The 69934-nt window shown below is 32.1% G+C and overlaps 10 protein-coding genes and 1 pseudogene across 13 annotated transcripts in view; 7 read left to right on the forward strand and 4 right to left on the reverse strand.

The window, feature by feature from the left end:
* The first annotated feature begins 276 nt into the window (after window positions 1-276).
* LOC117913139 (protein DETOXIFICATION 45, chloroplastic-like) lies at window positions 277-17476 on the forward strand. Of its 3 annotated transcripts, none has more exons than XM_034828077.1 (14): window positions 277-947; window positions 1170-1303; window positions 2129-2272; window positions 2476-2600; window positions 2849-2984; window positions 3207-3303; window positions 3382-3482; window positions 4011-4174; window positions 4951-5022; window positions 5172-5288; window positions 5365-5460; window positions 5555-5676; window positions 16326-16440; window positions 17284-17476. In XM_034828077.1, exons 1-14 carry the CDS (start codon window positions 637-639, stop codon window positions 17284-17286), a joined length of 1737 nt encoding a protein of 578 aa, XP_034683968.1. In that variant the 5' UTR covers window positions 277-636; the 3' UTR covers window positions 17287-17476. The 3 variants fall into 3 exon arrangements, with proteins under 3 accessions (XP_034683968.1, XP_034683967.1, XP_034683969.1); XM_034828078.1 differs by having other exon boundaries at window positions 278-947; window positions 16326-16383; XM_034828076.1 differs by lacking the exon at window positions 17284-17476 and having other exon boundaries at window positions 16326-16558.
* A 374-nt stretch (window positions 17477-17850) lies between these two features.
* On the forward strand, window positions 17851-19319 carry LOC117913140 (annotated as a pseudogene).
* A 252-nt stretch (window positions 19320-19571) lies between these two features.
* LOC117913141 (protein STRICTOSIDINE SYNTHASE-LIKE 5-like) lies at window positions 19572-20037 on the forward strand. Its single transcript, XM_034828079.1, has 2 exons — window positions 19572-19640; window positions 19736-20037. Exons 1-2 carry the CDS (start codon window positions 19584-19586, stop codon window positions 20012-20014), a joined length of 336 nt encoding a protein of 111 aa, XP_034683970.1. The 5' UTR covers window positions 19572-19583; the 3' UTR covers window positions 20015-20037.
* A 6387-nt stretch (window positions 20038-26424) lies between these two features.
* On the forward strand, window positions 26425-28718 carry LOC117912003 (protein STRICTOSIDINE SYNTHASE-LIKE 7-like). Its single transcript, XM_034826404.1, has 4 exons — window positions 26425-26993; window positions 27139-27446; window positions 27906-28038; window positions 28173-28718. Exons 1-4 carry the CDS (start codon window positions 26562-26564, stop codon window positions 28449-28451), a joined length of 1152 nt encoding a protein of 383 aa, XP_034682295.1. The 5' UTR covers window positions 26425-26561; the 3' UTR covers window positions 28452-28718.
* Window positions 28719-36053: 7335 nt separating this feature from the next.
* On the forward strand, window positions 36054-38636 carry LOC117913466 (protein STRICTOSIDINE SYNTHASE-LIKE 5-like). The gene is made up of 4 exons (XM_034828450.1): window positions 36054-36576; window positions 37158-37465; window positions 37836-37968; window positions 38067-38636. The coding sequence occupies exons 1-4, from the start codon at window positions 36157-36159 to the stop codon at window positions 38343-38345; spliced, it is 1140 nt and encodes a 379-aa protein (XP_034684341.1). The 5' UTR covers window positions 36054-36156; the 3' UTR covers window positions 38346-38636.
* Window positions 38637-39482: 846 nt separating this feature from the next.
* Window positions 39483-41888, forward strand: LOC117913467 (protein STRICTOSIDINE SYNTHASE-LIKE 5-like). Its single transcript, XM_034828451.1, has 4 exons — window positions 39483-39931; window positions 40436-40743; window positions 41079-41211; window positions 41321-41888. The coding sequence occupies exons 1-4, from the start codon at window positions 39512-39514 to the stop codon at window positions 41597-41599; spliced, it is 1140 nt and encodes a 379-aa protein (XP_034684342.1). The 5' UTR covers window positions 39483-39511; the 3' UTR covers window positions 41600-41888.
* Window positions 41889-45384: 3496 nt separating this feature from the next.
* Window positions 45385-48048, reverse strand: LOC117912068 (probable acyl-activating enzyme 2). 2 transcript variants are annotated; one of them, XM_034826523.1, is made up of 2 exons: window positions 47496-48048; window positions 45385-47000 (listed from the first exon to the last, which is right to left on the reverse strand). In XM_034826523.1, exons 1-2 carry the CDS (start codon window positions 47823-47825, stop codon window positions 45558-45560), a joined length of 1773 nt encoding a protein of 590 aa, XP_034682414.1. In that variant the 5' UTR covers window positions 47826-48048; the 3' UTR covers window positions 45385-45557. The 2 variants fall into 2 exon arrangements, with proteins under 2 accessions (XP_034682414.1, XP_034682416.1); XM_034826525.1 differs by having other exon boundaries at window positions 45385-46993; window positions 47496-47576.
* A 5694-nt stretch (window positions 48049-53742) lies between these two features.
* On the reverse strand, window positions 53743-55519 carry LOC117913327 (cytochrome P450 87A3-like). The gene is made up of 7 exons (XM_034828269.1): window positions 55067-55519; window positions 54702-54959; window positions 54530-54619; window positions 54371-54449; window positions 54196-54302; window positions 53980-54107; window positions 53743-53887 (listed from the first exon to the last, which is right to left on the reverse strand). Exons 1-7 carry the CDS (start codon window positions 55517-55519, stop codon window positions 53743-53745), a joined length of 1260 nt encoding a protein of 419 aa, XP_034684160.1.
* Window positions 55520-61028: 5509 nt separating this feature from the next.
* Window positions 61029-63301, reverse strand: LOC117913328 (cytochrome P450 87A3-like). The gene is made up of 8 exons (XM_034828270.1): window positions 63102-63301; window positions 62458-62935; window positions 62106-62354; window positions 61920-62009; window positions 61749-61827; window positions 61551-61657; window positions 61321-61451; window positions 61029-61234 (listed from the first exon to the last, which is right to left on the reverse strand). Exons 1-8 carry the CDS (start codon window positions 63299-63301, stop codon window positions 61111-61113), a joined length of 1458 nt encoding a protein of 485 aa, XP_034684161.1. The 3' UTR covers window positions 61029-61110.
* A 3437-nt stretch (window positions 63302-66738) lies between these two features.
* LOC117912971 (squamosa promoter-binding-like protein 3) lies at window positions 66739-68422 on the forward strand. The gene is made up of 2 exons (XM_034827797.1): window positions 66739-67427; window positions 67953-68422. The coding sequence occupies exons 1-2, from the start codon at window positions 67045-67047 to the stop codon at window positions 68182-68184; spliced, it is 615 nt and encodes a 204-aa protein (XP_034683688.1). The 5' UTR covers window positions 66739-67044; the 3' UTR covers window positions 68185-68422.
* Window positions 68423-68749: 327 nt separating this feature from the next.
* LOC117912970 (isocitrate dehydrogenase [NAD] regulatory subunit 1, mitochondrial-like) overlaps window positions 68750-69934 on the reverse strand; it is a 4457-nt gene continuing 3272 nt past the window's right edge. The window contains exon 4 of the mRNA XM_034827796.1: window positions 68750-69291. Coding sequence (XP_034683687.1) covers window positions 69017-69291 — 275 coding nt within the window. The 3' untranslated portion in view covers window positions 68750-69016. The remainder of the gene's footprint in view (window positions 69292-69934) is intronic.

The following is a 69934-nucleotide window of genomic DNA, read 5'->3' on the forward strand; positions in this document are numbered from 1 at the left end:
GTTTTAAAAATAAAAAGTAAAAAATGATTTTTGATTATCATATCATTTTTATTTTGAAGAATAAAAAACTGTTATAAAATATATACACCAAACAAACTCTCACTATTTTTCAAACAGAAAAACCTAAAAAAAAAATAAAAAGGTGACATTTAGTGAGAACAAATTTTCAAACCTATCTGCCCATACCTATATATTTAATGTGGGTTCTTACCCACATGACACCTATGAGGAGTGAGGACAAGAGCCCCACTGCTTGGTGTTTAAAGCGTGATGCAAACTTAAAAGTATAATTTCGAGCATTAAAAGGGGCCATCAGTTTGGTTTCTGAGAAAATGGAAGAAACTTCTTGAGTCTGTCATCTTCTACATTGTCGCTTCAGCTTCCGAACGATGACAAGCTGTCTTCAGTGTTGAGTAGAATTTAAGTTTTCTCGAATTCGTTAAAATTTTAAGATCATTGCGAGTTTCTTTGTTTTCTCCCGTTTCCTCAGTGTCCGTTTTCAGATTCTTCACCTGTTCTCTCCGCATTCCTCGAAGGCATTATGAAATCAAGCAATAGAAGGAGTTTTGAAAGGATACTTTAGAGATACGCCTAACTCTGGGTTTCTTGTTTGGTCTCGGATCTTACATCTGAATCATGACTGGTAACTTAATTCTGGCCAATATGACGGTGGCTCAAACTTATGGTTCACTCATTTGTGGAATTCCTGGAAAAAAATGTGAAACAAGAGCAATAAAGAATGACAGGGAAGTGTCTATAGAAACCTTCATTCAAGTTCGTCATTACCGGTATCTTACAGCTTGTGACGGAAGAGGGTTGAGATCCAAATATGGTGGTAAGAGTTGGAGGTTGACCTGTAATCAACATAGTCTGGATCATGGATTCTTCCGTTCTAACAAGGATGAGAGGTTGGCTTCTAAAAGAAGATGTTCAAGCGAGGGAATCTTGTAAGACTTTGCACTTAACACCATTGACTGTATATAGGAATTTGCTTTAGCAAAATTTCATGTGCTTTCTTGGCAATGAAACAAGACAGAGGAATTTATAATCCTTTCAAACTAATTTGATTTGGTATACTATCCTGAAAGATCTGGATTTCATGCAAAGTCTGAATATTATTTGTTTTATGATTCGTATTTCCTAGCTATTAACATTCTGAATTTTTCCAGGGAAGTCAGTGGGACTTCTACTAGTGAATCACGTCCTCTAATTGAGCTTATAAAGCTTTCTGTACCTGCAATTGCTGGACAAGCAATTGAGCCTCTAGCACAATTGATGGAAACAGCTTATATTGGAAGATTGGGTGAGATTTTCTTGCTTTCCTTTGTTTCAAATGCTAAGCAGTAAGATTGCTTTCTGATGCTTGTGGGTTTTATTAGGGCTGATTTTATAAATTTGAGTGGCATAAATTTTACACAAATTTTATACTTGAGAGGTCCGAGTGCTCTTTTATAAGTTTCTTCTTCCAGAGTTCCTATTTTCATGTCTTTGCTTGTTTCTTGTGATCGTCAAAGCATATAGGTCGTTCGAACTGAATGTGGTCATAATTGATTTTCATATGATTGGTCTGACTTCTATATTCAACTAACTTCCAGATTTTTTTAGGTATTGTAAATAGGGTCTTGACTTTAAAAGGGGAAAAAAAATCCTCTTTAAGTCCTTAGTGGCAGTTTCTGTTGTAGTCACATTGAAAGCTAGGTGGCATTTATTCAGGACGACAACTGGCTCAAGAAGTTTGGTAGGGTTATATTATTAGGGGCAATGGATAGTTTAACATATCTGAAGTTGTTAAAAATGGAGAGCCATTCCCTTGTATGATTTACAAGGTAGGTTTCCATGTGTTTGGTTTCCACAAGGTAACTATACATGCATCATGTACAGACTTTTGTTGGGATCTAACTCATGTTAATACTGTTTCCCTTGGCCGGTTGCCTTGTACTTCTGACAGAGGACTTTGATTCTGGGGTTTTAATAGTCATTTATTGCTAACTTATTCATTCTATTTTATCATTTTGCAAATCCTTGCATTAATTCTAGCTTCCTTCAAATAAAATTTTTTGTTGAATTTTTGTCCTACCCCCATTCACTGAATTTTTAGGTTTAAAATTCTCTTAATTTTACTGAATAGGTCCCTTGGAGTTGGCATCAGCGGGTGTTGCCATATCAATTTTCAACATTATATCCAAGGTATTCAACATTCCTCTCCTCAGTGTTGCAACTTCATTTGTGGCTGAAGATGTCTCGAGGAATGCAAGCAAGGAATCTACTTCAGGTGAAACCAAATAGATATGAGAGGGGTTTTCTTGAACTTTAATTTGGACATGACATACTGAGGGTAGGCATATTTTAAGGAGAAAAAAGAAGATAAAAGGCATGCATTTGCATTAAATTTTCCTTCTTGAGTTTGAGATTATTGGTATACAGATAAAGGTTGTCATAATGAAATTAACCATGGTATGCCCCTTGATGAAACAGAGGTAAAGAAACTACTGCCGTCGGTCTCTACAGCATTAGTTTTAGCGGTTGGAATTGGTGTTTTTGAGGCTGCAGCATTGTATTTGGGATCTGGACTCTTTCTCAACACAATGGGCATATCATCAGTAAGTAGTATTCATATATATTATATAAAATTTCAGTGAATCACCGCCATAATCTTGTCTATGTTTACTAATAAATTACATAATGCATAGTAACTTCCAAATTCTTCATCTTGCTGCCACTATAGATATATTGTCTTGATATGTTGTTTTTACAAATCACACCTTTCCATTTTAGTTATTTCCACATACATTGTTTCCTGTTAACTAGAGGATTGTTTCATAAAAGGCTACAACTCAATCTTTGACAGGAATCATCTATGCGCATTCCAGCAGAACATTTTCTTTCCCTTAGAGCAATTGGCACTCCTGCAGTTGTAGTTTCTATGGTCATTCAAGGCATCTTTCGTGGGTTCAAGGATACAAAGACCCCTGTTTTTTGTCTAGGCAAGAGGTTTACCCTCTCAGTTTATTACAAAGAAAGGCCTGTTAAGGTCATCTGATTAAGAATTATTTTCAGCACCTAGGTTAAAATACAAGCATCAATCACTACCTCCTACTTGCATACCTCCAAAACAATATTCCCCCCCTTTTTTTTTTATCATCATTACTTTTAGTTGTTCTTTCTACCCCTCTAATCTCACTGACATGTAGAAGTTTGATGTGCAGGAATTGGCAATTTATCAGCTATATTTTTCTTTCCTATACTTATATATTATTTTCGCTTGGGTGTAGCTGGTGCAGCCATTTCCACTGTTGCATCTCAGTACGTCCTTCAACTGTTTCACCTGTCTTCTGCTTTAAATTGTACTTAGCACTAACAGTGTCATTTCAAAATTTTCAGATACATTGTCACCTTTTTGATGATCTGGTATCTTAATAAGAGGACTGTGTTAAGGATTCCCAACCTGAAAAACTTGCATTTGGGTGGCTATTTGAGATCTGGTGAGTGTTTGTTTCTGGAATAACTGGTCTAGCTGAAATCTTGTGGCACTTCTTAAATCATATAAATAAATTGGTAAAATCCTTTTCTCTGTCTTTGCTGTGGTGATTAGATTGTTTCCAATTGTTGGATTAGCATTTAGGGCATCTTTCATTATCTATATGATGCTCTGTGGAATAACAAAGTAATTCCTCTAGTATTCCTATTCTATCTTTTGTTTAGTTGCCCTAATTTGGTATCTATAAAAGATATACCATAAGAAAATCAGGAAGTTAGATACACATAAAAAAATGACACATGTACAGTCAATCATTTTCAGATATTAGATTTTGTTTAAAGTTTCATGTTTGAATCTAAAATCATATGGTAAATAAGCACGGATTTTTAATGTGTAAATATCTATTTCTTGGAGCAACCTTCTCCTAGAGCCTGGGAAATTTTGTAGCAATGCAAAATGTTAATTTCCTTTCCTTTTTTATTTTATTTTTATTTTTTCTTTTTGTTTTTTCAATATAATTCCTTTGGTTTAGGTGGTTTTCTTCTTGGGAGAACTCTAGCTTCTGTTATGACCATAACTTTCAGCACATCAATGGCCGCTCGTCAAGGCCCATTAGCCATGGCTGCTCACCAGATATGCTTGCAAGTGTGGCTATCTGTATCTCTCCTTGCAGATGCCCTTGCTGGATCTGCTCAGGTAAACATTTTCCAATTTCAATTTTTTCCTTTGTGTCATCTTCAATACATTTTTCTTTAACCCCTCTACTTCTCATCTAATGTCTTAATGTCAATTACATGCTTGTAATCTACGATGATACTAATATGTTTGGGCAATCTCAAGGTTACTACATGCTGCTAGTAATCTAGCAATCTGTAAGAAAAAAGAAATAGTTGATGCTGTGCGCTTATATAGTTCACCTAGGGCAAATTTTGCATTTTAGAGAATGCTTGGTACTCGTCTTTTATTGAATGAAAAGAGAAACAATCTTGTAGTTTGGAACAACCCTTTAATTCTAACTTCTAATGAAATGATCTATGTAAGTCTGCCACCATTGTACCACATTCTAGGGTAAGCTGTATACCAGTACCTGTTCCCTTTCCACATACCACATGCATACCCCATGTAACATGAGATAATCTACAGCTCATCATGTAGTAAAAGTTCTATCTGTCTCTCTTTCATTGGCAAGGAGATGAAGGTGCTGTGCAATTTTAGATTAAGGGACTTTCACCTGTGGATGCAGTACGAATCTCAGAAGTCCTTACTGCCTAAATTAGTTTATGTTCAAGTTTAGTTCCATTGCTATGTATTTCATGCACCATGTATTTTGTCTAAAGTCAGCTTCAGGTCTTCTTGTTCATGTTATTGCATGCCACTTTACAGTAATTTTGTACTTTTTGTGGTGGAAATTGACTATTGACATGTTCACACAATTAGGTTTGTGTTCTCCTAAAATCTTTTATTATTTGCAGGCTCTTATTGCAAGTTCTTTTGCCAAAAAGGACTATAGCGCAGTTAAAGAAATGACTTATTCTGCTTTAAAGGTGACTTATTCTTGCACATCTCTCCATAATATCTGAGTTAAATTTCGTTTGGAATTTGATTTTTTGTTGTCATTTGTCATTTAAATATCTGGGCCTTTTGTTGTGTTGATTTATTTTGGTTTTTAGATTGTCACTTCATTTTCCTCCAGACAGGATTATTCACTGGCATTTCTCTAGCTGTCATTCTGGGTGTGTCTTTTGGTTCTCTGGCGACCTTATTTACTAAAGATGCAGAAGTACTAGATATTGTTAGATCTGGGTTACTGGTATGTATCAATATCTTTGTCCCTTGATATGTTCACTCATGTTTCTTTTATGAACTTCCATCTAAATCTGGTACAGTTTGTTAGTGCCAGTCAACCTGTCAATGCTCTTGCTTATGTCTTTGATGGTCTCCATTATGGCGTTTCAGACTTCTTATATGCAGCTGGCTCTATGGTAAGCAACCTTCTAAAGATGTCTTAACATTTAGATAAGATTTTGATTATCATACATATTAAAGCATTATGACATTTTTACAAATGATTTACAGATGGTGGTGGGAGCGATTTCTTCTGCATTTCTGTTTTATGCTACTTCTATCATTGGCCTCTCAGGAGTGTGGTTGGGTTTGACTCTTTTCATGGGCTTGCGCATTGTGGCTGGATATTTGAGGTAAACTTTGTTGCATTATGCCAAGTTCCTTTTTCTTGTCTATCCATTAGCAATGTTTACAATCTTAATCTATTTAGGCAACCATCTCTAATGATTTTTTCACTTTATGACAGCCTCCTCATATTTGATACAGTGACTAAAAGGTTTTTATTTTGGTTTGAATTTTAGTTGTTAGGTAATAATACATTGCTTAATTGGGCTAGGGTGTATATAGAGGAACACACTTTCTCTTTGATAGATTTTGTAGATTGGTTAGCTACCAAGTAAAGGTCAGGCTTGTTTGCCCTTTTGTCTTTTGCTCTTTTGTATCTTGGTATACTCCATGTATACTCTTTCTTTAGCCTCTTTGGCTTTTAATGAATTTTCCTTTACCTATAAAAAAAAAAGGTAATAATACATTGCTGCTCTTGCATGTGTGACAAAGAAGTGTCTAGTGGCTCTAGAGGTTCAATAACTTATTAGAATCCTCAAATACTTTAATTCTCAATAAAAAACCTGATCTCTCACTTCTAGATCTGCTGTTGAAAACATGATGTGAATTGGTTATTTCTTGTATTTTTCTTTGTATATGCAGCACGGTAGTGTATTGTAGTCTTCAATTAGTGGTAGTGCTTTTATATGTGATAGATCCTTAAATACTTAATTTTACAATAATGCTTCAGATGCCTAGCATCTAGGTACTTTGGACTATCAAGTTTTACTTTAAAGTTCTATAACGTGCAAAAATGGGATCCCTTTAGTTTTGATGAGTAATAATTGGTTGTGTCTATCAACACCAATGATGCCATATATCATGTTCAACAACTCCAAAAAGTTGTATCAATAAGCACATCTATAGGCTCAATCTCTATATTTTTTCCAATATATCTCAAATCTATTTCTGTCCTCAAAATTATTCCATTCGAGTAAAACATAGCACTTCCACTATAGAATTAGACATAATTGCCTTCACATAAACAAAAACAAAAGAATATCAATGAACAAAAACAATTCACTATATACATATGTATGCATGTATGTATGTACTAATAGGATTAAGGGGACTTAAATTTATTGTTACAAGTTCTATTTTCAAACTAGAAACAAAAAAAGTACTACCATTAAAATTATTCAATTTAAAAATATGAAAAATAAATCAATTATAAAGGGACAAGCACAACAAATAGATAAGAGGGCAACACTATTTCCACACTCCTTTCACATAAGATAAAAGTCATTGCGCTATCATCTTTTATGTATGAGTGATTCTAAGCTAATAATTATAAGACTCTTGTACTGGGTTTGGTGTTAAATAACAAAAATCACATTTATAGTTATATCCAAATTTAAAAAAAAAAAAAATTATCTAACATATCTTATTCGTTTTTTATTTTATTTATTTTAATAGACTTGGAATGTTTTAGTAATATTTGTTTAAGTTAAATTTTATTTTTATATATTTTATGTATATAAGAAGAGTCAAAATTTTTAATTTTATCAGTAATCTAATGTTTTGAAAACACTTATAATTTTTTTACCACAGTACTAATCATAAAATTAAAAAAGCTATCAATTCATAGTTCAATGATCATATCAGTAGTTGAGTTGCCGGATTGTGATAGTAACATGATATTATAAATAAATAATTTATATAATTTTAAAAGTAAAAATATTTATAATAAGTTAGGATTATATATAATCAATAAATAAAACTTAAAAGATTTCATTTTCATCTTTAGTATTACCATATTAAACTACAAATGTTTTTTACTTTATTAAATAAAAAAAATATAATCTTTAATTAGTAAAAAGATATATTATCTATCAAAAAAAAAAATGTAATTTTATGTGTCTATAAAGTTGTAAAGAATTTTATTATTTTAACTGTTTATTTACACAGAGATGTGTGCAAAGTTCTAAATAATAGATAGTTGATATATATTATTATAACCATAAATAAAATTTGGGATTAAAGTTAGAAACCAAATGAAAATTTGAAAGTGGGAGAAACATTAATATCTCAAGGAAAGCATCCATACATGCACAAGTGATGAAAGAGAAAAAGTAAGAGAGATGGAGGAGAGAAATAACGAAAGAGTGGGTGGGATTTGAGAAAATAATAAATGTTTGAATCTTGTGGTTTTCTTCTCTGGTAAGGTTGTGGCTGTACCACACTTACAAGCATTAGTTACCTCTTTTACATAGAAACCAATGCCTTGAACCGAGAACCGACCAAATAACCCACACTAGCCATAAAAACTCATAAAGTAAAAAAAATGAAACAAATTTAAGAAAAAATAACAATACAACTACTTAACACAACACCCATATTCAGATTGGAAATGAGCACAAAACTGGAAATAAACAAAACCCACAAACAAAAATCTCAAAAAACAAACAAAAATCAATGCACTGAACCAAGAACACATATAACACCCAACCAAATGATCAAACCCACACTAACCATCAAAACCCATAAAGCCAAAAAATCGAACAAATTGAAGAAAAGAAAAAAATTAATACAACTACTAAACCATGGCACACACGTTAAAAATCTGGAAATGAGCAAAACTCACAAAGCAAAATCTTCAAAAACAAATAAAAAATCGACAATGTGGTAAAATTACCCAACACAACAGAATTTCCAAATTGTTTGGTCTTTCTTAGGTTATGCTTCTGCTTTCTCTTGTTTTTCCTTTGTATATGTATAGTGGTTGGATGTTCAAAAAGAAATTGAGGAAAATAAGAAATGGAAAGGGAAGTGCCAATCTGGTTAGGGTTTATAAATAAATAGGGGAAAATAAGAAATACAAAGGAAAGTTGAGAAACTTGAAAACGGGAGAATGAAATGGAAAAGTTTGGAGCTAGCATGGCACTCACATGTTTAAACCCATAAATTGTCTTACAAAGATGACATGACATGATTTCGAGAGGGAGGATCAACAAATCTAGGTGGTTGTCACATGTATACCTCTTTGGTCAAATTCCCTTGCAAATAGTCATTTTGTACATAAAGTTAGCTAATCGATCATCATATGGTACAGTAAGAGTAAGAACAATCCAGATTGTGCTAGGTTTAACAAAAGGCTGAACATCTCAAAATAATTAAGACCCTCTCTGTTGAAATCCCTTAGCCACAAGTCAAGCTCTAAAAATGCAATTGAACCATCAACCTTTTTCTTTATTAGATAAACGCTGTGATAACTGGAAACATTTTAAGCTTTATAGAACCAAAGGCCATGTGCCATTTTTAATAAAAGCATTAAATTCAGTGGTCATTGCATCAAACCATTCAAGACTTTTCAAAGCTTGGCTATAGCAAGTAGGTTCAAGGGGATTTGTAACATCTATACTGGTTAAAAGAAGTAGAGGATGGGTGATAGTCTAGACTTTGTTCTTTTGTTTGCTAGTTTGAGTATGGATCACCATAAGATGAGTAGGAGCAGGATGTGAAATGGTAGAAAGAGATTCAAATGTAAGAGCAGATGTAGAGACTAGATAACGGTCACTTATATTTAGGTAAGGACTCAAGCCGGGTGCAAACATAAGGTCAAGTTCTGTTCATAAGGGAAGGAACATGTGGAAAGATGGCCTAAAGAATATAGAGAACAGCAAATTGTGGCCTTAAGGGAAGCAGATTCTCTGAAATGATTAATAACAACTGGAGGAAGAACAATGGTAGAAGAGAATGCTGAAGAGAAAGTACTTGGGTGACATTAGAATGCAAGAAAGGAAATAAATTCGCATCATATGTGACATGTTCATTGATGTAGACATTACCCATATAACCGATAAAAATGCATTGATAGATTTTAATTCAAGTTTGTTATTATTGTAAAGTCATAGAAATGGCTGTTGAAATAGGGTGTAGGGTGGGACAGTTGCCTGCTGTATACTTGGGGCTGCCTCTAGGGGCGTCTAATAAGGCCATTTCCGTGTGGGATGGGGTGGAGGAGAAGGTGAGGAGGAGACTTGCCCTTTGGAAACGCCAATATATATCCAAAGGAGGGAGAATCACTCTTATAAAGAGTACGTTGGCCAGCATTCCCTTGTATCAAATGTCGTTGTTCCATATGCCAAAATTAGTGGCAAGGAGACTTGAAAAGCTACAAAGAGATTTTTTGTGGGGAGGGGTCAATGGGGGGAAAAAAGCACACTTAGTCAAGTGAGAGGTGGTGTGCGCGGATAAAGAAAAGGGAGGGTTGGGATTAAGGAAGCTTGATTGTTTGAACAAAGCTCTTCTAGGCAAATGGATTTGGAGGTTTGCGCATGCTAAGGAGGATCTTTGGAAGAAGGTGCTTGAGGCAAAGTATGGGCAAGAGGAATTTGGATGGAGGACAAGGAAGGCAAATGGGGTGTTTGGAGTAGGAGTTTGGAAGGAGATTTTGAAGGAGTCCGCTTGGTGTTGGGAAAATATGGTGTTCAAGGTGGGAAAAGGCAATAAAATCAGATTTTGGACAGATCTTTAGTGTGGGAATAATGTGCTGTCCCAAAGTTTCCCGAACCTCTTTTCCATGGCTGCCCAAAGGAATGTCACAGTGGAGGAAACATGGGATCAGAATTTTGGTCAAGGAGGGTGGAATTTAAGGTTTTTAAGGGCCTTTAATGACTGGGAGTTGGATATGGTGGGCAATTTGTTGGTTGAGTTGAGGGAGTATAGAGTAACTTTGGAGGAAGACTCAGTGATTTGGAAGGAAGGAGGTGACGGGCTGTTTAAAGTCAAGAAAGCGTACAGTGTGTTGGCAAGCCCTATTGTCGCTGAGTTCCCTTATAGCAATGTTTGGGTGGACAGAGTTCCAACCAAAATTGCTTTTTTTTGCATGGGAAGCCGCATGGGGGAAGGTCCTCACTCTTGATAGGCTTCAGAGAAGAGGGTGACAATTTCCTAACCGTTGTTTCTTGTGTGGGTGTGAAGAGGAAACAATTAATCATATTTTAATTCATTGTACAGTGGTAAGAGGGTTGTGGGATATCATTCTTGTGTTGTGTGGTGTTCAGTGGGTCTTTCCAGAATCTGTAAAGGAGGTTCTATGTAGCTGGAAGGGCTCTTTTGTGGGGAAAAAAAGGAAAAAATTGTGGAAGTCCATTCCGCTGTACATTTTTTGGACAATTTGGAATGATAGGAATAGGCTAGCTTTTAGGGGGGGGGTGGTTAGCAGTTCAGAAGTTAAAAACTTCGTTTGTGTGTGATATTTGGGGTTAGGCTAAAGTGTACATTGGTATGGAGTCGAACTCCTTAATAGGTTTCTTGTAGTGGTTAGCCTCCAATTAGGGGTTGGGGTGTTTTGTTTTTTGGTTGGGAGGCCATAGTCGCCTCGTATACTCCCTGTATGCTTTGCGGCTTTTTAGCCTTCTGTTATTATATGTGCTTACTTGTAAAAAAAAAATCAATATTAAGAATTTCTATAGGAGAAGATGTTTGGAAATTAGATGCTCTAAAAACTAAGCACTCACTTTAACATTGCTGACATGAGGAACAACTGGCATGGCTACAGTTCTAGAAAGTGGGAGTGGGCTGTGAGACATGAGGAAGTACAACAGACATTGGGGAGGATAAAAGTCCATTGTGCCAGAGATTGAAGACACATGTTCCCCAACGAATGAAAATGTAAGGCAATGATTTAGATAAGGACATAAGTAATGAAGACTGAATATGGGCACTGGAGACTGGAAGTCGATGGAGACCATTGTTAATTATGCTGCAGAAAAGCATCTCCCTGTAATTCAGTCCTTGCAAAAGAGCCAAACCCAAATATATGAAATTCAAAAGTATAATTATTATCCTTAATGAATTTTTGGACAGAAAGAAGATTTAAGCTGTATCCGTGGAACACAAAGAATATTGTGCAACAAAAATCATGAGAATAAGTAGATAAGGTAGTGTAAATATTATGAGTTATAGAAAAACCTAGACTGTTACCTGCAACAACTTGATTCGGACTTGAATAATCTGAATGAGTAGATAAGTTGGCCAAATCTGATGTCACATGGTTGATGGCACCTCTGTCAATATACCATGAATGGTCAATAAGATTGGGACCAGAATTGTGGGTAACTATGTCCATGAAATGAGTAGTTATGGTGATAATAACAATCAAGTGCAGAATGCCCAGGAAGATCACAGATTTGGCACATGGTTTCTGATTTAGAAGGTACCCCATAATTAGTTGATTGAGGTGGACTAGCTTTATAACAGAAAGTTGGATAAGTTCTGTCCATACCCTTGACCTTGCCCACGAAATGTGATATCCCACATTGATTAGGGAAAAAAGTTTTTGACACTATATATGTAGTGTACTCCTCTTAATCATGTAGATATATTTTGAAGTCATGAGGGTGCATCGGCCTAAAGCAAACAATATCTACATTGGAGGGAGTAGGCCATTAACGAATTATATTAGAGCCAATCCTTGGACTTGGTGTGGAACTTTGTTTGGTCCCTTAAGGAATGTTTATTTGTTTGACTCACAATCTTGTAGGACATCACAAGGGCATTGTGTCTTCATGGGGGGATTTTGATATCCCATATTGGTTAGACGAAAAAGTCTTTGACACTATATATATAGTGGACTCCTTTTAACCATGTAAATGCGTTTTAAAGCTGTGAGAGCTCATTGACCTAGAACATATAATATCTACATCATCTCTTAACCATGTAGATGCATTTTAAAGATATTAGGGCTCATTGGCTCAGAAGGGACAATATCTACATTAGAGGGATTGGGCCATTAATTGAAAATTACTATGTTTGTGTTTTTAGGAGGCACATCCTTTAGTTGAAACAAATGCAATAGTAGAAGAATTTGATGACAAATATCCTGAAGTGTGTTCAATATTAATTTCTTGTCTAATAAGTAATCCATATATATAACTCAACAAATGCTAACTGGAACAGATCATATATTGATAAAGGTCTTGAAAGAATCATAGTCACACCCAGGACCATTGAGGATCACGAGTACTAAATCATCTCTTTTCTACAGGAGAGCTAACTATTGTAAAGTTATTTGAAATGGTTTTTTATGTGTTGTAGATAATCAAAAATTGAAAGAGACTTAAGTGGTGTTTGTTTTTTGGCTTTTTGCTGAAAGCAATTTGTTTTCAGAATTTAGGTTGTTTGTTTTTTTATTTTTTCATGACTTATTATAAACTTTTTACTAAATAGAAAAAGCTAAAAATATGTAGCTTTTTCCAAATAGAAAAAATAACATATTAGTTTTTTTTACTTTTTAATACTTAACAGAAATAAAATACTATAAAAACAAACAACCTAATATTTAATACTATTAAGCATTAAAATTCTATTTAGAATTAAGTAAAAAAACAAACACCACCTTAGTGACACACCCCTGAAAATCATTCTAAATTATTCTCTGAGTGTGTGGTGTTAAGAACCCTTTCTTACCCATCCTTCCCCTTTAAGCCTTATAAAAGCAGCGTAAACAGGCCAAAGCAACAATTACGGGAATGCTTCCCAACTTGTGTTATTCCAATCAACTACAAGATACAAAACTTTTCAAAGTGTCTCAACACTTTACAAGAGTCAGAGATTACAATGCTTTACCCCCTAAGCATTCAATAACATTCTCATACGTTGTCTCTGAGACGTAGGGAGGTTTTTATAACACCTAGCCTACAGTTTTCTTTCAAATTTCAAACCAGAGGAGCCTGCTGGTGGTTATATAACCACCCATAACCACCCAACTGGAGACACCCCCTCTGAACCGTGGTGCCCCTTCACACCAACCACTAGCTTCTCATCTATCTGCCAGTTCCTTGTTGCTGAGTCTAGCTCTTGCCTTCTTTAGGTGCTGCCCTGATCATCCTCCCAGCTGCCCCAACTAGTTGGCCACTGCTGCTTTAAGCTACTTCTCACAGGTCAACTGCTTAATGGATCCCCCTAACAAGATGCCCCCTCCCCACAAGGTACTTCCTATGAATGGGTGCCCACCAAGGTTTCTCTAATCAAAACCTTTGAACCAGCATTGAGGATCCCCCAGTTGATCAAGTGTATCTAACGCATCAACATGTCTTCATCACACTGATGTTCGAGCCCGTGCCATGTCAAGGTGCCCATGGCCCAAGGCATGTGTCAAGCTCCCTCTGTTAGTCAAGGTTCACCATTGCCTTGCACATGTCATGCACCACTAATCTTGCCCTCTGCCTTAGAGCTTCCTGGCTAGCCACTGATGGCATTGCGCCCATGGTTGTTCCATCCTCGTGCACAGGGCATTGCGCCCTTGTGCCATGCATAGGCATCATGAGTTTAAGTCACTTGCATGTCTAATGCCATGGCATTGCGCCCATGGCTTCTCCAACTGGCTCAGTGCACAAGTCTTTAGGCGTCCTCGTGCCAGCGCGGGAAGAAGGTAGGCCGCACCTGGCCCCGTTTCGTTGCGGCCACAGGGTGTACACCACACATGTCGTGGAGCCCATGTGTGTGCGCTATAGTGTCATCCATGCGTCCTAGGCATGCCCAAGGTCGTGCCATGGTGCCTCCTTGGTGCGGTCAAGGCTTATCCTTGGTAACCCCTTGAGTCACCTACCCTCCTCTTAAAGAGCATTACGGGTTGTTCTCAAGATGTCCTCCATCTACGCATCACCATCGTCCCAAGTGTGCAGGACGTACACTGAGTGTGTGCGCGGGTGCAGGGCTGATGCGCATGCGGATGTGTGGACATGTGGTTGGTACACGCACAGTGCTTGTCCGATGCACACTTGGTGAGCATGCGGCCTGTGCTTGGTGCACGCTTGGTGTGCATGCGGCCTACGCCTAGTGCATGTTTGGTGCGCGTGAGGCCTGCGCCTGGTGCGCATCTGATGCGTGTGTGGCCTACAAGCGGCTTAAGCAAGTCTCCTCATTTCTCTTCCTAGGGCTTGAACCACCAAAACTCTAGGCTTTCCTTGCTTCCCTCCTAGGATCCTCATGGGTGCAAGGCCTACCCATGAGGCCCTTTTACTTCATCATTGGGTCAAGGGGCTGACACTTAGCTTATTGCAATTGTTACTTGAGTTGCATTACATGAACTTTGCCGTGAGAAGAACATTTCTTTTCAATGGAAAGCCACTCTTCTCCGAAATGTGGTAAGACCCAAAACTTGCAGCAGTACCTATTCACTCCTTGTAGAAAAAGGCCGACTCAACAAAATTGATCATGTCTTTGCTGTGTAGCATGCTTCAGATTGAGAGAGGCTATAGACTTCATTTGAGCATCTAGAAGAAACTGATTTGAGCAAGCATTGCTCCCAGCAACAAAACCTATCAAATCGTTACTATGAAGGTTTAGTAAAGATTGGGTTTTTCCACAATAAATAATTTGGGTGATCAAGTTTGACAGAAACTAAATGCATGCAAGAGCAAGTGTTTGCATAGTGACTATTAGATAGGGGCGCTAAGGAAAATTTTGGCAACTATGAGCCATGAGCTCTAGGGCTTTATTCCATAAACATGCAAATAACACAAAATTCAAAATAAAGCAATAACACACTTCTCATTAAAATTATGAGCATATATAGTTTCGAAGTATAAAGACAGCAAATATGGAATGATCTTCAATAAGGAATGGAGGAAAGATTCTAGTGGTGACAATTAAAAATCTACAAGCAGAGAATTTGTCTGCCGTCCTCCTGTATTATGTGTAATTTCCTCCTTATTGAGAACTGTCAATCTCAAGAATGTCACCAAGATTATTGCCACAGCTTGCTTTACTACAAGGAGTTCTCATGGTGCAAGAGGGAGGTGTGGTGCAAAGTAAAGATTTGGAACATCAAGCATTTGGATCTAGGATTGAAGACATTTGATATTCCTTTATTTAAAACTTAAAACTTTAGTTGACGTGGTTCAGACAAATTTCTAGGTAGAGTTCACTGAATGACTGCAAGGAGTTTTGTGCACCGATGAGACATGTGCAAAGATGATACATGTACGATGGAGCTGTGTTTCAGAAGAGAGAAAATTGACCTCTCACAGAATCTTAACCAAGGTCGACAGTGTTGGCCTCAAATTTTTATTTAATACATATTCAAAATATTTTTACTTCTAAAACTAGGTTTGTGTAAGATAAAGAAAATTTTTAAAAATATTTCTACTAATATTCTTGGTATGAGGGGAAAATAAGTTATAATTAAGGTAAACATTCAAAGTCTATACTCGATATATAGGGATATAAGGAAGAGTATGTAACGTCCTATGAAGAGGACTCCGGTTAAGGTTGTAAATCCTAGGAAGAGGAAACATATGATTGTTTTAGGACTCAAGATTTGTGTCTATTTTAAAATTCATTAATGATAAAATAGATCTGTTTTTTATCTCTATGGATGCAGATATTGTCTACTTTTACGTGTGAATAATTTTATCTTTATTCTTCTCTTTCAACAGTGGTGGAAAGCTTCCACTGCACTACTGTTCTATATTTCACTTCCCAAAATCATGACTAAATGTTCAAGTTGATTTCAATTCCCTAGCTCATGACACATATAAGACTCATTGAACATAGAGAACGATTGATTTCTTGGTTTGTAGGGCACAGATTTTGTTTTTGTTTCTCATTTCTTTTTCCCTAAGTTTCAGTGTTTAGGTTGCCTTGGTATTCTTATCCTTATCCAGTGATAGTGATAGCAATCTGAGTTTTCCTGTTTGTTCTCACTGCACCTATGTCTTGTTCTTTTCAGATTATTGTCTAAAAATGGTCCATGGTGGTTCTTGCATGCTGATATCTGGAAAACAGAGGTTAGTAGACATAACACATACCTTGAGATGAGTAATGCTGATATCTGGAAAACAGAGGCTACCCGATCTTAGGATGTAGAAACCTTTCTGACCTCTATTCAAAAGACATGCAATTTAAATAATAAAGCACACAACATTTCAAGATAATAATAAAAAGGAAAAATAAATCTATTTCATTTTTCAATAAAATAAAATAATTTGACAATTTTTCTTTAAAATTATTTTTGAAATGTATAATAAAATATTAATTCCAGTTAAAGTTAGATCTCAAGTTGTTGAATCATTTATCTGAATTTAACCTTAATTAAATTTGGATTGAGAAAACTGTCTTAAGAATTTCAATATTAAAAATGATTGTTCAACTCCTATCACAAATATTAGATTTAGTTACTTTTGATTGGATTGTGTCAATCAACTAGAGTTACTCTCTAGTGTTTGTTTTTTTGGTTTTTTGCTTAAAGTAATTTGTTTTCAGAATTTAGTTTATTTGTTTTATTACTTTTTCATGACCTATTATAAACTTTTTACTGAATAGAAAAAACCAAAATATATAGTTTTTCTAAATAGAAAAAATAACATATTGATTTTTTTTATTTTTTAATACTTAATTAAAATAAAATACTACAACAACAAACAACCTAATATTTAACACTATTAAAAATTAAGGTTATATTTAAAATTAAGTAAAAAACAAACCCCACCTAAACTAATCAACTAAGTTGCCCCTCCAAGAGGAGGTGATCAACCGTGCTGACATTGAGATGTAGATTTGTTTCTTCGTTTGTTTGTTTTCTCTAGAGCATTTCTTTTTATCTATATTGCCAAGTGTCCATCCATATACGGTTGCTGTTCTCATCTTTACTTCGATTTTTCCTGTCCTTATTTTGCGATTTCAAATAGTAACCACCAGGATATCGTTGTGGGACTTGACCTGTGTATGAGCCAATAAGGAGGCACTTTTGTCTGGTTAAATCTACCCCAATTTAGTCTTCGTCTGATACGCATGTATAAGTACAGAGATAATATTGTATAAACACAAAGCGACATTTTCTTTATACAATTCGTTTGTCTCTCTCTTGTCCCATCATTTCAAGTTTAGTTTTATTTTAATATGAGATGGTATATATTATTAGAGAAACGCCCCAAATCAGATCCAGATATAATGATAAAGCAGCACGTGGATTGGAATTTTTCCAACCCCTTTTCATTTACACGACTGATAAAGTGACAAGAGGATCCACATAGTTTGAGCCTATGCTTGGTTTCAGAAAGTACCAAAATTTTAAAATATATATATATATATATTAAAAAAAATTATCTTCTTATCTATTATATAAAAAATATATATATATAGTTAAAAATTAATATATTTTTAAATTATTTAGTTTTTATATTAAAAATTAAAATAAATTTAAAATAACATATAAAAATAATTTATTAATTTTTATTTTTATTTTATTCCTCTTTATTTTTTATTCGTGTTTTCTCTCAAATTTTGAGGGCTCCAAACATAACCTGATAAATAACAAAGATATTATATCGTGGCTATTAAGACAAGCAAGTTGCCAACCCGCTTCTTTAATTGCCCAAATTGGTGAGTGGCCCTGTTTTTGCCCCTTCGTCTGTGGAGACTCACCGAGTCACCGATGGCTGAGTCAAAACCTTCCGATACTAGCACGACTAGGAGGAGCTCATCATGGTCCTTTGGTCTTCTCGTCTTGATTCTTACTCCCGTTGCAGCGGCCATCTTTCTCTACCAACTCGACTCCTTTGATCCAGCTTCTCTGCCCACTCACGAGTTTTCGCAGGAACCCATGCCTGTGCCGAAGCTCAACCTTCGTATGCTGCAAGGTTCTGAGATGATTGGGCAGGAGAATCTGTTGGGCCCAGAGGACATTGCCTATGACACCAACTCACACCTAATCTACACAGGCTGTGCTGATGGCTGGGTCAAGCGAGTCACCTTGAACGAGTCGCCTGCCAACTCGGTCGTCCATAACTGGGCCTTCACCGGTGGAAGACCTCTCGGCGTCGCTCTCGGTCGAGCTGGCGAAGTTCTCGTCGCCGATGCCGAAAAGGTCAAAATGGGTTTCTCTGCCACACTTACTTTTCTATAGGTTTTTTGTCTTTTTCCTACATTTGAAGGAAAAGAGACAAGATAATTATCATTTAAAAACCAAAAAGAATAATAATAAATTAATAAGTGGTATTTTTATTGAAAAATAAGTGACATGATATACTCCAATAATGGCGGTCCAAACGCCCCCTTAATTAATTAATCACAATCAGAGCTGGTGAAATAGACGAATATGAGCTCATGGGTTGCTGTCGATATGTGGATGGTTTAAGACGGCAAGCAACCAATCCCATTGGCAACTACTAACTCCAACTCACTCTATTGACTTTGTCGTCGTCAGGGTTCTTTTCTGATTTTGACAACAACGCATTATGGACACTAGGAAAAAACAAAATAAAAATAGAAAGAACCATTATTTTTCTCAAGTTTATCATCAGCCCTATGATCTATCGACCTGAATCAAAAGTTCAAAGAATTTTCCTATGTGGCAGGGTCTATTGGAGATAAGTGGAGATGGTGTGGTGAAACTATTGACCGATGAGGCTGAAGGCCTAAAATTCAAACAAACGAACGTTGTAGATCGATGTAGCTGTTGATGGTATGATTTATTTTACGGATGCTTCCTATAAATACGGGTTGATAGAGTTCATATGGGAGATATTGGAGGGTAGGCCCCATGGTAGACTACTGAGCTTTGATCCATCGACTCAAGAGACTATAGTGCTTTTACGTGATCTTTACCTTGCTAATGGTTTTGTCGTCTCACCTGATCAGACTTCTGTGGTCTTCTGCAAACTCTCATGCATGTTTCTCACTCACACGTGCTAACATTAATTGAGGCTTTGATGTGCAAAAGAAAATGGATAAAATTAATAATCACTTCTAAAATTACCATACTTGAATTAGAGCACGTTTAATAGTGATTCTAGGAAACATTTATAATATTTTTAATATTTAAAAAATTTTATCATTAAATTGTTAAAAATGTTATAAACGTTTTTAAAATCACTCCTAAACGCACTCTTATCTATGATAATATAATTATAGGAAAAGGTTTACAAAATATTATATACAAGGCAAGAGAAAGGGATCCGTGGAAAAGTTTATTGATAATTTGTCTGGCATGCCTGACAACATCTTATATAACGAGGAAGGTCATTATTGGATTGCATTAGCCACGGTAATTCAATTTTCTCCTTAGTCTACATCTCCCAATAGGTCATTCCTATTGTATGCTAACTATGATACCTTCAAAATTATTGGCCCACTTGATAGGGGACTAAAGGTCTTTGGGACTTGGCACTCAAGTATCCTTCAATTCGAAAAGTTATGGCAATCTTGGAGAGGTACATTGGAAGGCCACATATCGAGAAAAATGGTGGGATTTTGGCAGTTGATTTAGAAGGAAAACCGATTGCCCATTATTTTGATCCTGAATTGTCAATGGTGTCGAGTGGGATCAAGGTTGGCAAGTATTTATATTGTGGTTCCTTTGTCAAACCCTACATTATTCGCCTTGATCTTGATCAACATGCTGCCCGTACCATCACGTAAGCAGGCAAACCTAGTTAAAAAGCTTTAAATTAAATGAAGATGAGATGCAGTTGATAGAAGATACCATTTATATGTTGGTTACAAGGGGGAAAGGTGACACTGCTTTGCCCACATAATCCTTGAGACAACTACCTGTAAAGTTGAATTGATTGTGATCAATGTAGCAAGTTCAACACAAACAATATTAGTAGAGAGTTTAAGAACTAACATGTGTGTCAAGAAATAGTTGGTTGCTGCATAGCTCTTAATAGATGATGCATTACATGAACATCAGGACTACAAGGTAGGCTTGTATCGAAACATGCATGTGCCATTATGAGAAAATAGAGATGAATAAAAGTCACGTTGATCTCCAATCCTTTTCAAAGGAAAGGGTGTTCATTTGAATATGACATCTTTTTGTTGAGTGTTTGGAGAGGTTTTGGGTGAGCCTATTTAAGCATCCATGGTTAGAAATGATTTCTAATAGTAACATGTTTCAGCTACAACTTCAATAGAATCTAAAAGCAACATGTTTTGATCGTAAATTTAGCAACAACTTCAATAGCATCTAAAGAAATATAGTTTTGATCTCACACACATGAACACTTTCTCATTGGGTTTACAAGAGAAAAATAATATAGCAAAATCTTAGTTTGTAAATTTGGCTCAAAGGTTACAAAGAAATTGGGATTGAATGGTGCATTAGAAGAAAATATAAGTTTTTGAACAAGGTGTACTAAAAAATGTTCTCAAAGGCTCAAATGATTTATGAGCCATGGTTTCAACAATATTCTTAGCAATAACGAAGTATTGAAGTTTCTTATAGGAATTTCAATTGGAAAATAGTTGTTAGACATACTAGTTGGTTGAGCACTCAATTAGCTATTGGAGGTATAAATTGTTGGATTAATAGTCAAATCATAGGGTGTATGCTCCATAGATCTATCAACAACAAAAGCAATAAAAATTAGATTTGGGTGTTTTAAAAACCATGTCATTATATCTAGATGTTCCTAGATCCTACTCTAATTGATGCAAGGATCTAAAAAATCTTGCAATATTTCATTCAATGGCTCTATCTTCGATCTTTAGCAAATGTGTAGAGTCACTACACACCTTGAGAGGAGAAAGAGAGGGAGACTATATTTCTAAAATACTATTGGTTAGAAAAGTTAGAATCTAACCCTAAAACCTAAAAGGTTTATATAGACTCTTATGTGAGCTTAAGTAACTTTGACTTAACTTGAGCTTAGGTCACGTAATCTAGTTGACTAGATCCTAACTAATTAATTATCATTAATAGACTTTAATTAATTAATTATCTCAATAAAAAAAGAAATCTAAAATAATTAATCATGATTTACTTTAAAACTTCTCTCTTTTACCAAAACAGACTTATTAACATAAATGATTAATTCTTCTTAAATCCTCAAAACTTTGTGTCAACAAAGAATATGAGTTTGAATGGAAATCATTGGGATCCATAGGAAAATACTAACCCCTCATAATCCAAATTTGAAGTTGACTCAACACTCTACTCAAGAGAGTGAGTTGCACTTCAGTACTCTATGATATTATATCAAGATAAAAATTCATTAAGTCAAGTTTAATTAATTTCTTAGGTCTATGACCTACTATTTAATGTATGCACGCTCTCCATGAATTGATGCTCATAATATAATGAGATAAAACTATCAACTTTTCAAGAGTGCCTCTACCATTTTTGAGTCTAAAATCCTCCTATTTTGTAATCAATTGACTTACTCTAGTTTACAAATGACATATGTCAAATCCCACTTAAAGAATTATTACAACAACACAAATGTTATGATCACAAGTTGTTAGGATCACCTAAGGGCACACATTATCTCAATCTAATAAGATATCACAGTGCCTCCATTGAAAATACTTGTTACCATCTACCCTAATCAACAATAACCCAATTGTAGGGGATATATGACTACTTTAGGGTATCACCCATAGATTAAAGCCACAAAAAACTTTGGCATTAGTTTAGTATTATTTCAAGATTAAGAGATCATGCAACATAATAACTTGATGAAGTCATGTCCAATGTGTAACCATGCGCACTAATGCACTCACAATGGGAAATCTCTCCTAATGACTAAGACAAATTATCCTTCCAATTATGAGGTAATATACTATAACTTTAAATAGATTGCCTATTTTCAAAAACCAATTGTGAAAAACTTTTCATCTTGTAAGGAATCCAATACTTTGATCTTATATACAACTCCTAATATACTACCTAAATTATGTACAATGCAAGTGATGTAATACTGAATGCATAGATAAATATTAATGAAAACATGGGTAGGATAGTGGATACTAAAATAATAATATATAAACATATTAGTTAAATCTCATTTTGTTCCATATTTAGCTTCCAATGGGCCTTCAACAATTTCCCTCAAGTGATCTCATACACTTGAACACTTTATCACAAGGTTTACAAGAGAAAAATAATATAACACAATCTTAGTTTGCAAATTTAGCTCAAAGATTAAAAGAAAAAAAAAATGAGGATTGAAGGGTATACAAGTAGAAAATACAAGTTTTTAAATAAGGCACACTAAAAAATGCCCTTAAATTGGATTTTTGATCATTAATTTCCAATATTGGAACTCTTAGTTATAAATGAAGTATTGGACTCTTTTATAAGAGTATCAATGTGAAAATATTTAGTAAGCATATTTTGTATTGTATTAATCAACCAAACTTTCAACCACTCTACTAATTTGTTAAAGGTGCAAAGTGTGTGGTTGGAAAATAATTAGCTTTGATAAGTTGAACTACCAATCAACCGGTGCTTAAAGGGTTGAGGTTTTTCCTCGACTAGCCAAAAGCCATTGTAAACATCTCCTCTATGGTTTGGTGATTTTATGAAATATATATATATATATATATATATTTTTATGATAGTAAGGGATAAAACAAGGGAAAATACTCGGCTAAATAACTCTATACAATTTTGAAAACCTTAAGAGGATAAATATGTTGATTTTAACATATGTTCCCTTTTGAAGCATTTCTTCATCGAAAATTTTAAAATAGAAAAATAATTTTTGTTAATTTAGATGAGCTATGATGCTTTAAAATGACAAAATGAATTCTTATCCTGATGCACCCCAATCTTACATAAAGATAACTAAGTTTGGTTCTCATCATTGACGAAAACCCTATGGTAAGCACTTGCTTCCTTAGCTCTTGAAGGATTAAAAATGTATAGAAATTAAATTCAAGTGACTTAAAAACAAAATTAGATCAAATTCCTTTATTTTGTAATCATAAAAATTAATCTTGAGAAAAACCTTAGACTAATAATATCCTATTCAGGACCATTGATTTCCATTGATTTTGAGATTTTTGAAACTTAAGATCCATAAAGAGAGATGTTGACACCACTAATCAAGTTGCAATACAATTCATGGTCAACTTAGCAAAGAAATCATGAAACAAGTCAGAGAAATCAATGTGGTTAATTTGGAGGTAGATGGCATGGTTAGCTAGTAAATTTTATTAAATAGCTCAACTACCCTATAAAGCCATTTTTGCCCCTTAGTGTTGTAATTTCAATTATTTATCCTGTACCCACCACTCACTCATATTTATTTGGTTCATTGGGGGAGAAGTATCAGCCTTATATATTCAACAACTCTTTTTCCTGCAATGAATTTTCATAATTGTCAAGAACACCCTCCCAATCGATCCATATACTCAAAGTTATATAAGGTGCAAGGTCTCAATCACAACCCATTTGGTTAATGAAGAGGCTGCCAGCTGGTTTTCAGATGCCATTAAAATTCTCAGAGAAAAGAAAGATGGAAGGAGCCTTTTGTAGTACCGACACTGTCACATAATAAATGGAAGAAGTGGTCAACCACTTAATGCCACTGAGATCCACATTTTCATATACCTTAATGTATCTTCGTCATCCATTAATTTTACATTAAATTTTGAAATTTAATGGTAAATTCAGTGTTGTTTAATATGGACTCAATTAACAGCCAATTCCTTGTCAAGTAGATGTAGAGTTTAGTTACTTTTATTTAGGGTTTGATCAAACTCAACCTAACTTGATTTTATGATCTGCTCAAGTCCCTTGTTTGAACATTTATTCACAACTTAATTGTAACCCAATTTCAATTTGACTTTAAAAAAGAAAAATGAGTTTGGTTTAAGAAATTGCGAGTAATATTGGATTAGGTTAAATTTAGACAAATAAGTTTCATGTGGGAATTAAGTTTAGGTAAATAATCAACTAGATTCAACTTGTCTAAGTGGAAACTTCAATGAGCTAATTGAAATAGGTGAATATGTACGGACATATTCCCGTATCCTCTAGAGGATGAGTTTATCCTTGTCCTTGCGTGCATGGGTTCATTTGTGTTCTCACAAATACGAACATAGCTCTCTCATGTTTCTGAGGACACATTGAGGAATCTTTTTCTGTTAAAATAATAACCAGCCAATAAATGACACGTATCCCAATCATACCAACTATAAAAAGGACAAAAAAAAAGAAAAAAAAAGCTTATCAACCGTAACACCGAAGGACCAATGATTGTGTTCAAATTATTGGTTTGAATTATGATAAATATTATTATGGTAGAACTAAATGCTAATTTAAAGTAACTCTAATTTAGTTGGAAATAAGCCTCATCTTTTTTTCAATAAATTTTCTTCTTTTTATTTTATTTTATTTTTTCTATTAAGATCGTTAGCACTCAGACAATGCATTAGGCCAGGGCACCATTTATCAATTATGCGTCCAAATTGGTAAATAAATTTAGAAGAAACCACAAATGCATTTTAGTTGGATCCATTCATTATGTAAATAAGTAGAGGTTGTGGTAGTCAAAAGAAATGCAACTCCGCTTTGGTTAAGAAGAATGATTTTCTGATAAATATATATATATAATTTAAATTAGTTAAAAAAAAATCATATATTTTTAAATAATTGAATTTTAATAATAAAATGTTAAAATAAGTTACATAAATTTGAAGGATGTATAAATATGATTTATCAACTTTAAATTTACTTTCTCCTATCAATTTTTCTTCTCTTTTTTCTTTTCTTCATCCTTAGTCTCAAAATTTTGAATAATCAAACATAATTATGAGTCGTGTAATTAAAGAAATTAACTCATTAGACTCAAATTTTGCACGCAACACCAATGAGTAGCATGGAAATCAAAAAGCAAGAGAACCCTAAGCAGCAAACAAAATAGGGTGTGAGAATAATGTGTGTGAGTTTTAATTTTGGTGGTAATATATGAAGTAATGTTGATTGGTATCCACAAGTTATTTTTGGTTAAATAAAAAAAACCAAATTTTTTATTTTTCTCTTCAACCAAAAAGCAAACACCACATAGGAAAGAAATATTTTGTATATGTACGAAGCTCACATCTTCTTTAATTTGTACGGTGAATTTAAAATTAATTTTTTAAAATATAAAATATTAAAAAATATTTCCAAATTTACGCCACGTTTTGCTACATTAAGAGACACCTACAATTTTAATATCAATGATATATACTAAAAGTATCTTTTGAAGATATTTTACAAAATTAAATTTATATTAAATATATTTTTTCAAAAAACACATTTTTATAATTTTTTTAATCAAGTCATATACCTTAAAAATATTGAATTTATACTAAAAATGTTCCTTCAAGAGACACTTTTTCAAAATTCCACAAAATTTATACTAAAGAATAAACACCTTTCATAATTTTCATATTAATCCGAGAAAAATTGAATTTATATTAAATATATATTTTGAAGAAACATCTTCCATAATTTTCATATTAACGGTCCATCGAAAAAATTAAATTTATGCTAAAATTATTTCTTCATAATTTCATAAAATTGAATTTATACTTTCTCTTAAAGAATTATGGTAATTTATACTAAAATTATTTCTTTATAATTTCATAAAATTGAATTTAAATTTTTTCTTAAAGACTTATGACTAATATAAAAATGATGAGAATTATTTTTTAAAAGATATTTTTAGTATAAATTTAATTTAATTTTTTTTATCGTATATCATCTACATAAAAATTGATGAAAAATGTCAATTCGAGGGCAAAAAAATATTGGACTTATCAATAATTTCGTAACTACTATTTTTTAAGAAATGTTTTTCAAATTAGTTGTTAGAAGTTAAAAAAAAAGCCCTCCGATGCGACGGTAAAGGATCGAGATCTGGCCCAAGCAATAGTAATAATACTAAAATGGAAACAAACAAAACATATCAAAAATCAAACCCACTAGGTGGAACCGTGGAAGGATATTATTATTTAGGCGGTGGATGAGACACGCAACATCCGGGAAGCATAGATTTGAATGGATATAAAAGGAAGACCTATCTCCTCGTAGTTTTAAATCAGATTGGGTTATTTTCTCCTCCGTGGCAGTAAGACATAAAGACAAGCAAGCTGGCCGAGCTTATTTAATACTCGAATCTGTGAGTAGTCCCGTTGTCTATCTCTTCTTCTTCCTTCTTCTGTGGAGAGTAACCGAGTGAGTGCGGCACCAATGGCTAAGTCAAAGCCTTCAGATCCTAACACCACTAGGAAGAGCTCATCATGGTCTTTGGCTCTTCTTATCTCCATTCTTACTCCCGTTGCAGCGGCCATCTTTCTCTACCAACTCGACTCCTTTGATCCCGCTTCTCTGCCCACTCACGTGTTTTCACAGGAACCCATGTCTGTCCCCAGGATCAACTCTCGTCTGCTGCATGAATCTGAGATGATCGGGCTTGGGAAGCTGTTGGGTCCAGAGGACATAGCCTATGATACCAACTCACACCTAATCTACACAGGCTGTGCTGATGGCTGGATTAAGAAAGTCACCTTGAACGACTCGGCTGTCAACTCGGTCGTCCATGACTGGGCCTTCACCGGTGGAAGACCTCTCGGCGTCGTTCTCGGTCGCGCCGGTGAGGTTCTCGTTGCCGACGCCGACAAGGTAGGAAATTGGTTTTCTCTGCCACACTTTTCTTTTCCTCTAAGATTCGATCTTTTAGTACACGTCCCATTTGATGATGCAATCTCAACCGTACAATAAATGATATTTGCATGAAATTTATTTTTAAAATAATCATATGTGGCAGGGTCTACTGGAGATAAGTGAAGATGGTGTGGTCAAACTGTTGACCGATGAGGCTGAGGGCATAGGATTCAAACTAACGGACGCTGTGGATGTAGCCGTTGATGGTATGATTTATTTTACAGATGCTTCCTATAAATACAGTTTGAAAGATTTCATATGGGACATATTGGAGGGTAGGCCCCATGGTAGACTTCTGAGCTTTGACCCATCAACGCAAGAGACAAAAGTGCTGGTTCGTGATCTCTACTTTGCTAATGGTGTTGTCGTCTCACCTGATCAGACGTTCCTGATCTTTTGCGAAACCTTCATGTATGTTTCTCACCCACGTATGCTTAAATTTCGAAAAATATCGTGAGATGGAAATTCATAAAAATAATGTTTGGTTCCGGAAAGTACATGAAAGAAAAAAAATGTTTTGTCCTATAAAATATTCTTAAAAAAATTAAATATAATTAAAATTAATTAGAAATTTATGTATTTTAAAATTATTTAATCTTTATATAGATGAATTAAAATAAATAAAATGAGTTTGAAGTAACAAATAAAAATAATTTATCATTTTTAATTCTATTTTTTATTTTTCTTCATTTTTTCTCTCTATTTTCTTTCCTTTGTATTTTCCCTCAAATTTTTCGATAACCAAACATAATTAGTAATAATCTATAAAGAAAATAATAAAAATATAATTTAAGAATTTGAAAACATATTTAATATAAAATTATAATTTATCTAATTTAAATATATTACTTTTTAATGATACGATTGTAGGAAAAGGTGTTCGAAATACTATATACAAGGTGAGCGAAAGGGATCTGTGGACAAATTCATTGATAATTTGCCTGGTATGCCCGACAACATCTTATATGATGGGGAAGGCCATTATTGGATTGGATTAGCCACGGTAATTCAATTTTCCTATTTCTTTGAGCAATGATTCTATTCATCCACATTAATTATTTGATCATTCTTATTATATGATGTTGTTAATAGTAATGCTTCATAATGATACCTTCAAAATGTTTGAGTGATGAACAGGGATACAATGATCTTTGGGACTTAGCACTCAAATATCCTTCAATTCGAAAGATTATGGCAATCATGGAGAGGTTTATCGGGAGGCCAGAATTCGAGAAAAATGGTGGGGTTCTAGCAATTGATTTGGAAGGAAAACCGATTGCTCACTATTATGATCCTAAATTATCATTAGTGTCAAGTGGGATCAAGATTGACAAGTATTTATATTGTGGTTTTGTTGTTAAACCCTACATGATTCGTCTTGATCTTGATCACCATGCTGCTCGCACCACCTTGTAAACTTGCAGGAAGTGTTAGTTTCTAGAACGGTGTAGAATGGATCTTCAATGCATATATGTGCCTAAAAAACTCCAAATTACATGAAGGTGAGATGTAGTTCATAGAAGATACCGTCTTATGCGTTGGTCATGATGGGGAGAGATCATGGAATGACACTACTTTGCCCTCATAATCTTGAAGATAAATACGTTGTTGAATTGAATCGATTGTACGTGATTAATGTCATGAGTTTGATCGAAATAATATTTGTTCAATAAGTTTAAGAAATGGCATGAGTGTCAAAGGAATAGTCAGTCAAAACTTAACTCTTATAATAGATGGTGCAGTCAAATTGATCTCTAATCGTTTCCCAAAGAGAAGCACGTTTATTTCCAAAACTTCACTGCCATTTAATAATTACAGAATATATTTCAGCTACAACTTCAATAATGACATTTAAAAGCAGTATACTTAAGACTTAGGCCCACTTTGAGAACTATTTTTAAGAACAATTTTCTATTTTTTAAAATAAAAAAAAATTGAAAAACATGTTTAACAATCATAAATTATTTTCTGTTTTTTGTTATCAGTTTTTAGAGAACATCTTTTAGTTGTTTTCACTTGTATTTTTAGAACTATTTAAAAAAAATAATTATACAAACATATATAATGATTAAAAATAAAGTTGTAGACATAAAAATTATTTTTAAAACATATTTAAAAATATTAAAAACAATATATTTATGCTACAACTTCAATAGTGACATTTAAAAGCAACAGGCTTGAGACTTAGGCCTTGTCTGGAAACTATTTTCGTAAACAACTTTTTGTTTTTTAGAACAAAAAAAATAGAAAATATGTTTGATAACTAAAAACCGTTTTTATTCTCTATTCTTAGAAAATAGAAACATGGTGTTTTTAGATAACATTTTGTAGTTGTTTTCGGTTGTTTTTTTAAAATAATTCTAAAAACATATATAATGATTAAAAATAAAGTTATAGACATAAAAATTATTTTTAAAACATATTTAAAAATATTAAAAATAGGTTAAAAACATTTTAGGTTCTCAAACAAATATTTATTCTACAAAACATCAGAGGATAGTTTTTAAAAACCGTTCTTAAAAACTATTTTTAAAAACAATTATCAAACAACCTCTTAACTTTTTTGTTTTTCTAAAAAGGGTTCATGGCCAACAAGAAGAGGCAAAGATGTCAAATACCACTCCCCCCTCTCAAAATATGTTCCTTTCGTTTTTTCTTTTCCTTTTTTTCGTCTCCCCTTCGTAATTAAATTTCTAACGTATTTAAATGAGAATCTTATATGATACCCAAGACCTTCGGCATATTGTGGGATATAGTAGAGAATGGTCATTAAGAACTAGAGAATGAGGAAAACTCTCTTGCCAACAAGTTACTACACCAAAAGAAAATCCTAATAGAAATTAAGGTTACCTTTGGTTTCCAAAAAGTATTAAGGGAAGAAAAAAATATTAAGACTATATTTAGTTCTCAAAAAAATTGAGAGAAAATATAAGGAAAATAAAATAAAGAGAAAAAATGGAAAAAATAAAATAAAAAATAGATTTAAAGTCAATAAGTTATTTTTATATGCTTCTTCAAACTCATATCACTTATTTTCCAACATTATATAAAGAACAAATAATTTTAAAATATATAAATTCCTAATTAATTTTAATTATAATTGTTTTTCTTCCATATTTTCTATGGTGAAACCAAATGTGAGAAAACCATTTTTTAAAATACTTTCCAAAAACCAAACATAACTTAAAGAAAATGGTTTTTTCATGTTTGATTTCATCCTAAAAATATAAAAGAAAATCAAATACCACTAAATTCGTCAAAATTTTATATAGTTTTAAATTATTTAATCTTTATGCTAATAGAATGAAATAAGTGAAATAAGTTTGAAGAAACATATAAAAATAATTTATTAAATTTAAATTTAAATTTTATTTTTTCTTCATTTTTTGTTCTTTATAATTCTTCTCTGTATTTTCTTTCCCTTACATTTTCTCTCAAATTTTCTAGGAACCCAACATAGCCTAAGATATTGTTTAATTTTAATGCCTTGAGAGAACTTCTTGAAGAGTTTCCTTGTTTGTGTTGTTGCCACCAATATTTTAAAAATCAGTCTAATCATTAAACCAAAAAAGCCATCAGTTTATGATTCAATGGTTGAACCGATAGTTGAACTGCGTTCAAACTAGTGATGTTATAAATATATAATTTTTATATTATTAAAATTAAAAATAATTATAAAATTTAAAATATATAAATTAATAAATAAATAAATAATATTTATTTATTTATTTTATCTCTAATATTATCAAATTAAATCTTGCATAAGTATGAATGTATTAATATGTTTTAAATTTTATTAAATGAAATATATAAATATTTAAATATGAATATATTGAAAATGAAAGAAAATCCAATTATTTAATTTTAACTATTTTGTAATTTAAAAAAATATTATGTCATTTTTATTTAATAGTAAAATATTTATTTATTTTTTTCATTTGCAGGGTGGTACCCATGCCTCTGAGTGCCAATATGGGTTGGGATTTTGAATTGGGCCTCAGTATGAGGTAGGCTTTGAAATTGGGCCTTGCTTTGAATGAAAAAAAAAAAATAGAGGAGCATTAGACTGTGTTCGGTTCTTGAAGAACTTCCTGGTCACTTGGTTTACCGGTTGGATGGACCGGCTGGTTCTACTTTGAAAACCGTGGTTACCGCGAAAGAGATGATGAAGCAAGTCAGAGAAATCAATTTGGATTTTAGAGGCATAGATCATGTGGGTAGCAAACGAATTTTTTAGAAATAGTAGTTGATCAGCTGCCATATATAGGCATAAGGGATCCGTCGACAATTTTATCAATAATTTGCCCGACATGCCTGACAACATCTTACATATATTTGATGGAGAAAGACATTATTGGATTGAATTGTCCACGGCAATTCAATTCTCTCGTTTTTCTTTGAGCAATAATTTTATATTCTTTGTTGAATCTAATATACAATAATTAAATACTTTATCTACATCAATTATTAAGTTGTTCTTACTATATAATGTTGTTAATACTAATGCCTCAATATGATACTTTTAAAATGATTGGTTGACTTGGCAGGAAACCAATGGTTTTTGGGAATTGGCACTCAAATATCTTTCAATTCGAAAGGTTATAGCAATCTTGGAGAGACACATTGGGAGGCCACAAATCGAGAAAAATGGTGGGGTTTTGATTGTTAATCTAGAAGGAAAACCAATTGCCCACTATTATGATCCTAAATTTTCATGATATCAAGTGGGATTAAGATTGAAAAGTATTTATATTGTAGTTTTGTTATCATACTCTACATTACCCGTCTTGATCTTGATTAACATTTATAGATCTCCCATCTTATCCCATAACATATATTTTCTCATTTTTATTTTTCTTCTTATCCTATTCTCACTTTTAGCGCCTGTTTAGGATCATTCTTTTTTTTTTTTTTTTTTTTTTTTTTTTTTGAATTTCAACCTTAGGAGGACTTCAGGTTTTAGAATTTTTTAGAGAACTTAGTAGTTGGCGACATGTGTTCTCATCTTGGCCGTTTTTAAGCATTTTAAAGAAAGCCTTCTAAAGACTTTTTAAGGCTAGTTGATGGGGGAGCTTAGGAGCACCTTTTTTTTTCTTTTCTTTTAGGTGAGCTATTAAGAGAGAATAGGTAAGGGTGAGCTGCAAGGTTAGGTTTTTTTTAAAAGAAATGATATTCTTTGCAAGGGTAGTTAGGAGAGAGAGATGAGGAACACATTTTAGAATCTGTAGGAGACGCGTTTCAGATGGGGGAGACCCTTTCTATTGCATTGTGGTTGTTAGAGAGAAAACAAAAAAGGAAAGTCTTATAGAGGAAGAAAAAGGGAACAGGGGGAAGAAAGAAACAGAGGAAAACTAGCTGGTTCTCTAGGTTTTTGTAGAAGGCAAGGAAGACTAGAGGCCCAACAGATCTTGTTGGAGGGGAACGCTTTTAGCTAGATGCTAAGGTACACTCCTATCTCTATCTCTATCTTGTTTATTTATTTATTCTTTATTATCATGCATAACTTGCTTTATTATATGATTCTTACTCTTTGGTATCCATTGAGTAACTAACCAATTGTCATGTTTGTCTCATCTTGATTAGTAAGAGAGCTATTTTTAGGGTTTAAAAGGGTGTTACAATGTATCATCGTATATTCTCGATAGACAACTTGATCCTAGACCTAGACATGATTTTTCCTAAATCTGTTTTTTTTTTTTCAAGAGTCCCACTTATAATTTTTTTTATTATTTTGTTTTCTCTTTAAAAAAAATAAACAAAAATAAATAGTGACTCTAAAATCTTTTTCTAAAAATCTATTTTTCACATAAAAGCAAGTCTCGCCATCGAATAGGAACACACATGAAAAAACAAGTTTACAAAATAACGACTTTCACTAGGAATCATGAAGAAGGTCAAGCTTCAAGTTAAGTTGAGGGAAATATGGTGTTTGATTGGTTGATGAGTGGATGCCTCTTTCTCTTTGTGCTTTTGTATGCTCAAGTGTTGATTGCATATTGAGAAATTTGATATTGATTATCTAGTATGCATGCTTCGTTATCATGTTCGTTTAAGATATTGACATGTTGATTATATCAATTGATTCTTTTGAACATGTTCATTTGAGCATGGTCATGAAGAACTAGAGAATATGGAAAACTCTTTTGCCAACAAGTTACTACATCGAAAGAAAATCCTAATAGGAATTAAGGTTATGTTTGGTTCCTAAAAAGTACCAAGGAAAGAAAAAAAATATTAAGGCTATATTTGATTCTTGAAAAAATTGAGGGAAAATGTAAAGAAAAGAAAATAAAGAGGAAAAATGGAATGAAAATTAAAAAAATAGATTCAAAGTCAGTAAATTATTTTCATATATTTTTTTCAAACTCATTTAACTTATTTTCTTCTATTATATAAAAAATAAATAATTTTAAAATATATAAATTTCTAACTAAGTTTAAGTATATTTGTTTTTCTTCCGTATTTTCTATGGTGAAATTAAATATGATAAAACTATTTTTCTTAACATTTTTATTTCTTTTCTTAATACTTTCTGGAAACGAAACATGACTTAAAGAAAATGGTTTTCTCATATTTACTTTCACCATAAAAAAATATAAAAGAAAATCAAATATCATTAAAATTTGTCAAAAATTTATATAGTTTTAAATTATTTAATCTTTATACTAATAGAATGAAATAAGTAAAATGAGTTTAAAGAAGCTTTATCATGGTGAAGATGCAAAAAGAGATCATGAGGTAAGTTAGAGAAATCAATTTGGTTTTTAGAGGTATAGATAATGTGGCTAGCAAGTGAATTTTTTTGAAACAGTAGTTGATCAACTGCCATATGGAGCTATTTTGCCTCTTGGTGTGAGCTGTTCTATAAACGTGTTGCCATTTCAATCATTTATCCTGTACCCACTCATATTTTTTTAGTTCATTAAAGAAAAAAAAATACCAGTTTTATATAATCTATAATTCTTCCTACACTAAATTTTCATAATTGTCGGAAACCCCCCCTTCAATTGATCCATGTACTATGCAATGCGCTCATACTCCAAGCAATTTCTGGAACAATGTAGAATGGATCTTCAATACATAAAGATGCCTAAAAAACTCTAAATTAGATGAAGATGAGATGTAGTTGATAGAATATACTGTCTATGTGTTGGCCACATGGGCATGACACTGATTTGCCCTTGTAATCCTTGAGATAAAAATAAAAAAATAAAGAATGATGTATGCAATTTCTTTCAAATTTTAAATAATTTGTTTTAAACTTTTTTTTTTTTTTTTTTTGCTTATTACTTATTTCTAAAGTTTTTTTTATTATGTATAAAATGTCTAAATATTTGATTTTTTATTGAAGGTTAAAAATAAATTTTTGAAATAATAAAAAAACAACTCAATATGATCATCGCTCTATTAAGATTTAATATCTAATAGAAATAAAAAAAAATAAAAACACAATTAATATTATTGAGTTGTATTTAAAGTTGAGTTAAATAATGTTCTATTCAACCAAAAAAATAATATGAGCATATAAAGAATAGTCAATTTTAATATAAATCTTAGAGTCTGTTTGATATTGATTATAGAAAACGTTTTTAACTTGAAAAATGATTTTTAAAAAATATTAAATTTAAAAATTATTTATAATATTAAAAAATCACTTATAGTGTTTTATGAAAAAAAAATTTAATAAGTAATTCTCTTAAAAATATATATATTTTTTAAACGTTTTTACTAAAAACGCTTTGAATATAAATATTATCAAATACATTACACAAGGTAGGCTTTTCCTCATAAACATTCTATCATTCTATGCTACTTTCGAGTCCAAAGGTTGTTTAGGGCAAAACCATTTTACGAGACAAGATTCTTTTAGAAGTTTAAAAATACTTAGACATGCATGCACCAATGGGAAAGCAAAGATCAATAAAAGTCAAATTAGTCGGTTTCCAAAAGTAAGGTGTTTCTATTCCCACGATTTCACATTTAAAAGTAGCATCCTTCATTCATAACTCTCGTCTGTCTTGAAAAGTTTAGGAATAGTGGAAGAGGTAGATCTGTCAAGCACCAATCCCCCTTTCAAAATATGTTCCTTACTCTTCTTCCCCTGCTTAAACAAATTTCTAACTTAATGAAAATCCTATATCATACCCAAAGACGTGGGATATGGTAGAGAATGGTTATTAATAACTAGCTTTCTTGGCAGCAGCTTACTAGGCTGAAAGAAAATCCTAAGAAGAATTAAGACATTGCTAATATCTATTACTAAGGTGGTGTTTGTTTTTTTGACTTTTTGCTAAAAGCAATTTAGTTTTAGAATTTAGGTTGTTTATTTTTCTACTTTTTCATGATTTATTATAAATTTTTTACTAAATAGAAAAAGTCAAAATATGTAACTTTTTCTAAATAGAAAAAATAACATATTGATTTTTTTTACTTTTTAATACTTAATAGAAATAAAATACTATAAAAACAAACAACCTAATATTAAATACTATTAAACATTAATATTCTATTTAGAATTAAGTAAAAAAACAAACACCACCTAAGACAATGATTCAGACTAACTTCTAGAAGAGTTTTCTTGTTTATGATATTGCCACCTTACTCACCAAGGATGCAGAGTTTTCTTTATTTATTTATTTTTTTTGTTTTAATATTTTATGTTTACATTAAACTCGACTTTTCAAAATGGGAGTTGACTGTTTAAGCCCGACTCATCCTTTCATAAAAAAGTAATGGGACATTTTTGCTTGCGTATTTTGGCCTCATCTATCTTATACCAGTATAAAATGAAAATATATCTGTCAATCAGATCAAAGTTAAATGCTGATACAATTAACATAACATGTTATGGCCACCACGCGAAATTGTTCATTGATTACAAAACAAGAAGGGAAAGAAAGAAAGCAAATCAAACCCCACCCACCTGTGATATTTTTGGCGTGTGTGAGAGGCGGCAAAGATCAAAGGTCAAGTTGAGCGGCTAAATAAATAAACAAATAAGATTTTTATATGCTCTTGTTTTTTAAATCAAGCAGGTTTGCCCTCTTCACTGCTTTACTCCTACAGGTTGCTGGTCCGTTTTCATCTTCTTCTTCTTCTGTCATTAAGTTCGGCGCCACCAATGGCAGACTCAACGCCTTCTCAGAGTAGCATGGATCGGAGAAGCTCATCGAGGCCTTTGGGTCTTCTCACTTTGATCTTGGCTCCAGTTGCAGCAGCCATGCTTCTCTACCAACTCGACCCCTATGACCCAGCTCCTGTCCCCATCCACGAGTTTTCACAGCAACCCATGGTCGTGCCCAAGCTCAACCCTCGCATGCTACAAGGATCGGAGATGATTGGGGTTGGGAAGCTTTTGAGTCCAGAGGACATTGCCTATCATCCCGACTCACACCTCATCTACACCGGTTGTGATGATGGCTGGGTCAAGCGAATCACCTTGAACGATTCCATGGTACAGAACTGGGCTTTCACCGGAGGACGACCCCTCGGCGTGGCTCTCGGCCGCCACGGTCAGCTTGTTGTCGCTGATGCCGAAAAGGTCGGTAAATGATTTTCCTGTTTCCCATTTACTTTTCTTAGCAATATATTCACTTCCAAAGTTAATTCCATAGTTTAGCGATCCCGCCCCCAACTCTAGCGGAGAAGCACCCTCTATCCACTTTCCCTTTTCCGGTCCGGTGGAATATCTAACCGTCCAACCGGCTGTTAGATCGCAGAACCGGACAAACTGCCTGGTTTTGCACTCCCATCCGTTATTTAATATTTTACACAGCGATAAATTCTGATTTTATTTAATTAAGAAAGATTGTAAAAGAAAAAAATAAAAAATTCATAGTCATACTCACGTGTCACGACAAACGAATAGCAGAAAATGAAGCACACACGTCGGCACAAACAAGGTCCACCTGCCCTTCATAGATTGACTGATTGATATACAGAAGCCTACGCATCCCTTCCCTTTGGCCCACCAACTAATAATAAATTAATAATTAATAATTCACTGTTGACCGAGTTGAATTTGATATGCCCAATAAAAAATAGTAATTTACAGTATCTTGTTAAATAAGTATTAAGTACGTTTGTAGTAAATTTCGTTAAGAAAATGATCACATGTGGCAGGGTCTATTGGAGGTAACTGCAGACGGTATGGTGAAGACGTTGACCGATGAGGCTGAGGGTCTAAAATTCAAACTAACTGATGGTGTGGATGTGGCGTTTGATGGCATGATTTATTTTACAGATGCTTCCTATAAATATGGCTTGAAAGAACATATTCACGACATTTTGGAGGGTAGGCCCCATGGTAGACTAATGAGTTTTGACCCATCAACTAAAGAGACCAAAGTGCTGGTTCGCGACCTGTTCTTCGCTAATGGAGTTGTCATCTCACCTGATCAAAATTCTGTGATAGTATGTGAAAGTGTCATGTACGTTTCTCACTCACTTCCTAAAGGTTTATTATCGAAGAGAATTTATACTAAATTTATGTTAATTTCATTCGTATTTCATGAACTCTTTATTTTTTATGTTTAAAACGTAATTGTAAATTAAGGTGAGTAAGAGTCGTTCTAATTACATAAAGGGTATTAAAGAGTTCTTAGTATAGGGAGAGGTGGGCGCTCCCCTGCCTTTGAGCCAAATGAATGATTTTTGCTTTGCGGAAATAACAAAAACCACCATCTTAGTAAAATATTTAAAATAAAACTTATACAAATATCTAAAATGAGTTTCACATATACAATATGAATCTAATTTAATTAAAATCATTACTCTATGTGAAATAATTTATAATCGCAGGAAAAGGTGCTTAAAATACCACATACAAGGTGAAAAAAAAGGATCGGTGGACAAGTTCATCGATAATTTACCAGGTCCACCTGACAATATCCTATACGATGGCGAAGGACATTATTGGATTGCATTGGCTATGGTAATTCAATTCTTACATTTTATATTAGATTAGTGCTAATTCAATCTAGATGTTATGATATAGTGTGACACCTTTGAAACATTGCACAATTTTGACAGGGAAACTCATTGGCTTGGGATTTGGCATTGAAATATCCTTGGATCCGAAAGGTTGTGGCAATCATGGAGAGATACAAAGTAAGGCCTCATATAGAGAAAAATGGAGGGGTTTTGGCTGTTGATTTGGAAGGAAAACCAACCGCATATTATCATGATCCTGGTTTGTCAGAGGTTTCAAGTGGAGTGAAGATCGGGAATTATTTATATTGCGGTTCCATTGCAAAACCCTACATGATCCGCCTTGATCTTCATCAACATGTTGCACGTGCCACCATGTGACTGAGCAAGTGGCCCTTGTCGAAATCATGGAGATGCAAAGAAAAAACTCTAATTAAGGAAAGTCGACATGCAGATTATAGAAGAGTTTATAGAAGATTGTCCTAATGACAATGGAGGAAGGCTATGGTATGACACGGATCAACTACCAAACTTCCTCATAGAAATGTTGTGTGAGGTTGAATTGATTGTAAATCCTATGAATTGCAATGGTTGATTGGCTGCAAATCGTATGATAGTTGTTTATAGTCATTTTCATAGTTCAAATCCCATAAATTTCATTAAATCCGGCAACACCACTCTACTCCAATGTGTGAATTAATTTTACATGCGGCACATGGAGCGTCCATCCCAAAGTTCATGCAAACAGATTTAATATTTAGGTCTTGACTTCAGGGAGACAGGCACTTGATGACAATCATAGAGCTAGATCTTCCTCTGCACTAACTTCCCTGTTATAGCTTGTTGCCTAACCTCCATTAATGGAGTGAGCTTGAAGTATAAAAGCTAAAATTTCATCCCTTAAAAGATGTCTCTATAATTTAATGACTTAATTTAAGTCATTAAATATATTAAACATATTTGATAAAATAATTTAATATCATAACTTAACTAAAAAATAACTTTAAATATTAAATTAAAATAATTAAATTATTTTTCATCTTAAATTTCTTTTATCTTATGAACATATATTATATTATTATGACTTTATATTTAAATTTCATCTTATATAGTAAATCTTTTTATAATTATCTTATGCATCCATATGAACATTTAATAAAATAAATTTATTACTTAAAATAGATGAAAATATAATTATTTATAAAAACTAATGAGGGTAAATATGTTAATTTGATGATTTTAAATTAATTTGATCAAATAATCTTAAAATAAAATTTATGTAATAAACTTTAAGTCAATAATTTAAAAATAATTTAATTTAAAATTAATTTAAATTATTAAATAATAAATATTAAATTTTACCAAATACCTACTTAATAATAAACCAGAAGAATCCATTCCATAGGTCAAGTTGAGCGTCTAAATAAATAAACAAATAAGATTTTTATATGCTCTTATTTTTTAAATCAAGCAGGTTTGCCCTCTTCATTACTTTACTCCTACACGTTGCTACTCCGTTTTATTCTTCTTCTTCTTTTGCACCACCAATGGCAGACCCAACGCCTTCTCAGAGTAGCATGGATCGGAGGAGATCATCGTGGCCTTTGGGTCTTCTCACTTTGATCTTGGCTCCAGTTGCAGCAGCCATGCTCCTCTACCAACTCGACCCCTATGACCCAGCTCCTGTCCCCATCCACGAGTTTTCACAGCAACCCATGGTCGTGCCGAAGCTCAACTCTCGCATGCTACAAGGATCGGAGATGATTGGGGTTGGGAAGCTTTTGGGTCCAGAGGACATTGCCCACCATCCCGACTCACACCTCATCTACACCGGTTGTGCTGATGGCTGGGTCAAGCGAGTCACCTTGAACGATTCCGTGGTGCAGAACTGGGCTTTCACCGGAGGACGACCCCTCGGCGTCGCTCTCGGCCGCCACGGTCAGCTGATCGTCGCTGATGCCAAAAAGGTAGGTACATGATTTTCTGTTTCCCGTTTACTTTGATTGTTTTTTTCATTTTTATTTTTTGTTTTCTTTAAAAAAAAAACATATTAATTTCTCTTAGAAAATATTAAAAAAAGCAACAATTTTTGTCATTTTAAAATTTTAATTAAATTAATTACACTCTATTCATTCTTTAATATTTTACACAGCGATGACTTCTAATTTCATTTTAATTAATAATTAACAATATTTTGATAAAACAAAAAATAAGGGAAAATACTTTGCTATTTTTTATTTTATTATCTTTTAATACGTGAATTTTATTTTTTAAAATTAATTATCACTTCCAAGGAGATTGTGAAAGGATGTGGAAAATAATATTTTTGAAAATTAAATTATGAAAACAATGTTTAGGTTTAAAATAATTGGAGCAATAAAAATCTAAGCTCAAATTTCTATCAAACTTTGTTGACCAAAAATAAATACAATAGTAGTAAATTTCGTTGAGAAAATGATCACACGTGGCAGGGTCTATTGGAGGTAACTACAGATGGTATGGTGAAGACGTTGACCGATGAGGCTGAGGGTCTAAAATTCAAACTAACTGACGGTGTGGATGTGGCGGTTGATGGCATGATTTATTTTACAGATGCTTCCTATAAGTATAGCTTGAAAGAATACATTTGGGACATTTTAGAGGGTAGGCCCCATGGTAGACTAATGAGTTTTGACCCATCAACTAAAGAGACCAAAGTGCTGGTTCGGGACCTGTTCTTCGCTAATGGAGTTATCGTCTCACCCGATCAAAATTCCGTGATATTCTGTGAAAGTGTCATGTACGTTTCTCACTCACTTCCTAAAGTCTTTTTATCGAAGAGAATTTATATCAAAGTCGTGTTTTTTTATGTTTAAAACCTAATTGTGAATTAAGGTCAATAGGAGTCGTTAGAATTGAGTAGAGGGTACTAAAGAGTTCTTAGTATCAAGTGAGGTGAGCGCTCACCGACTATAAGTCAAGCCAATGATTTTCGCTTTATGGAAGTAATTAAAACCACCATCTGGCTAAAATATTTAAACTAAGCATTTAAAATGAGTTTCGCATATACAATGTGAAACTAATTTAATTTTTTTATAAAATCATTATCTTATGTGAAATGATTTATGATTGCAGGAAAAGGTGCTTAAAATATCACATACAAGGTGAAAGAAAAGGATCCATGGATAAGTTCATCGATAATTTATCGGGTACACCTGATAATATTCTATATGATGGCGAAGGACATTATTGGATTGCATTGCCCATGGTAATTGAAGTCTTGTATTTTATATTAGATTGGTGCTAATTCAATGGGAATGTTACTATGGTCTAATGGTACAGTGTGATACCTTTGAAACGTTGCACAATTTTGGCAGGGAAACTCATTGGCTTGGGATCTGGCATTGAAATATCCTTGGATCCGGAAGGTTGTGGCAATCATGGAAAGGTACAAAGTAAGGCCTCATATGGAGAAAAATGGAGGGGTTTTGGTTGTTGATTTGGAAGGAAATCCAACTGCATATTATTATGATCCTGATTTGTCAGAGGTTACAAGTGGAGTGAAGATTGGAAATCATTTATATTACGGTTCTATTACCGCACCCTACATGATCCGGCTTGATCTTCATCAACATGCTGCGCGTGCCACCATGTGACTGAGCGAGTGACCCTTGTAGAAATCATGGAGATGCAAAGTAAAAGCTCTAAATTAAGCAGAAGCAGCACGCAGTTTATAGAAGATGGTCTTAATAACAATGGGGGAAAACTATGGTATGACTAGTGTCAACTACCAAAGTCTCTCAGAGAAATGTTGGGTGGGGCTGAATTGATTGTAAATCCTATGAATTGTTATGGTTGATTTGTTGCAAATCATATGATAGTTGTTACCAACCATTTTCAGAGTAAAAATCTCATAAATGTCATTAAAGACAGTGATTATAGGAAGTATTTTTAATATTTTTAATATTTGAATGATTAAAATTTTCAAATATTATAAAGGTTAGCAACACTTTTTAAAATCACTACCAAACGCACTCTAAATACAACAACATCCCTTATATCGGAGGGTCCATCTAGAGTAAATGCAAATAGATTTAATATTTGGGTCTTGATTTTAAGGAAAAAGACACTTGACGACAATCATAGAGATCTTCCTCTGCACTGACCTTTCTATCAAAGCTTGTTGCCTAATCTCCATTCATGGAGTAAGCTTGAAATATTCTCACTTCGTAATAAACTAAAGCTAAAATTTCATCACTTAAAAAATGTCTCTATGATTTGATGACTTAATTTATTGATAAAATAATTTAATATCACAACTTAATTAAAAAAAATAACTTTAAATATTAAGTTAAAATAGTTAAATTATTCTTAATTTTAAATCTCTTTTGTCTTATCCGTCAATGAAAACATATTTTATAATTATGAATTTATATTCACATCTCATCTTTTATTGTAAATCTTTTTGTAGTTATCTTATGCATTTATAATAATTTAAATACGAATATTTAACAAGTAAATTTATTGCTTAAAATTAATAAAAATATAATTATTTAAAAAAATTAATGAAGGCAAATATATCAATTTGATCATTTTAAATAAATTTTAAGTTAATTTTATTTAATAACCTTAATATTTAAAAGTAAAAAATAATAATAAATTTTAAGTCAATAACTTCAAAATAATTTAATTTAAAGTTAACTTAAGTCATTAAGTAATAAATATTAAATTTTACCAAATACCTACTTAATAATAAACTAGAACAATGCATTCCATATTTAACAAAAAACAAAGCTTATTAAAATTGAAAATCTTTAAAATTTCAGGTCCTAAAAGTTAACATGAGAAAGAAAGGGGCATGTGTACATTCCAAGGGGACGATTTAAAGCAGTCAATAAGGGAATGGATAGGACTCTTGACTGTCTACCCAAAATGGCAAGGTCTCGTTGTTATTTGCTAAACCATGTGATATAATATGATGAATATTAGAACTTATTGGAGGCCACAGTCATAATTATGATGTCATATCTTACCCTTAAATCAAAGAATTCATAAGTATTACCTAATGGAGCGTTAATAAAGTAGAGGTGGTCAATATTCTTTGTTGTATCAAAACACTTAAGCTAAATTATGTCGTAACTTTGGCCAAGAAAAATCAAAGAAGAGCTACTTTGACTTTATTAGTATTTTGGGTATCTTCCTTAGACATTGGCCTATGAAAGTTATCAATATAGATCAAATGAATTGTTATTACCTAAATCCTAAAGTGAAAATAGTATGTGAATTGATTTTTATGGAATGAAATTAGATAAAAGAATACTAAATTAATGATGGTGCAAATATTGATTTTTTATTCAAATGATTCAAGTCTAGGGCTCTTCACAATCTAATCTAAGGTTAGAAGTAAAAGAAAACAAGAGTTTCTTAACTAGGATGATCTTAGGGCTTTGGGATTCTTGGTTGCTCTCAATCAATCTGAGCTCTATAACTTAGAATTGCATCTGAAACTTGTTTTTTCCTTTTTAAAATAAATCATTAAATACCATTAAGTGAACGAGATTGATTGTCGTTCAAGTTTTAACTTTTTAACCCTTTCTATTCCTTGTAACTTTGTCTTAGGGTAAATAACGATAGAAAAGACTGTAATTAATATTGTGCCACCAAGCCACATTGCTATTTACAATATGTTAGGTGTGCATTATATATATACATATAAATTATATAAACATAAATTAATATATATTTTTAATTAAAATAAGTAAATTAATTTTAATCATTATGTATTTTATATCATAATTAAATATAAAATAAATAAAATTATCAACATTTTAAAATTAAAAATACTTATACATATATCATCATTTATTTTATATCATTTAATACAATTGAATTAAATGGATTATAATTTCAATATTAAATATATTTTAAATTTAAATATATTGTAATCAAATATTATAATATTATTGTTGAATAATATTTAATAATAATGTATACTTATAAAATTCATATTTTTTACCAACCATGCGATATTATTATGAAATATAATAAATTATATCATATACATATTTCATTTTTTTTTATAAAACAACTCTAAAATGTCTATTATTATTTATCATATCATTTTTAGAGTTTTTCTCAACATTTTCATGAGTTTTTAATTCATTTTGGACCCACCAATATTTTATGTCAAATATCTGGCGATATATCCGTAATTATCGATATTTTTATCTTTAATTTCAAGGATGAATGGTTTGTTATTGATGTCCGTATAGGATAGTTCTTGACTTTGTCAAGTGTGAATACCATTATAAGGAGCTCCATTTCGATGATTGTGTAATTCCTTTGAGCATCATTGAGGGTCTTGTAGGTGTAGTACGCCATATATGGCTTACCATCCTCCATTTGACCTAGTACAACTCTCATTGCATAACCATTAACATCACACATCAAGTTAAATGAAAAAGACCAATTAGGAGGTCGCATGATTGGTGTGGTGGTGAGGAGTGACTTCAGCCTCTCAAAAGCCTCATAACATGCCTTACTCCATACAATATATGCATCCTTAAGCAATAAAGTTCATAAGGGCCAAGAGATTTTTGAAAAGTCTTACATGAACCTCCTATAGAAACCCATTTGCCCCAAAAAATTGTGGTAGCTTTGAGATGAGCTCAATTTTTGTTGGATCTACCTTAATGCCCTCTTTGTAAATGATATGGCCAAGTACTACCATTAAGGTTGCCATGAAGTGACACTCTCCCAATTTAGGTCCAAGTCCTTCTCAATCCACCTATTCAGAACTTTCTAAATATTTTGAAGTCACTGATCAAAGGTCTTCCCATAAACAGTCAGATCATCCATGAAAACTTCCATGGTCTTTTTACCATGTCATTGAAGATGCTAAACATTCACCTTTGAAAGTGACAAACGCATTGCAAAAACCAAAAGCCATGTACCTATAAGCATAGGTACCAAAAGAGCAAGTGTCATCCAAGAAGCAATAATAATCTTGTCTAGCTCCCTCTCCAAAACCTGATCCAAAAAGGGTAGTGGGAAGTGATCTTTCTTGATGACTGAAAGTGAAATGTTTATCATCCATAAAACAACCTTGTTTAAATCATTGAGAAGTGAAAATAACAAATAAGAATGAGATGAGAGGTATTTAATAAAATTCCGAACTCGTGGTGGTTGAATGCATTTAGTTCAAATCTTAGGGGAGGTGAGTGAAATTTACCCATTAACCTATTAAATGTATTACTATCTTTATAATTTTTGTATATTGGATGATAAATAAATAATAACCACCAATAAGATAAAGAACATGTATAAATGGTAGTAGATATATCAACTTTTGTGATGGTATGGAGTAATGAGATTAAAATTGTTGAAAGGTTCCCAAGTCTAGCTTATAAATATGCTCATGTATACCATCTAAAGGGGCAACTTCAAATTAAGTCAGTTAGATGTTTAGAGAAATTCTTGGATGGTCCAATATCACAAGTTTCATTCAATCAGTCACCTAAACTAATTATGATCACCAAAAGTTGATTCATTTCTTTTACATTTTATTGGAAGTAAGAACAAATTTTACTATGTTGTTTTACAATTTTCCTCCCCTCAGGAAAGGCTACCCAAGGCCTTTGCTTTCTCCCTTAGAATAAACTTTTGAATCTTTCCGGTGGAGGTTCTTGGCAGATCCTCAAAAATAACTGTCTTGGGTGCCATGTAATGTGGCAAATGATCCCGGCAGAACTCGATTATTTCTTGAGCATCAACATCAAATCCCTCCTTCAACTTCACAAAAGCACAGGGTGTTTGGCCCCAATGATTATCTGGCCGTGCAACAACTGCAGCCTCAAGAATTGCTGGATGATTATACAACACTGTTTCAACCTCAACAGTGCTTATATTCTCCCCTCCAGAAATAATGATATCCTTCAACCGATCTTTCATTTCTATGTACCCATCTGGATGTTTTACAGCAAGATCCCCACTTCGAAACCATCCACCCCTGAAAGCTTCTTCTGTTGCTTTCTCATCTTTAAGATATCCACTCATTACTGTGTTACCTCGGAACATCACTTCGCCCATGGTTTTACCATCAGCAGCTACACTCTTCATGGTCACAGGATCTTTTATGTCAACCTCCTCCAACCCAAGATGTTGAACTCCTTGTCTGGCTTTGAGTTTGTATCTTTCATCAGGAGGCAGAGAATCCCACTCGGGTTTCCATGTGCAAATTGTTCCCGGACCATAAGTTTCTGTAAGGCCATATAAGTGTGATACACCGAAGCCCAGCTCCTCCATCTTGCGAAGTATGGGCGGAGGTGGTGGCGAACCACCTGTCATTACTTCCACCTTGGAAGGAAGAGGCCTCCGGTCACTGACCGGTGAATTCACAATCATGTTCAACACAGTTGGTGCCCCGCTCATGTGGGTGACTTTGTGGAGAGCGATGCTGTCAAATATGTCCTTTGGGATGACACGCCTAAGGCATACGTTGGTGCCACCTTGAGCTGCCACTCCCCAAGGCAGGCACCATCCGTTACAGTGGAACATAGGCACCGTCCAGAGGTAGACAGGCATTGAGCCCATTCCATGGAGAACAAAGGTTGCAAGGGAATTGAGATAGGCACCTCTGTGATTGTAAACAACTCCTTTGGGACTGGATGTTGTGCCAGAAGTATAATTTACACTGATTGGATCCCACTCATCTATGGGCCGCCTGATCTCAAATTCAGATTGTCCAGTTGCAAGGAGACTCTCGTATTCATAGCCGTCAGAAGTACTGAAGTTGGTGGGGGGTGAGCCATCAGATTCTACAATTAAGACCAAGATGGGTGGTTTTGTTTCTGTCTTCTTTAGAAGATCAAGTGCTACATGAGCAATTTCAAGTAATTGGTAGTCTACAAATATGATCTTGGCTTCCGAATGACGAAGCAGGGTTGACACCATGGCTGAATTGTGCCGTGTATTAAGTGTACAAAGAACAGCTCCAGCCATTGGGACCCCGAAATGAAGCTCATACATTGCTGGAACGTTGGGGGCCAATACTGCAACCTGATCAACTAATTTAGAATTCCGAACATGAAGAAATATGGTAAATTTACACAAATCATTCCTAGGTTGTTGATCATGTCCATGGTAGTTTCTGGGGTCTAAAAATTCATAAGGAAAAATCAAATGCCAAGAAATTAGCCATAGCCACTTCATCAGATTCCTCTGCCATTCCCTATTTTAACAATTCGTAAATTTGAGAGATGCCAGTACCAAAAGATTAACAAGAAAAATCACAAGCAAAGCCAATCACGCAACTCATAAGGGGAAAAAAACCAAAAGCACAAAATTTGCTTAATTTTCAAATAACAAAAAAAACTAAAGATAAAAACCAAACTGGATAGAGAAAAACAGAGATCAAAATGAATAAATCAAAGAAAGGAAATCAAAACAAAAATTGAACAACCACCCAGAGAGGAACTCTGCAATTTCATTCAACAACAGCATCAAAGTACTCCAACAACAATCAGAAAATAAAGTTAAACTACAGCAACTTACAAGGTCGCCTCGCGAAATCCCCAACTGGGTGAGAGCAGAGGCCAATTTGAGACACCGTTCATGAGTCTCGCTCCAAGTATACTTCACAGACCCATACACAACTGAGGTTCTGTCTCTGTAAGCCGTTGCTGACCGCTCCAAGAAGGTTATAGGAGACAGGGGCACGTCATTCACCGGGCATCGAACCAGACCCTCCGTTGATTTCCATGACCCAGGTCCGATATCCCCAGAAAAGTGACAGAATCGTCGAGAATCGTGACTGAGATTTGGATGAAGCCGGTTCAGACTAAAAATGCATCGAATCAGTGAATTCTTGAAAAACGGGTTCATGGCTGCCAAGTAATTGAGATGATGACTTGGCGCGTAGAAGATCGGATGAAAAGATAATCGAAATAACACGATGAGGGAAGAAGCTGCAACGGCAGGTTGAAGAATTTAAATATGTTGCAGAGCGCTATAGGATAAGCATGAGTAGCCCTGTTGTCATTCCCATCATGATGAGCAATTTACTTTATTTTTTATATTTTAGGTTCGTTAAAACTTTAATTTTTCTCAAAATTGGATAAGAAACGTATGTTTTCCAATGAACATGAAAGCTTCAAAGGCTATCATCTTTTAGCTTGACTTGTGATGGTTTCCAAACATAGAGGACTGGATCAAATCAATAACACAGGTAAAAGTGAGATTTATGAAAATATATGAAAAAAAAAAAACTCATTAATTTTAAATTAGTATTATATTTATTTATTTAAAAATAATTTAAAATATATGCCTTTTTTTTTAATTAAAAAGTCATTCAATTATTCCTAAAAATACTTTTTATTTGTCATATAATTCGAATCAATTGACAACTAGACTTTCTATTGATGTTTCTCGTCTTTTTAGATATTTTATTATTATTATCATTATTTTATTATTTTATTTTTTAAGATTTTTTTCTTTTTAGAAACAAACACCTCATAGTATTCTTATTTAGCTTCTTAAAAGTTTAGGAAATATTATGAAAAAAATCTTATTTAAATATGATTAATATATTTTTATTTCTTAGAATTCTAAGAGGAAATATTATCAAACAAGTCATATTTAATCATAATTATCAATTCAAAAAGTAATAAGATTATTTATTATATAAATAATAAATTTAGTAATATATAATTATTTTAATTATGATTAACTTATTTAATATAAAATAATTTTTTATTTTTATACTATATATCAAAGTAAAACCATATTGTAAAACATTTTATATCGGAAAAACTTTTACAAAAATTTTTATTCACTATTATATTAAACAATTATTGATATTATATAATAAATACACATTTATTATTGGTTTATTTATTATCAAGAATATTAATTTATTTTTAACTTATTAATACTAGAATAAACTCTTCTTTTTTTTTCAAATTCTTACTTTATAATATTTCTAGAGAAAGAAAAATCCTAGATAAAATAATAATAATAAAATGTCTTAAAGAAAATAAATATCCGCCATGAATGAGTCTAATTGTCAATTGATTTGGATGATATGACAAGTAATTGACCATTTTTAGGAATAATTGAATGATTCATTAAAAAATACATGTATTTCAAATTATTTTTAAATAAATTAATATAATACTAATTTAAAATATTTAAAATTCATTTTTCTAGATATTTCCATATTAGTGAATCAAATCCCACTTTTCCCAATAATATGGAGTTAAATGACAGATCAAGAACTTACTCCAAGCGAGGGATTCAAATTCAAAGGAACAAGGATGATTTGAATTCTTTAGATAAATCTTTTATTTTTTATTTTTTACTTTTTATTTTTTTCATTTTTAAAAATTAAAAATTTTATAAAAGAATATAAAAAAAATTATAAGAAAAAAAAATACTTTATACTCCTAAAAAGTCTTCAAAATTTTTAACTTGGGAAAAAGTGAAAAAAATTTAGCTCCTTCAATTTAAGATTTTAAAAAGAGTTTCTGGCCTTTCCTATTTTTCATCTGAAAATAAAAATTTTTATACAAAATGTAAAAATTAGCATTTTGAAAAACAAAAATTTATCTTGAATTTTTAAAACTTATTTTTAATTTAAAAAGCTTGAGGAAAATAAAAAATGTCCGCTTCATATTTTTCACTCTTCTAAATTTTAAAACTTATAAAATTATGTTTGAATTCTAAAAATGGAAGGAAAGAAAAAAAAATAAAGAAAATAAAAAATAAATTTAAAGTCAATAAATTATTTTTATATATTATTTCAAAATTTTTTTCACTTATTTAACTCTTATATATAAATATTAAATAATTTTAAAATATACAAATTTCTTAATAATTTTAATTATATTAGTAAATGTTCATGTGCATAGTTGAGTGCAATAAATAAACAAATAAATAATAAATTAAAAAAAAATTTATCAAAGCATTGCAAACCTTTCTAGTTTAAAGCCCCAAACATCTTGTGAATAACAACAATAATTATCACAAGGAAAAGAATATATAAATATTACCTTTCTTTTTTGTCCTAAGCAAGGAATTTCTCATTTTATAAAAATGAAAAAAAAATTATATGTTTAACAATATATATTTATATAAGAATTTTTCAAATTATTATTAAAAAAATTATATACTTTACAATAGTTATCTATAATTATATGTATTAAAATATAAAATTAATATACTTATAACTTAAAATTAATATGTTTATAATTTATAAGATGACATATTAATATTCTTATAAATAAAAAATATGTTAAACCTCATATTCTTGGGTAAGTGTGAAATGAGACCATTTAATTTATTATAATATGAAGCTTTTACTAAGTTTAATAGAAATATTTTCACAAAATCTTGATTTGGATTTTAAATTGAAATTTACTCAACACAACTTTAGTTTAATTTGAAATGTTTTGGACTAAGTATAAATTTATTTAATTTAAATTATAGGGAAAAAGATTTCAAACCTTCTAGCCAAGTAATTAAATTTTTCTCCAGCTTCATAGTGGATGAAGGTTCAAACCGAAAATGCTCCAATGGTCAAACCTATCACTCAAATTAGATATATAAAAAAAAACTTCAAAACATTGATAAATCATTTTGAGAAAATACAACAATAATAAATTAGCATAAGGTTGTATGGTATACTATTAAAAAAGCAACATCTCCAATAAAATGAGTCATCTCCAAACTTAAAGATGGTCAAGACTAACGATTTCATGCACATTTCTATTTTGCTGAAACTTGAATAAGAACACAACAATATTGTTCTATTCTATGAATGATAACTTCATTTAACATGTTTGTATTCATACTTTTCTTTTTTATCATTCATTTCCAAAGACTTTGAATGTTTTATTTAGATACCCATATTTCAATTTTAATGAATAAATTAGGTGTTGGAGCTTTGAAAACTTCATTCAAGAGCTTTTGTTTAAGATTTAAAACCCTCTAACTCTCATTTGAGACTCATAATCTCAAAATTTAGAACAAAATCCTCTCGTTTTGTCTTTCATTCAATTTTCTCATAAAATTACTAAAACCAAACAAAAAATCAATTCTTATATATAGGAAAAGTGGTTATGATTCGTCAATTTGAAAATATATATATATAAAATAACATCAACTTCTATAAATTAATTTTATCTTCATCTAATTAAAAATATTTTAAAATATATGCACCTTTTCATAACTCAAATAATTATTTCTTGAAATACGTTTTTACTTAATAATATTACATAAAATTATCTAAAATTAATTTATCATTTTAATTTAATAAAGGTGTTTTACAAATAAATATATTATAATTTTTTTATAATATAATATGAGATACATGTGGAAAAATCCTCCAAGATTCTCAACTGATAAATAATTTTTTTTTTTAATCTCCTAGTTAATAATGCTTTTATATATAGTGTATTATATAAATCCCTTCATTTTCTCATTCTATTTAATAAAACTAAATAAAAATTTTGTTAGTTGACATCAATAATAAATAAAGAAATTTTAAAAATTATAAATACAATTAAAACTAAAATACATAAAAATTAAATACATTAAAAACCAAAAAAAAACTTAAAAATTAAAAATTAAAGTATGTACTCTCATTGTATTTTTAGCTCTTTCTTAAATGTTTTAATGAAGTGAAATTTAATATTTTATTTTTATATTTTTTTCACATTAATTTTTTTAAATTTTAATTGCATTTTAAATTTTTTAAAATTCTTATTTTATTAATCTCAAATCATTTCTCACAATAAAAAGGTTGTTAATTGGTGTTGTTAATATATAAAAAGGTCATTTTAGAATTTAATTATTTAAATTATAAAAAAGTACATATATTTTAAAATATTTTTAAATGGGTGAAGATAAATATGATTTATAAAAGTTTTGGTTCTTTTTTCTATATTTTTTCAAATTAGTGAAAATCAAAACATAATTTCCCTTATATAGATATATACTTTGGATAAATGGAATAATGAAGATAAAATGAAGTATATTGGTTTCATACACTTTCTTTAAAATAAATTAAAATAAAAGATTTATATTAAATTTAAAAATTCTTAAAGAAAAATTATTGACTTACATTGTGTTGTTAAAAATTATATTTTTAGTTTGTTTTTAAAAACCATTATATATTTTGTAAAACTCATTATTATTTTTTGTTTCTAAAGATAGAAAATAACTTAAAGGTTAAATTAAATAATTTCATGTCAAAGAAAAAGATATAATATATCAAATTATTCAATCAAACATACAAAATATAAAATAAAAAAAATAAAAAAAAAATCTAAATATATTTTTAAAAAAATCAAAAGAATTAACATCTCAATAGAAAATTTTTCATCATTTTGGTAAATTTTATATCAAAATTTTAATATTTTTAAAACAATTTTTTAATTTTCTTAATAAAATTTATTTTTTAAAAAATAATATAAATGAATGATGAAACTTTTTAGTCTATTATTGTCTATAATATAATAAGTCTTATTATTAATTCACTATCATTTAATTAAATATAAAAGTTTAAAAGATTTAAATATTTCAAAATGAATGGAAACCACTATTATAGTTATAAAAGAAGTAAAAAGTTTCATGTAATTTTTTTAAAAAAAATAATTTATTTCATTGAAGAAATGAAAGATAGGTTAGGATAAGAAGAAAAAATAATAATAATATAAGTATTAAATACATTTTATTTATTTTCTCAAAATATGTTCAAATATGACTTAAAATACTTCAAATATGTCATTAAGAAAAAAAAAATGATTTGTAGGAGAGTTCCAAACAAACCCTAACTATCCTTCATCTCAACTCTAAATCTGAAATCTCATAAACACTCTACATTGATCTCTTAATGTCATATATATACTTCTCTCTATACATATTATAAATAAACTACAATTAATGGTTGAGACTAATAAACATGATTATATCGGTGGATCATGGGGCATTTTGTCAAACAGGATGAAGGATGAGGTAACTATATCGGAGAGAACACCAGATTGTTGTGCTAGAGATGAATGCCCAGTTTAAGACGTTTCTCATAAACATTAACATTTTCCTTTGTAGTCTTTTGAGACCAATTTCAAGATTGAATTTAAATATAAAATTAAAATGAAGTTACGAACATACAGATTTCCATTAAGATAAGTAATTAAAACCTTATATTAAATCCCTATTGAAATAGTTGGTGGAATAGAAATTGGAAGCAAATGAAAAGATTGCATTCTCAATTACCTTTTGGATTTGTGAAGATACTCTTCCATCAAGTAATTAAAATCCTAATTAAATGAAAAGATTAAATTCTCATTCAAGTTGATTAATAATATGGAAAAGATTAAATTTTGAATTACTTTTTAGATTTATGATGATAATTTCAAGAATGATTTCCATTATGTCAAGTAATTAAAACCCTAACTAAATGAAAAGATTAAATACTTATTTAAGTTGATTATTTAAATGGATTATTAATATTGAAAATATTAAATTTTGAATTACCTTTTAGGTTTGTGATGATAATTTCAAGAAAAGCTTCTATTAAGTAAAATAATCAAAACCCTAGCTAAATGAAAAAATTAAATTCCTATTTAAGTTGGTTAATAGTATTGATAATGATATTTTTGGAAATAAATAAATGACAAACACCTTGTGATTTTATATATATATATATATATATATATATATATATATATATATTTGACTTTATTTCGCATTTTGTATGGTAAAACCAAACAAGTAGTATTGTTTTTTATTCACCGCCACCCTACATGATTGATACACTCCCTGACTTGGCTTCTCTTTCAGCACCATCTTCATGACTCATCTTCTTTGAAACCTTGATATGAAACCCGTCTTTAAATTTTAAAACTGGATGTCGAACTAGGTTTCCTCCCTTAATTTTTGTAAACCTGAAGAGAGAGAGCACAGGATTGGAAATGGCAGTTTTCAGCCACCCTGATGCATGTTAGGTCTTAAAAGAATAAATTAGATAGAAAATCACCTGTATTTGGTGACTGCCACATGAAGAAATATGGCCATTGTCAGCTTGCTAAGTTCTGCTCCTGGACAAAAGCGTATGCCCCCGCCGAATGGCGTGAAATTCTTGGTTGTGATTTTAGATCTTCCATTCTGATCAACACATGAATAGCTACACTATGAAAATGACTCCACGAAGATCAGAAAGACAAGGCAACTGTGAGATTATTCTATCACCCACCTTCCACCTCCACGGGTTGAAAACAAGAGGATCAGGGTATATATTTGGGTCCATGTGAAGTACTGAGGAGACAACTAAAATTGTCCACCCTGCTGGAATTGTGTGTCCTGCAAAGAGAATTAAACTTGGTATAGTTTTTGAATCAATATAAAGCCCGTAGCTAAATGGATCATACCCTTTATTTTTATGTCTTCTAGAGCTTTTCTAAAATTCCCCAGACCAACATTTGCCATCCTAAGTGTTTCATCGATGACCTGCAATTTTCCCAGAACAGCAACCTTGTAAGAATCAAATGACAAGGAAATGAAGTGTTTGGGAGTTTTTTTTTACTCACATGAAGTGTAAAAGTCATGGATTTGTAGTCTTCCCACGTGAGTGTGAAATTTGAAGTACCCTTATTTCTAAGAATAGCTTCATGTTCATTCTGTGAGAAAGAGAAATTAATCAACCGAGAAGATTAATAGAGAATAAAATTGAAGAAACAACATGAACTGAACTAAATGAACCAGGTTAACCTTCAATTCTTGCAACACTAGTGGGTGTTCCATTATTAACTTAAGGGCTAAAGAAAGCATAATGGGAATCGACTCAAAGCTAGCAAAGAGAAGCCCAAACATTACGAACGCAATGAAATCTTTGGTTATGAACGCCTCCTTTTTCATGCCTTCCAGGAAATAATCAAGAAAATCACCACGGCGTATCTCAGGAGAAGCACACCTCTCGTCTACTATCTCCCTCAGAATCTTCATTGTCTTCTTTTGGTTCTGTAGAATTAGGTTCCAGAACGAAGACCACAATGATATACAAACTATATGGACATATTATCCATTCATTTAAGGATATATCAAATAAGTACTTATTCATGAATTACCTTCAAGCATTTATGAAACTTTGTACCAGGTATGTTCAAGGGGACGGACGCTAAGCTATCTAAAAAGTTGATGAATGCATCGCCCATGCTTTCTGTGCATCCTTTTGGGTCATAGCTAAACAACTCCTTCGAAATGAAATCAAACATTATCTGCGAAGTTGCACGATTCAACTCCACAGACGGTTGGCTCGACCAAGCTCCCAGGCTTTTATGTGCCATGGCTTCCACTTTCTTGAGTAGCTTATATCTGAGGCGCCCATAGCCGAAGTGATTCAGAATCAGGGTCCTAAGATACTTGTGAATATGACCAGTTGCACCAGCAGATGACTCATCGTGTCCGCAAAGCTGAGCTACAGAGTCCAAGTAACACATTTCCACTGACTTCCCCTCTTGTTCAAGGATGAAATGGTTGGCCTCCGGGTCAGCTGTGACCACCACTTGTCGACCAAGCATGCTTGTTTTGAACAAAGGGCCATATCTATTTATCAAGGAAACTAAACTTCCTTAACGAAAATAAAATAAGATGAAAAGAAGTAATTCAATGATGCGTACTTACCTCTGAATTCTTTTTATGAAAAATGGGTGAAGATCTAAAGAGTGGCTGCAGGAAATGAGAAACTGAATGCTTTCTCCAATGAGTGGGAAGCCCAGGGAACCAGGAGGAAGTGTTCCATTGCATCTGGGGTTCTTCCATCTACGAATCCAATATGTGATCCATATAATAACTAAGCTCACAACACACAGACCTATAGGCAACATTTTTCAGTTCTACGGCGACGAAGGATCTGGAGAGGAGGTGAAAGTAGTAGAGGCCTGTAGGCTCAAAAATTAACTAGTCACTCACTTGGATTGAGGGTGTGATTTTGAGGGGCTCTTGTTCTTGGTGGCCTAGTGAAACTGGTGTGGGAAGCCCTTCTTTGGGGTATGCATTTGGCTTACTTAAGTGCAAGCTCAATAATAGAAACTAGATTTATATAAATGGGATATCCTGATATCAAGGAATTCTCATTTCATAATTTGATTATGAATTATCATGGATTTTTATGTAGTACATCAAAATCACTTGAAGCATGTGAATGATTCTTTATATTATATTTATAGGAATTAAATTTATTCATAGAAATTAGAAAAACAAAAAAGGAAAAATCATATTTATTCTCTTTTTCATTTTCTCCTTTTTCTCATAATAGGAACAAAATCTTAAAAGTTGAAACCATTCAAAGGTTCACCAAATTTGGAAAAATCTTCTAAGAAAGAAAACTGAAATTCTTTAAATTTATACTTAAACAATATCAATTGATTAAATGGCCATATCTACCTAAAAAATCTTCTAAGGAGTAAGTAAGGGAATAGTCATTTTTTTAATTTAAGAATATTTTTAATAAAAGGAAAGAGAAAAATATTTTTAAATTTTTTCTTACTCTTCTAATTGCCTCTTTTGGAGTAAACTTTGTTTTTTCATGGGGAATGGGACAAACTCTTTTGGATATCCCTATCTTTCGATTCCTAATATGTATTTAGTTTGGGTTTTAATTATTAACATAACATAAGTCATTCTTAAAATTATCATCACAAATTTAAAAGATAATTCAAAATTTAATTTTTTTTCATACTAATAATCAATTTAAATGAGAATTTAATCTTTTCATTTAGTTAAGGTTTTAATCATTTGATGTAATGGAAGCTATTCTTGAAATTGTCATTACAAATCTAAAAGGTAATTGAAAATTTAATATTTTCAATTCCCTCTAATTTCTATTTCATCAACTGTTTTAATAGAAAATTAATTTAAGGTTTTAAATACTAACATATCTTTCATTTCCTCAATGAAATGAACTAATTTTTTTATAAAAAAAATTACATAAAACTTTTTACTTTTTATAAATATAATAGTGATTTCCTTTCATTTTTAGATATTTAAATCTTTTAAACTTTTATCTTTAATTAAATAATAGTGAATTAATAATAGCACTTAATTATTATATTATAAATAATTATTAAATAAAAAGTTCTATCACTCATTTATATTATTTATTTAAAAAATTTTAATTTTATTAAGAAAATTACAAATTGTTTTTAAAATATTAAGATTTTGATATAAAATTTACGAAAATGATGAAAAAAATTCCATTGAGATTTTAATTCTTTTGATTGTTTTAAATATTTTTAGAACAAAACTTATTTTTTTCTTTATATTTTTTTGGTTTGATTGAATAATTTGATATATTATATATTTTTCTTTGATATGAAATTATTTAATTTAATCTTGATGCTATTTTTTATCTTTAAAAACAAAAAATAATAATAAGTTCTACAAAATATATAAAGGGTTTTTAAAAATGAATTAAAAATATAATTTTTTAAAATAATTCTTAACAACATAATATAAGTTAATAATTTTCCATAAAAAAATTTAATTTTAATATATTTTTTTATTTTTTTTATTTTTTTTTATTTTTAAAAGACTGTGTATGGAATCCAATCATTTTTATTTTTATTTTCACTTGTAACTTCACTTAGTTGCCCTCTCATAATTTGCACAACACCCTTTATTTCTTAGGTTTTCATTAATTGTATTCCAATTTTTTTTTTACTTCATTTTATTTTCATTACTTTCTCATTTCTCTTTTCATTATTTTGCAGCCAATGCTTTGATCTTTTTTTAACAATTAACTTAGTGAACTCCTATATTTCATATATCAAAAAAAGGAATGATCCGTCATGTTCAAGATTAATAATTGATAATGGATTAAATCATACCAATATCAATCCATTTTATTCCATTTATCCCAAGTATATATATACACACACTGTTATTTCATAGATTTTAAGGTTTTAATATAAAAACCCTTTGTTTGGAAGAATTGATTTTTGTTTTGGTTTTAGTAATTTTATAAGAAAATTGAATGAAAGACAAAAAAGAAAGGATTTTGTTCATTTTGTTCTCAATTTAAGATTATGAGTCTCAAACAAAAGTTATAGGTTTTTAACAAAGGTTGTTAAATGAAGTTTCCAAATCTTCAATACCCAATTCATTCGTTGATCAAATTGAAAATTGGGTATCTAAAAAAATCATTCAAAGTTTTTAGAATGTATGATAAGAATGAAGACCACAAATACTAAAATGTTAAATGAAGTTATCATCCCCATAATAAAACAAAATGGTTGTGTACTTCTTATTCAAATTTCAATAAAATAGAAATGTGTATAGAACTTTTTGTCTTGACCATCTTCAAGTTTGGAAATGGCCCACTTTAATGGGGATGTTGTTTTTTCAATATTATATCATACAACCTTATGTTAATTTATTAGTATTTTATTTTATCTAAATGGTTTGTCAATGTTTTAAAGTATTTTTTATATACCTAAGTTGAGTGATAGGTTTAACCATCGAAATCTTTTCAGTTTGAACCTTCACCCACTATGAAGCTAAAGAGATTTGGAGTGCATTTTGGACTGATTCTAGAAAACATTTCTAATATTTCTAATACTTTAATGATAAAAAATTTCAAGTATTATAAATATTTAAAAGTGTTTCTTCGAATTACTATCAAACAAATTATTAATTATTTGACTCGAAGGTTTGAAATTTTTTTCCTTATAATTTAATTTAAATAAATGTATACTTAGTAAAAAAAAAAATTAAACTAAAGTTATGTTGAATCAATTTCAATCTAAAATCCAAACCAAGATTTTGCGAAAAAAATTTTATTAAACTTAATAAAAGCTTCATATTATAATAAATAAAATGGTTTCCGTTCACACTTACCCAAGAATCTGAGGTTTGACATATCGAGATCAAATTTTGATTTATAATAATATTAATACGTCATTTTATAAATTATAAGAATATTAATTTTAAGTTATAAGTATATTAATTTTATATTTTATTACATATAATTATAGATCATATAAGTATATAAATTTTTTAATAATAATTTGAACAATTCTTTTATTTATATATATTTATTGTTAAATATATAATTTTTTTTGTCATCCTTATAAAATGGGAAATTCCTTATTTAGGATTAAAAAAAAGTAATATTTATATATTCTTTTCCTTGTGATAATTATTATTGTTATTCCTCGGATGTTTGGGGCTTTGAATTAGAGAGGTTCGCAATATTTTGATAAATACATACATTGCACTAAGCATTTACTGATATTACCTAAAAACGTGGGCACATGTCTGATGTATTCTTTAAGGAAAATATTATTTTTTAAAAGATATTATTAACAAAGGATATTTTTAAAAATAAATACAAAAATATGTCATTTTCGTTCCTAATGAAAATATTCTTTCTCACTTATTTTATTTTTTCTTACATTCAAATCTTTTTTTAAAAAGATAATTTTCAGTTTTTACATTAAATTTATTTTTTCAAAATATGACTTTTTTTTAACACTAAATTCATTTAAAGAGAGAGAGAGAGAGAGAGAGAGAGAGAGAGAGAGAGATTCACTCATTTATATTGTATCCATCTTTTCAAATGATGAGTGGAACATAAAATATGATTGAGGGGATAAGATTCTAACCTAATTAGAATCATGAATCAAATTTAATTAAAAAGTTGTAAAAGCATTTTCATTTTTTTTTTCTTTTGATTATGTTTGATTAAAAAAATATCAAAGGAAAAAAATATTAAAGAAAATAGTTTTATCATGTTTGAAAAAAGAAAATAAAATATAATTAAAATTAGTCATCAATTTATATATTTTAAATTATTTAATCTTTATATAATAAAGAAAAATAAATAAAATTAAATTAAATATATATATATAAAATAATTTATTAGCTTTAAATCTATTATTTAGTTTGTTTCATTTTTTATTTCTTTCTATTTTCTTTTCTTTGTATTTTTTTTAATTTTTTTTTTTTGAAAATATGATATTCTCATGCAAAAAAAAAAAAAAAAAAAAAACCCTCCAAATGGTGTAAAGTCAAAAAATCAATTTAGAGAAAAGATTCTAAACAATGGGCCATTGGGATACATCAACCTCCATACCAAAGGCAAGCAAAAGGAGTTTAACTAGTGTATATATATATATATATATATATATGAAGTTTGCCCAATAAGGATAACATTTTGAAAAACACAATAGCCATTTCCTATTGGACTAATTAAGTGTTTTTGGATTACTCTTCCCCACCTGATTTTTAAGAATCTATTTGGTATGGTAATGAAGATGAATTCTTCAATTTCTCAACAAAAAAAAAAAATGAAAATGTCAATCTTGAATTGCTTTCTATTAGTAAAACATTTAGAGATGATTTATTTATTTTTAAAAATATGTTGAAAAGTAAAATTCTAATATGTAATTGAGCTTATGTTTGAATAGTATTTTTATTTTTCCTATTTTTGAAAATAAAAAACCTAACTCATTTAGGCCATAAGAGCTACGATGGTGTTTATTTTTTTGCATGCATAAATAAAATCAGAATATTTGGATTTTTTTATCCAATTAAATAATATAAATAAAATGAGCTTATTATAGATCAGTTTAATTACATTGATTGATTGTATATTACTTTTAGTTAAACATTTTTGTTTTTTTTATTCAGATAAAAAAAACAAACAACATCTAATGCATTTGATAATTATTTTTAAAAACAGTTATCTCTTTTTAAAAACAAGAAATTGTTTTCTGAATTTGAAAACATATTTGATGACTTTTTAACACAATAATATTTTAATAACTTGCTCTTTAGATATGGTATTATGATAATATATTTTAATTATTTTAAATTTTTTTCACTAATTTTTTGGCGTAATTTTAAAAATTAATTATACAAATATAAAAATACAAAAAAAAAAAATTACAATTGTTCTCAAAAACTTATTTTTTAAAATTATTCTTAAAAATTATTTTTTTTCAAAGCCATTATCAAAAACATTCCGGAACGATTATCAACTACTCGTTGAAAGGGGAGCTGGCAAATGAAAACCCTTCCCACACGCTTATTTCATACCATATATATGGTAGGTTCATACAAGGGCAAAACTACAGTAGCTTCGCCTATAGCACATTCAACCTAAACTTTTTCAAGCATCTTCAGCAGCTGAGCCACCACCTTCAGTGACCATCTCCGAAACCTTGACGTAAAACCCATCCTTAAATTTCAACATTGGATTTCGAACTACACGTCCTCCCTTAATTTTTGTAAACCTGCAGAGGGCACACCTCTTAAAATGTCATTTCTCAGCCACCCAAAACACATGTCTTGAAAAAGCATAATTAAGATGGGAAATCACCTGTATTTGGTGACTGCCGCATGGATGAATGTGGCTGCCACAAGCTTGCTGAGTTCTGCCCCTGGACAAGAGCGTATACCCCTTCCAAAAGGTGTGAAATTCTTAACTCTGATCTTTGATCCCCCATCCTCCTACATTTTTATCAGGAAATCAACGCATTCAAACCTATATTTTGAACTTTTTAACTTCATGAAAGATCAAATCTTAGATCGATTCAATTAATCACCCACCTTCCATCGCCATGGGTTGAAAACAAGAGGATCGGGGTATGTTTCAGGGTCCATGTGAAGTGCTGAAGGGACAACTAAAATTATCCACCCTGCTGGAATTGTATATCCTGCAAAAAGAATTTAAATTGCACATCGTTTGAATTTGAAGAGTAGATCGATACTATATGTAAAGCATGAAGCAATGGATCATGACCATACCATTTATCCTTACATCTTCCACGGCTCTTCTAAAACTCCCAAGACTAATATTTCCCATTCTAAGTGCTTCATTGATAACCTGCAATCCCAATAATTCAAAGAGTACAACAACTTCATAAGAAAATCGAATGAAAAGAGAAGATAGACTGGAGAAATTTGTTTGTCACTCACATCAAATGTGAAAGTCATGGACTTGTAATCTTCCCATGTGATTGTGGAATTTGAAGTCTGACTATTTCTAAGAATAGCCTCATGCTCATCCTGAGAAACGGAGAAACTAATTAACCAACCAAGAAAAATAACAGGATCAATGAGCGCAAACTTGAAGAACAACATGACAATGAATGGAAGGCTAACCTTCAATTCTTGCCACACCAGTGGGTGCTCCATTATTAATTTAAAGACTAGAGTGAACATAGTGGGGATCGACTCGAAGGTGGCAAAGAGAAGCCCAAACATTATGTAGACAATAAAATCTTTTGTTATGAATGTTTTGCTTTTCATTTCTTCCAGGAAATAATCAAGAACATCACCATGGCGTCTCTCAGGAGAAGCACACCTCTCCTCCACTATCTCCCTCAGCATCTTCATTACCTTCTTCTGGTTCTATGGAATTAAGTTCCACAACAAAGACCTTAATTATATACAAACTGTTTGGATGGGAATTCGCTTAAGGAACAATTAAGATAGTATAATTTTCATGAATTACCTTCAAACATTTATGAAAAGTTGTACCAGGAATGTTCAAGGGGATAGACACTAGACCCTTCAGAAAGTTGATGAATGCATCGCTCATACTTTCTGTGGATGCGCTTGGATCATAACTGAACAGCTCCATCGATATGAATTCAAACATTACCTGTGAAATAGCATAATTCAGTTCCACAGATGGTTGGCTCGACCAAGTGTCTAAGCTTTTACGAGCCACTGCTTCCACTTTAGGAAGTAGCTTATCTCTGAGGCTCTCGAAGCCAAAGTTATTCATAACCAGTGTCCTGAGATACTTGTGAACGTGACCGGTTGCATGGGTGGATGCCCCATCTTTCCCAAAAAGCTTAACAATAGAATCCAAGTAAAACATTTCCACCGACTTCCCCTCTTCTTGAAGGATGAAATGGTTCACTTCAGGGTCAGCTGCTACCGCAACCGGTCGACCCACTAGGCTTGTCCGGAACAGACGACCATATCTGTTTTAGTGACAAAAGTACATACATAAAATTCTTGAAGGAGAGAAACTCAATTGATGAAATAAAATGAAAGAAAATTAATCCTATTTCCATATTTTGCTCACTATCATAAGGAATTAAAATATTTTCAAGACCAAGAGGAAGATGGGGATGACGATATACTAACCTCTGAACTCTTTTCTTGAAGAATGGTAGAAGATCCAAGGAGTGGCCGGGAATGAAAAATTGAATGGTTTCTCCAATGAGTGGAAAGCCCAGGGTGCCAGGAGGAAGTGTACCATTGCATCTGGGGTTCCTCCATCTATGAATCCAATTTGTGACCCATATGATAACTAATGTCACTATGCACAAACCAATAGGCCACATCCTTCACTCCTCCCGGGGTGAACTGTTTGGAGATGAATGAAAATAATGGGTCTAGAGGATAAAGGCTGACCAGTCTCTATCTCAAGTGAGGAGATGACTTTATCCTACAAGGTGCATTAATTGGACAGTTCAAAAAGAGCAAATGGACAATTGGATCAAATGAGAAGAAGACCTAATCCTACAAGGTGTATTAATTGGACATTTCGAAAAGACCAAATGGACAATTGGATCAGTGTAAAATTAGGTGTTATGTAAGGTGTGCATAAAACCTTGCTGCCTTGCAACCTCTTTGACTTCCTACTCAGTATGTTAATTGTCATGCCATTTTTACATGTTTTTCTGTTTCTAAGTGAGATTGGTGTAATAGATTTTGATGATAACCCAAATGGATAGCGTTAGAAAAATAATGAAGGAAATACATATAAGGACATACATATAATCAACACATAAAGGCCAGGTAGAAATACACTCCAATCTATGTTTCCATAAATTTATAAGAGCAATCAAATATTAACTATATTAGGTTCTCTTAATTTTAGGACATTTTTATATATATTTTAATTAGAAATATTCTTTACTTTTTTTCCTTTTATTACTCACCTATAATTTTGTATAAAATTTCAAAAAAAAAGTAATAAAAATCACAGCTTTCATTACCAAAGTACACCAAATTAAACACCACAAATTTTCTATTGTAACGAAACCAAATTACTCCCTTAGTTCTTGCCCTCGATGTTCTCCATCATCTCTTTAGTGGAGAAAAACTTGTTGAAAAATGTAAGGATGATGAAGGAAATAAAAGTCCCAACTCGCAACACCCATAATAAATTAATAATGACAAGCTTCTCACTTTATGGTTTCTTGGAATCATGAAAGAAGATGTTTTGAGCACAAGCTTTGGAGTTGAAATGAAATGGCATATGAAGAATGGACTTCTCTTGAAGAGCAATTACTTCCCATTATAGTAGAAAAAAAATTTGATAAATATGTTAATGATGAAGAGTCATGGCCTTTAAAGAATATTTAAGATACTTTATATATATATATATACATCTATGTGAGTGAGAGAGAAAGAGAGAGAGAGAGAATCTTGTCGCAATGAAAACTTCAATTTCAAACTAAAACAAAGTTTTCTAATTCACTCATAGCTTAGGACAAAGGTACGAAAATTTTCAACTTCCTATGCTTACTAAACCACCTTATCCTTCCTTTAATCAATTCATGCTACATTTTCAAAGGCATGAACAATCATTCAGGACCCAAAAGGAGGAGAAGAAAATGTTCTTGGAACATTCGCAAGTTTTCTTTAGACAATGAGGTTGTAGTTAAAATGATCATGGGGGTAGAGAAAATTTCAACTCAAGGGGACATGATTCACACCTATTGGACACTAATGAAAACCACAATCCTCTTAGAAATGAATACAATCCCAAATAGCCAAATAACAACACAACTCAACCAAAACAAAAACATCAACAACAATGTCCTACCAACTCAAATAATAATAATAAAGCAACTTGTCAAATCTATAAAAGACTAAGGTGGTATTTGTTTTTTTTGCATTTTATTAAAAGCAATTTGTTTTCAGAATTTAAATTGTTTGTTTTTCTACTTTTTCATGACTTATTATAAACATTTTACTAAATAGAAAAAATCAAAATATATAGTTTTTTCTAAATAAAAAAATAATATATTAGTTCTTTTATTTTTTTAATACTTAATATAAATAAAATACTACAAAAACAAATAACCTAATATTTAACATTATTAAACATTAAAATTCTATTTAGAATTAAGTAAAAAAACAAACACTATTTGATTTTATTATTTTTAACCAATCTGGAGATTTCCACAAGCTTTTGCTACTCTAGCATTGAACGACTCAAACAAGTCTTTTATTATTGCTTTTGATGCTACCTCACTTTTGACAAATGACGTGGATAAATTTTCTCATATTAAATCATATAATGGGAATAATTTTATTTATGTTGGAGATGGAAATAGTCTATCAAAAGAAGTCATTTTTTATAAATAGTAGAATCTTCAAGGGGTGTGGCTGTTGGGCCCATATAGCCCACCGATGGTCCAAAAAATTGACCCCTGTTTCAGAATTGAGCTCAGCTGATGGGCCCAGCTTGAATAGGTTGGTTGAAAAGTGAGGCCCATAAACAATCCTTCAACACCCAAAAAGGAACCGTGATTTAGAAGGCATGAAAATGGATGTGAACATCTCTATACATTTATTTATTGCGATGTTCCCACCCTATACACCACATATAGTGATGTGTGACACATCATAGAGGCAAGCATCACACCTCACGTCCTGTGATTGTCGATCGACACTTCATGTTATGCTTTCGGTGTGTCCATCTGACCCAACCTATCTTTTGAGATCCTCATGCTTCACTCTTATTCGCCTTTTAACTCGTTTTTTTCAAAAAGAATCGGAATGTGTCCACCCTGGCGGACCCAGAAAATTGGTTGACGGGGCAATATTTGAAACTTACGAAAGAACACAATATCAAAGTATTTGTACAGCCTGGTAATAGATGGGTTTTTTATGAAAATTTTGGATCGAATCAAATCCCCATGGACCGCTAATTTTTTTTATCAAAATTTCAAGGGGATTTGCCCCGTTGGGCACGGCCTGCATCCGATCGTGTATCTAAAAATAAATAAATTAATCATAATATATTATGTTGCGGGTATAATTTAATTTTTATTTTATTCATTTGCATTTAATTTTATTATTTTATATTTTAATTTTATTAACTTATAATAATTTTTATTTATACCATCACCTGATAATTTAGATTTTAATGTGATGAGAAGACAATAGGCTTTTTTTTCCCAAAATTTTATGGTTAAAGTCAAATTTTATTATTCTTTTTTCCAATGGACGATGCGCGTGCGTCAGGACTCAGAAGTTAATGTTGTAGCCGTATAAAACACGTATAAAACACGAGTCAATGATCACAGTCAAACATCAACCTAGCAGGCATTTTCCAACGAAAACGACGTCGTTTGCGTCCATTCACGCCACACAAAACAATAAAGATAAACATCCCGTAAAAAGCGGACGATTTCCTGGTAATAGGTTATGCTGTCATGCAACACACGTGAAGATGACTACGTGTCCTCAATCTCCGCCGCTGGATATTCTTCCACCGCTACACCCCAAAACTCTCAGTCAACTTTATTACACCAGCGCACACGTTGCACAGTTGGATTGTCAGGTTTGATGATCCAACGGCCCAAAAATTTTCAAGCCCGGTGGTCAGTTCAGGCCCCCTGTGTGTATAACACACATACCGTAGTTTCGGTACGCGGGAGAGATTTCCTCGTTGTTTGCAAAGACGTTTTCAGATTGAAGCGAAATGTTTTTATAAAAACAAGGTGCATTGCACTTTAGTAATTGCGACAGCATCATCGTACACGTATTAATCAGGATAGCTCAACATCTGGGTGAGATCAACGGCATCGGATGCGTGAAGCATCGTTTTCATGTGCTCCATGATACAGAGAAAGAAAGAAAGGTGGTGGAACAGAGGGAATGCAGAAGAAACGTTCATGGCGTTTGGAGAGAGAAGGTGGGTAAAAGTAGGGGGAGTCAAATGAGTGAAGGGAATGCGACACTTGTTAAGAGACTACTACTATCTCCCACTAGACTCTAGCGGGACACTTTGACAAAAACCCTATTTTTGGCGGAAAACCCTAATTTTGTTTGCTTGAAAATTTTTTCAATGGCGAAGAGATCGTTAGAGATAAAAAGGGAATACGAAAGACAAGAAGAGTATGAAACGGAGGATGAAGTGGGAGAATCTGAAAATGATGATGAAACTGTTGATTATGGTGGTGGTGGTGATGGAGTAGAGGAGGAAGAGGAGCAGGAGGAGCGGGAGGAGGAAGTGGAGGACAGAAGAAAAAGGGCGTTGATAAGGATAGTTTCGGGGCAGAGAAGGGGAGTTCCGTCGAATACGCTGTGTTGTCAGGCCGATGATTGTGGTGTGGACTTGAGGGCGGCGAAGAGGTACCACAGAAGGCACAAGGTCTGCGAGCGACATGCTAAGGCGGCCTTTGTTTTCCTGGGCGGCATTGAGCAGAGGTTTTGCCAGCAGTGTAGCAGGTATTATTGCCTTAATTTCAGTTTTGGGAGCTTCATTTTTGTGGATTGTTTGATGATTTTGATATGCTTGGAAATGGTTGCTTCTTCTTGATATCCAAGTTTATCTTGAAGCTTCTTTGAGCTTTATCTTTGGGTTTTTTGAGTTGCCTATCTACCTTTTGGATTTGGGGATCATTCATGCTCCAAATGGGTGCTGGAAAATTCCCGAAAATGAAAAGAAACTAATTTTTTATTTTTTATTTTTTATTTTTTCCATTAGTTGGGAGTAACGAAAATCTAATATGGCACAAAAGTTTGGCATAGTTGAAGAGAATTCCAATTCTTTGGTAACTAAAACAGGAGGGATCATAGAAACTTAAAATTTTGGTTTGGATTCTTTTTTCTCGGTAACCAAACGGCAAATTATTGGGGGCCAAAAAAATAAATTACCAGATCTATACTTCAACTAGTAATGAACTAGGTGCTGTAATTGAGATGGAAACCTTGATGAAGTTAATAATGAATGGGTTTGAACATGTGATGTAGATTCCATGAAATTTCTCAGTTTGATGATACCAAAAGAAGCTGTCGAAAGCGGCTGGCTGGACATAACCAGCGCAGAAGAAAGAACCAACCGGACCCTCCTCACACAGAGGATAGACGGAAACCACCGAATTCTAAAATGAATGCTAGCTCACTCAAGGCCACAGAGCATTCGGACTACAATGAACTATCTTTTCGAGGGCAGAGCAATATCAGGCATTTTCGAATTAGGTGACTCTGCATTGCCTTCCAGCGTTTGATCTAACTGGCAAGGTGGTATCTTATGCTTCCCGATGGATTAAGTAACAGCATGTATGATGAACTTATTGTATGATTGGATTATTATCTGCACATCATTTGCTTCTGCAGGATTAACTTTAATCTTGGCATCCCGGAATCTTGTTCAATATTGAGTTATATGTGGGTTGTTGTGTGAGTTAATAGTATGTGAAAGGAGCTCATCATGTGGTGTATTTCCTGCTACCATTTCCCCTCTTTTTTTTTTTGTGTGAGCGCAATGCTGCATCATCAAGATTAGGTGGGGATTGCTGATGCTTGGATTTCTTTCTTAACTTTTTAGATTGCAGAGACAACCAACTGGTTTGAAAACGGTGGAATCGGTTGCGGGTACACCCAATTCCAGCCAGCAGCCAATTATTAATCTACCTTGTTCAACAATGATTTAAAACTAGGTTATCTTTAGGACAGAATAGAAACAAAAATGTAATAACAAAAAGCACCTATAGAATTTGCTAATATTGAGGTACTTATCTTCAAGTTAGCAACCTGTCTCATAAAGCGATTTCAAAGCCGGGCCATGACCTACTAATTTAAAAAATATTAAACTCAGAGAATGGACTTCAGACTTCCTGATAGCCACCATGTAACTTTCACATCACATCATCACTCTTTTTTCTCTGATTGATGCTATTTAATATCACCGATTGTGGTGGGAGGAAAATTTTAAAGTAAACATAAACAAGGAAGACAGTGAGCAGTCAAGAATCCCAAGGCCAAATGGTTGGTTTTATAGTTGAAAAGCAGAGATCAAACGCGTGTCTTGTGAATCAATCTAGGGTTGCTATGACTGCATCAACGATCTCTTGGGTGCTACTGTCTCCCCCAAGGTCTTTTGTCCTGTACTTGCCCTCTGAAATTACACGTTTCACAGCAGTTTCTAATCGATCTGCGAATGATGGAAATTGGAGATGCCTCAGCATCATGGCAGATGATAGTAGAAGGGCCACTGGATTCGCTTTCTTTTGTTCTACTAGTTTCTGATGTCCCACATTCCCTGCTGAAGCACCTTGCTCAAAAACAGCATGATTAGCCCCAACATTGCCTGCAAACACCAGTACCAAGGTTGTTGAAAATGCCAACATGAAATTTGAAAAAAAAAAATTGATTTAATGTATGGAACAAGAAGCTCTGGTTTTAGACCAGCAGCAGGGGAGTCTAATGCAAACATGGGGTAGGGAGATAAACACAGATACACCTGCCCCTCTATTTTATAATACTTTGTTCATGTAAGCCTGAACTGAACAGACACTGAGACACATATACCAAAACAAACTTGAGAGAGGAACAGAGTAAAGATTTATTTATCCTCTGAAAACAAATAAATAAGGTGTGTATTTATTTAACAAAAACAAACTTGTTCAAACATATACAAATAGCATAAAATATTAAAACTAGCAGGTGAACTATTAAGACCTCTTTTCTCTGGACATTGTTTATTAGGTTGACTTTTCACGGAAACCTAATTCTAAAAGACAATTTTTTTTTCCCCCAGGAAATGCATAGACTGGGAATAGCCATTTAAAAGGAGTCCAGAATTATTAGAGTGTACTAGAGGCCCTAGAATCATTCCATTGAAGAAACTGGGGGCTATGGGTTCCTTATCAATCAAACAAAAAAAGAGGTTCTAACATAGCTCTTTGATGCAATCAAAAGGTGCATGGATTTTTTTAAAGTTTTGAATGGGT

This window comes from Vitis riparia, chromosome 4 (genome assembly GCF_004353265.1).
Source record: "Vitis riparia cultivar Riparia Gloire de Montpellier isolate 1030 chromosome 4, EGFV_Vit.rip_1.0, whole genome shotgun sequence".
Classification (NCBI taxonomy): Eukaryota; Viridiplantae; Streptophyta; class Magnoliopsida; order Vitales; family Vitaceae; genus Vitis; species Vitis riparia.

Coding starts and splice junctions, on each gene's coding strand:
- LOC117913328 (XM_034828270.1), bottom strand. CDS start 63,301: ATGTGGCCTATTGGTTTGTGCATAGTGACATTAGTTATCATATGGGTC. Junction 61,828..61,919: donor CCATGACTTTCACATTTGAT/GTGAGTGACAAA, acceptor TTGGGATTGCAG/GTTATCAATGAAGCACTTAG. Junction 61,658..61,748: donor GGAAGATGTAAGGATAAATG/GTATGGTCATGA, acceptor TTCTTTTTGCAG/GATATACAATTCCAGCAGGG.
- LOC117913467 (XM_034828451.1), top strand. CDS start 39,512: ATGGCAGACCCAACGCCTTCTCAGAGTAGCATGGATCGGAGGAGATCA. Junction 39,932..40,435: donor TCGTCGCTGATGCCAAAAAG/GTAGGTACATGA, acceptor CACACGTGGCAG/GGTCTATTGGAGGTAACTAC. Junction 40,744..41,078: donor ATATTCTGTGAAAGTGTCAT/GTACGTTTCTCA, acceptor TTATGATTGCAG/GAAAAGGTGCTTAAAATATC.
- LOC117912068 (XM_034826523.1), bottom strand. CDS start 47,825: ATGAACCCGTTTTTCAAGAATTCACTGATTCGATGCATTTTTAGTCTG. Junction 47,001..47,495: donor GGATTTCGCGAGGCGACCTT/GTAAGTTGCTGT, acceptor TTAGTTGATCAG/GTTGCAGTATTGGCCCCCAA.
- LOC117913141 (XM_034828079.1), top strand. CDS start 19,584: ATGCCTGACAACATCTTATATAACGAGGAAGGTCATTATTGGATTGCA. Junction 19,641..19,735: donor ATTGGATTGCATTAGCCACG/GTAATTCAATTT, acceptor CCCACTTGATAG/GGGACTAAAGGTCTTTGGGA.
- LOC117913139 (XM_034828076.1), top strand. CDS start 637: ATGACTGGTAACTTAATTCTGGCCAATATGACGGTGGCTCAAACTTAT. Junction 3,304..3,381: donor ATTTCCACTGTTGCATCTCA/GTACGTCCTTCA, acceptor CAAAATTTTCAG/ATACATTGTCACCTTTTTGA. Junction 5,289..5,364: donor TTGTTAGATCTGGGTTACTG/GTATGTATCAAT, acceptor AATCTGGTACAG/TTTGTTAGTGCCAGTCAACC.
- LOC117912971 (XM_034827797.1), top strand. CDS start 67,045: ATGGCGAAGAGATCGTTAGAGATAAAAAGGGAATACGAAAGACAAGAA. Junction 67,428..67,952: donor TTTTGCCAGCAGTGTAGCAG/GTATTATTGCCT, acceptor CATGTGATGTAG/ATTCCATGAAATTTCTCAGT.
- LOC117913466 (XM_034828450.1), top strand. CDS start 36,157: ATGGCAGACTCAACGCCTTCTCAGAGTAGCATGGATCGGAGAAGCTCA. Junction 36,577..37,157: donor TTGTCGCTGATGCCGAAAAG/GTCGGTAAATGA, acceptor CACATGTGGCAG/GGTCTATTGGAGGTAACTGC. Junction 37,969..38,066: donor ATTGGATTGCATTGGCTATG/GTAATTCAATTC, acceptor CAATTTTGACAG/GGAAACTCATTGGCTTGGGA.
- LOC117913327 (XM_034828269.1), bottom strand. CDS start 55,519: ATGCTTGGTCGACAAGTGGTGGTCACAGCTGACCCGGAGGCCAACCAT. Junction 54,450..54,529: donor CCATGACTTTTACACTTCAT/GTGAGTAAAAAA, acceptor GGAAAATTGCAG/GTCATCGATGAAACACTTAG. Junction 53,888..53,979: donor GTGGCAGTCACCAAATACAG/GTGATTTTCTAT, acceptor CTCTCTCTTCAG/GTTTACAAAAATTAAGGGAG.
- LOC117912003 (XM_034826404.1), top strand. CDS start 26,562: ATGGCTAAGTCAAAGCCTTCAGATCCTAACACCACTAGGAAGAGCTCA. Junction 27,447..27,905: donor ATCTTTTGCGAAACCTTCAT/GTATGTTTCTCA, acceptor ATACGATTGTAG/GAAAAGGTGTTCGAAATACT. Junction 28,039..28,172: donor ATTGGATTGGATTAGCCACG/GTAATTCAATTT, acceptor AGTGATGAACAG/GGATACAATGATCTTTGGGA.